At 45.2% G+C, this 72,089-nt stretch overlaps 1 protein-coding gene across 1 annotated transcript; it reads right to left on the reverse strand.

The window, feature by feature from the left end:
• Positions 1 to 9,797: 9,797 nt before the first annotated feature.
• UCHL1 (ubiquitin C-terminal hydrolase L1) lies at positions 9,798 to 27,468 on the reverse strand. Its single transcript, XM_069744288.1, has 9 exons — positions 27,433 to 27,468; positions 27,330 to 27,341; positions 22,431 to 22,559; positions 20,030 to 20,180; positions 18,861 to 18,946; positions 15,689 to 15,736; positions 13,429 to 13,498; positions 12,663 to 12,721; positions 9,798 to 10,136 (listed from the first exon to the last, which is right to left on the reverse strand). Exons 1-9 carry the CDS (start codon positions 27,466 to 27,468, stop codon positions 10,050 to 10,052), a joined length of 678 nt encoding a protein of 225 aa, XP_069600389.1. The 3' UTR covers positions 9,798 to 10,049.
• Positions 27,469 to 72,089: the final 44,621 nt, after the last annotated feature.

Below are 72,089 nucleotides of genomic sequence, written 5' to 3' on the forward strand. Positions count from 1 at the left end.
TTTGATCAAATAGTGTGAGCCCATCAACCATCGTCAATGTGGTCTCATGTAATTAAAAACCACATGATGTGCCAGCCGTTTGTCATTTCTATGTTAGCTTACTGACTGCGCACTCCTCCCATCACCATGTAGTTTTTAATTACATCTATTCACACTTGGTTCCGGCTAACCCATATGTAGGCCTTGCTGACAGAGGTGTCCACATTCACCCAGGCATACAGACATTGGCCTTCGGTAAGTGTTCACATTTGGACAGGGATGTCAGGGACCCATCAGTTTTAATGAGACCACCTTGACGATGGTTGATGGGCTCACACTATTTGATCAAATTCTGTGCAAAGCGTCTCTCAAATATTTCCTAATGTTCCAAAGCCATTTTGCTATTCATATTTCATGTATTCCATATTAGACATGCTTTGGCACGATAGAGTGCAACCTTTTTTTGTATATTATATATGGAGGTAGCTGCTCCTGGTATGCACCTATTCACACTAGTTTGGATGTGCCAGCCATTTTTATAATTATTGGGTAGCCAAGCTGGACACCCAACACCAACAAACAGGCTCTCCATGCATGTGTTGTGCTGTGGAGCCGAACAACTAATCAGTCAGAGCGCTCCATATATCCGGGCTCCCGCTGTAACTTATTCGGTAAGCACTATAGCTTGCCGAATAATCAGGGACCTGAACAAATTCACTCATCTCTACGTATGACAGCATCTGAGGGGACCGTCTTTCAGGACTGCGGCTTCAGAAGCCAGGCTGCCTAGCGTAATCTGTAGGGAGCCAGATGGTAAATGGGACCTTGATGTAGAAGGTCGTAGTCTAGCATCTGGGTAAGAGGTTCCTCTGAGTTCAAGAATTTCAGAGCCCCAAACCAGCTCCTCTTTGGCCAGAGAGGGGCTATCAGAATGGTTTTAACCCTCTCCGTTATGACCTTTTTGAAGTCCTTGGCAATAACAGAATTGGAGGGAACCCATAGGCCAACCTGAAATTCCAGAGGTGAGAGAAGGCATCCACCTTTGATTGGGTTTCGCTTGGACCTATGGAGAAACCATGCTCTTTCGCGTTCTGCCGATTCGCAAACAGGTCCACATCTGGGCGACCCCATTTCTTGGTTATTGACGTGTACACTCGCGTCCTGAGGCTCTATTCCCCCAGATCTAGATCCGACCTGCTCAGGATGCCTGCTTCGATATTGTCGGATCCCTTTAGATGAAGAGCCGACAAGGACAGAAGATGACGTGCTGTTAAAAAAAAAAAAAAAAAAAAAAAAAAAGATTCTTGCTGAGACCTGTTGCAGGCTCTCGAATCTTGTGCTGTCCTGATGATGTAGATGGGCCACAGTACTCATGTTGTCGGAGTAGATTCTGACATGAGTTCCCTGGAGTATCAATTTTGCTCTCAGGGCTTTATCTACCATTCATAATTCCCTGAAACTGGAAGATCGGTCATTAATCTTTTTGGGCCAGGTTTCCTGAAAGACTTCTTGTGATGTCACTGCTCCCCAACCTGGTCTGCTGTTACCGAAGAGACCGGGTGTTGGATCCAAGAAATTCCCTTTCCAGATTTTCTTGGCTGAGCCACCAGTTAAAGAATATTTTTACATGGTGAGGAAAGGAGAGTCTTGTGCCGGGTGCTTCTGGAGTTTTGTCTTGCACTCAAGTGGATCCTTAAGTTGAGAGGAGTTCTCGAAGGATAAGGTAGTTGTCTTGGCTACCCTAGCCACCCGGATATCCACTTTGGGAATTTCAGTCCAGCACTGTGAGATTTCTTCATCCAGGGAAAGAGGTCCTTCAGCTCACATGGGACGTTCAGCTTCCTTTCTGGGAACTCCCATTCATCCAGAATTAAATTCTGAACGTTGTCATGGATGGGAAACACCATCTTCCTTCTATATCTCAGGCCCCTGAACATCTCATCCTGCACTGTGCGGGACGGTTTCTCCTCTTCAACTCCCATCGCATTTCTGACCACAAGTAATAATTCCTCCATGTCCTCAGAGGAAAATAATTTTTTATTATCCCCTGTATATCTCAGAGTAACTTCTCCCTCTTCCAACCATTCTTCAGGACCTGATATTTCTGCTGAGTCAGAGATATCTTCAGGTGCATATTTCCTCTTTTTCTAGCACAGAGGGCCCCCCTGAAATGGACTGGGAGGAGGAGGTAGCTAGGGATGACTGGATTTCCTGTCTCAACATTCCTCTAACCTCATCCATCAGGGATGGCTGTTCCTCAGGGATGATTTTCTATGTACATAGCTGACAAAGCATTTTTTATGGCCAGATGGCAGTTTCTTACTGCAGATGGCACATTAGCAATTTGTAGATTTTTCCCTTGATTTTGGTGCAGGATCCTTATCTCTCTAGAAGAGAGGGGAAATACATAAGGATGTATCCTGTACCAAAAAGGAGCTACTCTTACCAGGTATACTCACTGGGCCAGGTCTAGCACTGGGATCTGCAGACGCAGATATAAGCGAAGACACATCTATCATTAGAACCTCAGTCCTACCTTATGGAATCTTCAGTCTGGGTCCTTTAATGCAGGAAAAGAGACCTAGCGCTTCCTCTCATCCAATAGGATGAGATCTCCCCTCTGCGTCAGGTCCTGCTTCTGGGCGTCTTTCCCGATTTGAAATGTAAAATTTCCCGTGGGACGCATGCCGGAAGTGACGTCGCGCCTTACTTGGCGGTGCATGTCACTTTCTATGCGTGCCCAGGTCTGCCAGAGAAGCACCGGAAGAAACTGCCAGCTTCAAAGTAGCGAGGGAAAAGATCCTAGTTGGCTGGGGGCTATGGGAGGCATTGCCCGACGGGCACAGGAGGATGGTGCAGTTCCACCCAGGGCAGGAGCAGCTCAGGGAGGAAGGTGTAGTACAATCGACCCAGGCTGCCCAGCTAAAACTTACAATATAAGGCTGCCGTCACACTAGCAGTATTTGGTCAGTATTTTACATCAGTATTTGGAAGCCAAAACCAGAAGTGGAACAAATAGAGGAAAAGTATAATAGAAACATATGCACCACTTCTGTATTTATCACCCACTCCTGGTTTTGACTTACAAATACTGATGTAAAATACTGACCAAATACTGCTAGTGTGACGGCAGCCTAAGAGTCTGTTCACCGCCCAAGCTCTCAGGAGAAAAAAAAAAAAAAACTCTTCAGCCCTAAGGGACAGGAAAAAACACTAAGGATAGAGTTAAGGGGAGGGCTATTTAAACCTTTTGCGTTTCCTGTCCTTAATTAGGATGAGGAGGCAACCTCCTGTGTCCTGTCAGGGAGGGGATTAGAGATAATTAGGGTTAAAAGTGTCAAAAATGATACCCATATGTGGGGGTAAACCACTGTTTGGGCGCATGACAGAGCTCGGAAGCAAAGGAGGGCAATTTGACTTTTCAATGCAAAATTGACTGGAATTAAGATTGGACGCCATGTTGCGTTTGGAGAGCCACTGATGTGCCTAAACATTGAAACCCCCCACAAGTGACACCATTTTGGAAAGTAGACCCCCTAAGGAACTTATCTGGATGTGTGGTGAGCACTTTGACCCACCAAGTGTTTCACAGAAGTTTATAATGCAGAATCGTAAAAATAAAAAAATCATTTTTTCACAAAAATCATCTTTTTGCCCCCAATTTTTTATTTTCCCAAGTGTAAGAGAAGAAATTGGACTCCAAAAATTGTCCAATTTGTCCTGAGTACGCTGATACCCCATATGTGGGGGGGAACCACCGTTTGGGCGCATGGGAGGGCTCGGAAGGGAAGGAGCGCCATTTGGAATGCAGACTTAGATGGAATGGTCTGCAGGCGTCACATTGCGTTTGCAGAGCCCCTAATGTACCTAAACAATAGAAACCCCCACAAGTGACACCATTTTGGAAAGTAGACGCCCTAAAGAACTCATCTAGATGTGTTGTGAGAGCTTTGAACTGTTTCACTACAGTTTATAACGCAGAGCCGTGCAAATAAAAAATTTTTTATTCCACAAAAATAATTTTTAGCCCCCCGTTTTTTATTTTCCCATGGGCAACAGGAGAAATTGGACCCCAAAAGTTGTCCAATTTGTCCTGAGTACGCCGATACCCCATATGTTGGGGTAAACCCATTTGGGCACACGGGAGAGCTCGGAAAGGAAGAAGCACCGTTTTACTTTTTCAACGCAGAATTGGCTGGAATTGAGATGGGACGCCATGTTGCCTTTGGAGAGCCCCTGATGTGCCTAAACAGTGGAAACCCCCCCAATTATAACAAACCCTAATGCAAACACATCCCTAACCCTAATCCCAATGGTAACCTAGCCACACCTCTAACCCTGACACACCCCTAACCCTAATCCCAACCGTAAATTTAATCCAAACCCTAACTTTGGCCCCAACCCTAACTGTAGCCTTAACCCTAGCCCCAATCCTAACCCTAGCCCTAATGGGAAAATGGAAATAAATACATTTTTAATTTTTTTTACTTTTCCCTAACTAAGGGGGTGATGAAGGGGGTTATTTAGCAGATTTTTATGATTGGCAGCCGTCACACACTGAAAGATGCTTTTTATTGCAATAAATATTTTTTGCGTTCCCACATTTTGAGAGCTATAATATTTCCATATTTGAGTCCAGAGTCATGTGAGGTCTTGTTTTTTTGCGGGACGAGTTAACGTTTTTATTGGTAACATTTTCGAGCACGTGACATTTTTTGATCGCTTTTTATTCCGATTTTTGTGAGGCAGAATGACCAAAAACCAGCTATTCATGAACTTCTTTTGGGGGAGGTGTTTATACCGTTCCGCGCTTGGTAAAATTGATAAAGCAGTTTTATTCTTCGGGTCAGTACGATTATAGCGATACCTCATTTTTTTATGTTTGGGCGCTTTAATACGATAAAAACTATTTTATAGAAAACAATTTTTGCATCGCTTTATTGACTAACTTTTTTATTTTTTCGCTGATGATGCTGTATGGTGGCTCGTTTTTTGCGGGACTAGATGACGTTTTCAGCGGTACCATGGTTATTTATATCCATCTTTTTGATCGTGTGTTATTCCACTTTTTGTTTGGCGGTATGAGAATAAAGCGTTTTTTGCCTTTCTTTTTTTACGGTGTTCGTTGCGGACGCAGCGATACTAAATATGTGTGCGCTTTGTTTTGTATTTTTTATATTTATAGGAACAATATTTTTTTTTGTAATTTTTTTTACACATTGGAATATATATATATATATATTTTTTACCCTATAACATTGCCCCGGGGCATTATGTTATAGTGTAAGATCGCTGATCTGACACTTTGCTGTGCAGTGTGTCAGATCAGCGATCTGACATGCACAGCTCCAGGCTTCACAGTGCCTGCTCTGATCAGGCGCTGTGAAGCCACCTCCCTCCCTGCAGGACCCGGATGCCGCAGCCATCTTGGATCCGGGCCTGCGAGGAGGAAGAAGCAAGAGACCCTCGTAGCAACACGATTGCTGCGGGGGTCTCAGGAAAGCCCACAGGGAGCCCCCTCCCTGCGCGATGCTTCCCTGTACCGCCGGCACACCGCGATCATGTTTGATTGCGGTGTGCCGGGGGTGGTCCATGACCGCTCCTGGCACATAGCGCCGGAAGTCAGCTGCGATAGGCCGTGAGTGCGGCCGATCGCTATGACGTACTATCCTGTCGAGGGTCAGATAGGCCCAGGTCACCTCGACGGGATAGTACGTCCAAGGTCAGAGGGGGGTTAAATTTTTTTTTAATTCTAGCGTTTTAAATTTTTCTTCCTCATTACGCCATTTAGCGATCAGGTTAATTTTTTCTTTTAAACAGGGTCTCCAATGGTCACACCAGCACCCTCAGAAATGCCCCCTGGGGCTGGGTCCATTTGTCACCCATGCCTCACCATCCTGCGAGTGGGTCTCACTTTTCTCTTCATGTCAGTCTCCTGGCACGTTACCATGCTGACCCAGATCTCCCCACACTGGGTATAAAAAGGAATGTGAGCTGGGAATGCAGAGCCCTCCAACAAACATCTGTGGTGCCAGCATAACACATCATTACACCAAATAAAATCTAAAACCCTACGAACAGCCACCCAGGGTGAACCCTTTGTTTACCCAAAAGGAGGCAACAAGTTATAAGGAGTCGTCCATTGTGGAAGGGGGGGGGGGGTGCAGCATAAAATTACTGTGCTAATAACTGGTGAAATGTGTGTATATATCTATGTGTGTGTAGGGACATTTGTCTAGGGTTGTTATATGTGACTGGTGAAAATGTAACGTCTGTCCTGAAGGCAAGTCGCACCTAGGTGTTAATAGGTACTTCCTTGGGAATAGTAGATATTCTGTCTCCAGATCTCACCAGGAGGTCTAGCTAGGGCCGAAAAGCAACCTTTGGCACCTTCTAGGTCTTGGGAGGGGAGATGCTAAATTGCGGCCTGAGGGAAGCTATCCCTGGGAACCATATCACACGTGCCTCCAGAGGAAAAAAAATATATGTTTATTAGTAGAGCGGCTGTGCCCAATCAAACAGACTACAATTATATTAACCTGGGAGGCCGGTCTAGAAACCTGACCTCAGACCAAAGTTATAAATTTATGCTGCACAGAATTGTGTTCACATGATGGGGCAGCCTGAGAAGCTGATGTGATCTAATCTACCTTCTTCCTTCCCTCAAGGAGCAGAAAGCAACTCCCACTTACAGAAAATGATAATTACTTACGGGTAATTTGATTTTCCAGAACCATGACAGCGCCGCACGTGAGAGATGGCATCCGCCCCCAGGAACAGGAAACCTGTAGCAGAGATATAAGAATGGGGCGGCCCCTCTCTCCTCAGTTTGTTTCCAGAGTATGGAAGATGACCGCTTTGTTAGTACACAGTTATGTATCATATTTACATCTGTATAATCTTTCGTTAGCTTCTGTCTACACACGTTTTGCATATATACATTTACTTATATACAATAAGTTTTTTTTTTTTTTTGTGAATCACACAACCATCACCAAGATAGGGCGGGAATTAATGCGGCGCTGTCATGGTTCTGGAAAATCAAATTACCCATAAGTAATTATCATTTTTCCCTTCACCATGACAGCACCGCACGTGAGAGGAAGAAATAGAAGATTCCTAGGGTGGGACGACAGCAGACAACACCTTTCTCCCAAAAGACAAGTCTGATAGACCTAAGTCTAACCTATAATGTCAGAAGAAGGTAGAGGGTGAGGACCATACTGCCGCTTTACAAATCTGTATCGTTTGTCCTTTCCGCCCAGGAAGTGGCAATAGCACGCGTGGAGTGAGCCGTAACACCCTGTGGGGGAACTTGACCAGAAAAAGAATATGAAAGTGAAATAGCCGTACGCAACCACCGTGCAATAGTTGCCTTTGAGGCCTTTTTTCCCGTTTGTCCCCTGAAAGGTGACAAAAAGGGCCGATGACTGACGCCAAGATTTTGTGGCCTCTAAGTATTGAATGAGGCAGCGTCTGACATCGAGACAATGGAAGGTTTGCTCCCCCTGGGATTTTGGTTGGGAACAGAAAGAGGGCAGAATAATTTCCTGGTCTATGAAATTTTGAGTTGACCTTCGGAAGAAAGGCAGGGTCGGTTTTAATAACCACTTTGTCATCATGGAAAGTAGTGTAAGGAGGGTTCACAGACATAGCTTGCAGCTCACAAGTACGGCGGGCTGACGTTAAGGCAACTAGGAGAACCGTTTTTAGAGTCAAGGATTTTATTGATATAGAATCAAGAGGTTCAAAGGGGGAAACGGTTAGAGCCTTCAAAACTAAATTCAAATCCCAGGGAGCTACCTTAGGTAATAATTTTGAGGGTCTGGAAGTAAAGGAGGCTCGAAAGAACCTATAGACCCAAGGGTGGTCAGCAAGTTTATGATCAAACAGTGCACCCAGGGCAGAGACTTGCACCTTTAAAGGTGCTAGTAGATAGACCTTTTTCCAACCTTTTTTGGAGAAATTAAAGAATTTCTTTTACCGGGACTTGTTGACTCGAGTTAGACAATTGTCGCCCCGAGAAATCTAGGAATTTTTGCCAGATTTTTTGGTATTTGTCGGAGGTGACCTTTTTCCTGCTAGCGAGCAATGTGGTCACCAAAGGGTTTGAGAATCCTTTTGCTAACAGAAGTCCACTTTCAAGTTCCAGGCGGTGAGATGCAACCTGTGAACTTGGGGATGTTGAACTGGCCCCTGGTGTAGGAGATCCGGGGCATCCGGAAAGATCCACGGGTCCGAGAGACATGCGCCTGAGCCACGTGAACCATGCTCTTTTCGGCCAAACAGGAGCAATGAGGATCACTCGTGCTTTGTCTTCCCGAATTTTTCTGAGGACTGTCGGGATTAATGGTATTGGGGGGGAATGCGTATGCTAGATGGAAGTTCCACCGATATAGGAACGCGTCTACCCCCTCCGGGTGTTCTCTCGGGTTCAGAGAATAGAACCTCTTCACCTTCCGATTTTCTTTTGTGGCGAACAAGTCTATGTCTGGAACGCCCCAGCTGGCACATATTTTCCCAAATACTCGCTGGTTCAGGGACCACTCCCCCCGATGTAACGTGTGACGGCTACTTGATTCTCTGACCCTTTTAAGTATGTTCTGGTTAGTGAAAGGTTGTTTTCGGCCCATATAAAAAGTTCTTTGGCCTCTGCCATAAGGGATGTTGATCTTGTGCCCCCTTGGCGGTTTATATAAGCTATCGTTGTGTTGTTGTCGGACAACACCACCACATGTCTTCCTAGAATCCTTTCTCCTATATGAAGTGCTAGCCTTACCGCAGATAATTCCTTCAGATTGGAGGACGCTGTTGTCATTGGGCTCCCCCATTGACCCTGTAGGACCTGATCTAAGTGTGCCCCCCAACCCCACGGACTCGCATCGGTAGTAATGACTACTGGATCCCGTACTGACCATGGCACTGCGTTGGTTAGATTTTCTGTTTTCAGCCACCACTCTAGTGAGTTTTGAACCTTTGGTGATAGAAGAATTTTCCGATTCAGATTGTATGGATTTCTTTGTTCGGCTAGTATCTGCCATTGTAACTCTCGTGTGTGGCTTTGTGCCCATCGCGTTGCTGGAATTGTTGCCGTTAGGACTCCTAAGAGCGACATTGCATTCCTCAGAGAGATAGTCTGTTGTAGTTGGAATGACTGTACTCTGTTGAATAGATTGAACTTTCCTCTGTGGGAGGACACTCCTGCTTGACTGAATCTAACACGATTCCGAGGAATTCTTGAGTTTGAGTTGGGACAAGTCTTGATTTTTTCAGGTTTATCATCCATCCTAAACTGGTCAGCACCTCTAGTACTCTTGCGGCCGCTTTTTCGCAACTCTTTGTTTTTTGCCATTATCAAAAAATCGTCCAAATAGGGTACCAACATTAGGTCTTCTTTTCTGACGAAAGATGCTACTTCGGAAATAATTTTTGTGAATATACGGGGCGCTATGGCTACCCCAAAAGGAAGACATTGATATTGTACATGGACAGGGGTTTTTGCCAGATTTACCACTAATCTTAGATATTGTTGGTGTTGGACAGCGATTGGCACATGGTAGTAAGCATCTGTAAGATCGACCACCATGTAACAGTTTGGGTCGAGTACTTTCACTGCAGTCTTTAAAGTTTCCATCTTGAATTTGTCTATTTGAATGTAATCGTTTAGGGCCTTTAGGTTGAATATTACTCTGGTGGCCGTCTGGTTTTGGCGTTAGAAATAAAGTGCTGTAGAACCCTTTTACTAACACCTCTTTTTGCATGAGATGAATTTCACTGCATTACTGCATTTGCTCAATAAAGACTAGGAGTAGACCTGCTTGTTCTCCAAAAAAACATTTTAATTTAGCTCAAGAGCTGCACCTAGTGCTTTATGTTTGCAGAGAGGTGAAAGACTTTGTAGAGCACAAAATCACAGCAAGACATATCTACCAAGCCAGGAGCATGTGGTGAAAAGCACTTCCATACCGAATCCTGCTGGAGCAGCAAGTTGGTGAAACACTTAATGGTATAACAAGGCATTAACCGTCAATAACCAAACTACAAGGAACTTTGTCTGGAATATAAACAAGTTATGCAGCCTTGACCAGAGCCACTGAAGAAAAACGAACATCGCCCTTCTCCCGCTCAGTAAACTGCTTGCAGATCTTGCCAGCATCCTGCAAAAGAAAGATCATGAAACATTAGTCTAGCTTAAAGCGTTAGTTTATTTTCAGACATGCCATAATTCCATGTTACAAAACAGACAAATATCACAACTTCCAATAACTAGCCTCCCTTAACCCAAAAACCAACATTACAAAAATTTTCACAGCAGTTCTAAAATAAATACAATCTGCCAGGAGGGAATGGAGAACCTAGCCAATAAATACCTACAGATTACAAGCTGTGAGTAGCCCTGAAGAATTAACTAGTCAAATTTGAAGAGATGGGATCCTTGGTTGTGTTTCACATAAGCTCCTTGGAAAGAAAGTATATTTATCTTTGCCTTTCCAATAGTTGGAGGTTGTGTGTAACCAGTGACATGCAGGAATGTGTCCTTTAAATAGGATACAATAGATACCCATGAATAGGGTCAAGGCAGGATCCACTAGATTCTTCAAATAATCCCAATTTCACTCATAGTAACATAGTAAGGCCGAAAAAAGACATTTGTCCATCCAGTTCAGCCTATATTCCATCATAATAAATCCCCAGATCTATGTCCTTCTACAGAACCTAATAATTGTATGATAAAATATTGTTCTGCTCCAGGAAGACATCCAGGCCTCTCTTGAACCCCTCGACTGAGTTCGCCATCACCACCTCCTCAGGCAAGCAATTCCAGATTCTCACTGCCCTAACAGTAAACACTCCATACACTTTTTATCAAGGATATTACCTTGTTATAAAATAAAAAAAGCCTGTTTTTAAATTCCCACACCTAGGGTATTTCCCCCATCTTGTATACACTGAATTCAATATAATTGAAAGTCTTAGGACCTCACAGGCCAATAGTTGGGAACAGTTTATAAAATCTCCATTGCTCCATAAGGCCAACAGCCACCTCACATTTAGCTTGACCTGTTGGTGGTGGTGGGGGGGGGGGGGGGGGGGAGATTATCCAGTTTGGACAATATTAAACCATTTGTATAGCCAGTAATAGTATTAGGGATGATGTATGCTAAGGTTTCAGACCTGAAAGCATGTTGAATTTGTAGATCTTGGTAGAACGTGTTAGGGGTATGTTGTTCATCTTGGTGCTTTTGAAATAAATGAACTAGTCAGCAGAATTGTGCCAAGTAGCTTAGTGTAAGGTCAGCACTGTTAGATTTCACCAACCAAGGTATCATTTTAATCAATATGTCTTGTGGTTGTTTAAACTTGAGTTATTGACTTGCTTGTGCTGCAGGGCGGTGGGGGAGGGTGGACTTCATATGGTGCTCCGATTAGCTATTCATAATGCAGACAGCTGACAGGTCACTAATCTGCAGAGACCTGCCCCCTAGTTTAAATAATGAACTCTATTTCATATTATAAGATGCACCTTTCCCCCCAAATTTGAGGGGAAAATGGGGGTGCATCTTATAATTTGAGTGTACCTTATTAGCTGTAGTGGAGCAGGGTCCCAGGTGTGCTGCTGGAGGCTGCAAGAGTGGCACATTGCAGCAGGCTGGGATGGGGGAGAAGGGTGTTTGAAGGTGTGACATTGTGGGTGTTTGGTGGTGCCAGGGCTCTGCTGACATTGTGAAAGCCTGGACCTCCTGCACTTCCACGTTTTCCATTGCGGTGGACGACTCAGTGTCAAGATCTCCATCTGCACCACCCATTTTCCTACAGGCCATTTTTTTTTTTTTTTTTTTTACAAGTAGAATATGGCAATGAACACTTGTGGAATCAGTGTGTACAAAAGCTGGTAGAGCTGTAAACTGAGCAGGGATCTGCTGCATTCAGAGTGCTGCCAGTATGTCATGTGGAAACCTAGCCTAACAAGTGTCCACCAACCCAGGCAGGGGACTCAGGAAGTAGAGTGTCAGGAAAGGGGGGGGGGGGGGGGGGAGGTCCCCGAGATGCCAAGCAACTAAGTGATTTCACAAAGCGATGCCAAGCCCTTGAACAGGTACTATAGCAAAGTACTTATAAAAACTGTATGAGAACAGTGCCAAGTCAAGTATGACCATGCTTACACTCTACAGAACCTGCAAGTGCTGTTAAACAGATTTCAGGACCTGTTTTCAGTGCCCATGCACCCAAGCACAGCAGCCTCTGCTCGCTGCTTAAAAAGTTACAAATTGGGACAGCTGCAACCAGTGGCAAGGTTAAGTCATAGGCCTCAATCACGCACCACCCTGGCAAGAATGGGGGTGGTAGTCTTTGGAGCGCTGTGTTCCTGAAACCAAAGCGCAGAGTGGGGGTGGTAGTCTTTGGAGCGCTGTGTTCCTGAAACCAAGCGCAGAGGGGACCCTTTAACAATTGTAGCCACGGTAATATTTACAGCTATGACTAGACCAAATAAAATTTGAGTGCAAATTTCTGTTTACAGAGTTTCAAGACCAACTACTACATTTAGCATATTTGACATTACCAAGTTGCATCAAGCCTTGATGAGTTCTTTCTATGCCAATGACTGGTTGAGTTACCACAATGTGGTCCACAACTTCAGTTCCTTCATATCAATGTGCCATAGTAAAATGTTTAACTCTTACCTCCAGTATTTTTCCTTTAGAAGTTGCACCATGGTCAATGGGCTTTGAAGTCAACCCATCTATAAAAAAAAAAAAAAAAAAAAAAAAAGTTTAGAATTTATGGCCAAGGTGGTATTAGGGTAACAGTCAGATTAGCTAGGAATTCTGCCTAGATGAACTTACAGTAGCTGCAGATATAAAGTAGCAGGGAACATTGCTGGCAAGTTGAGCACATGGGATGAAATAAGGGATGCACGTTATAGAATGTGGTGGGAGCACAAGTCTTGTCTAATGGATCCCACTTCTTGCATTTGGATACAAGAGAACCCAATCTCTAGATCGATCACTTGGACCTGGATTCCACATTGTATAAAGAAAGGGTGGGAAAGTAGCAAGTGTTGTACACTCTTCATGCTGAGAATGAACACTAAAGCTGGAGTGGGGGAAATTATATTGTCATATGCCACATGAAGGCGAGTGACTGCAAATCGAACATGCACAAAAAAAAAAATTAAGTAGAGCACCAATTCCTCAAACACCTACCCCCCCCCCCCCCCCCACAAACTAACAGCCCCAAGAGGGAGGTTGGAGTGTGGCCTGTAACTGGCTGCCATAGGCAGGACTTTGAGCCAGCATGATTTATATGGGTCCAGAATCAGTTTCAAAGGGAGCATTTGTATACTACAATATTGATTTGAAAGTTGGTGCCTTGCTCCTTTAAACTGAAAGACCATTTTCATTGTGCCAAGGCATATTGCCCAAAGTTATTTAGATTATTCATCCTTACCAAGTTCATAGAGATGTCCATTCACAGCCGTAAACACCACCAAATGGAAGTGAACACCATCTTCATTAGGCTGCAATATGATGTGCACTGTCAGTAAAACCCTGTACTTAAGACTTAACGGATCTCAGTCTGACTACATTTTATACATAGGATAGGTGAACGCAGTCTTAATCATGAGTAAATGGTGCTTACTATTGGCCATTTATTCCTCTGGCCTAACTGGTAACAGCAACTCTTAATCTGGGCCTCCTTTATGTGAAAATGGTTCTAGCAATGAATGTCGAATACAAAGTTTCATCTTAGCTGGTGTAGACCTCTGCTACAAGTGTACTGCAGTAGGGGGACTGGTGAAGTTTACACTTTAAATGGCATCAACACGAATTTAATGGGTATGCTTAGCCAATGGGCAAGCCTAGCCAGAAGTCTCAATATTGGAAGATTGTGACAATTGAACCCGTTTCCCCACCAGAAAACAGTAGTACATGTCTTCATGAATCAGGGTCAATATGGCTGCCAGTCTTTAACTACTACAAGAGTAACTAACATAAGACCAATGAGCAGATACAGCGATCGTTAACAGCCAAACCAGAACACCCAGACATTTGCATTGTATTAAACTACAGACTCTTCAGAAGTACAGTATATACTTGAGTATAAGCCAACCTGAGTATAAGCCAAGACCTAATTTTGCCACAACAAAACTGGGAGACTTAATGACTCGAGTATAAGCCTAGGGTTGAAAATGCAGCAGCTACCGGTAAATGTCAAAAATAAAAATAGGTACTAATAAAAGTAAAATTAATTGAGACAGGTAGGTTAAGTGTTTTTGAATATCCATATTGAATCAGGAGCCCCATACAGTTAATGATGGACCCCATATAATGCTCCATACAGTTTATGGTGTGCCCCATATAATGCTGCACAAACGCCGATTATGGCCCCATAAGATGCTCCATACAGATATTTGCCCCATATGCTATTGCTACCATAAAACAAAAAAAAGAAACCCATTCGCCTCAGGCCCTTGCTATATTCACCTGTCCGTCGGCGCAGCTGCGTCTTCCGCACTGACTGTTCAGGCAGAGGGCAGCGCACACACTAATAGTGTCATCACGCCCTCTGACCTGAGCATCACTGCAGAGGATGCGGAAGATGGAGTGACGCCGACAGTGAACAGGTGAATATGCCCTGTTATACTCACCTGTTCCTGCCACGGTCCCAGATTCTCCAGGTGCTGGCAGCTTCTCCTGTATTGAGCGGTCACATGGTACTGCTCATTACAGTAATGAATATGTGGCTCCACCCCAATGGGAGTGGAGTCAGGTCCATATTCATTACAGTAATGAGCGGTACCATTGACCGCCCAATACAGGAAGAAGCGGTCAGCACCTGGAGAACTAGGGATGTGCAGGGACTGTGCCGGGAGCAGGCGAGTATGATTAGACAGCTGTTGCTCCCCTTCCCGACCCCTGGAAATGACTCGAGTATAAGCCGAGGGGGGCAATTTCAGCCTTAAAATAAAAAAATATGGGCTGAAATTCTTGGCTTATACTCAAGTATATACAGTAGTTTGATATTAAATGTTCTCACATCAGATGCCTTGTTGTGGATAAATCACCTATCACTTTTATATATGTGAGCTCTTCCAGGCTCTGGGAAGAAGGATACTGCCTGGAAGAGAACTGCCTTTAGAGATTTTACATGAAGGAAGTTACCAGATAAACAGGAGAAATAAAATGTGTCTTCTTGCAAACACTCGCTTTTCAGCTCTGCTGTATGATATTATAGCCCTGTGCCTGTGAACTGGAAGCTGAGAGGAACCTGCAGATGTGTCAGGTATAGTCACAGCTCTGCAGTGAGATCAGACATCACACTGGCAACTCCCTTTCAAATAAAATCTTAGTAGGGCTGTGGAGTTAGTAAGCCAAGTCTCCAACTCCACAGCACTGGTATCTACTGAGCATGTACATAAGACGCAGCACATCTTGTATTGTACCCATTTTATGAGTCCGAATCATACCATTTTATACAGACTCCATAGCCCTGCTCTGGAGACAAGTTACCTTCCGGACAGCGTCCTCCCCATAACCTGGAGGTCAAAGCGATAAATTATGATCTCAACAAGGCATCCGATATGACAGATCACGCTCGCCTCAGTAGTCTAGCTTCTATGCCCATATTAATAGTTTTCGATCTGTCCAATATGGTGACAGATTCCCTTCAAGCCCATTATAACCATTCGAGGTCTCCGAACACTTACCCGGCAGTGTCCTTCAGCCGCAATGGCATTATGTGCAGAGCACAGGGCCTGCAAAACATTGAGTGAATTTGTCAGAATAAATATGTACAATATTAGGAGGGAGAATAAAAACTGCATTTAGTAATAGGATAGGCGGCAACTCTGAAGGGGGTGGTCTGAAGGCAAAAGTATTTTATTTAAGTCCATATCTATTTGATGTCATACTCCAGAGTCCTTTAATATTCTTGCTTTAAAAATTCCCAATTACATTATTCTACTTCCTGTCTGGTTTTAGAGCCCCAGTGCATCTTGGGATACTCAAAAGCTGCATCATAGCAGGGGCTGCCGTCACTTTTAGCCTCTGCCCCCTCCCTGTAAAAAAAAAAAAAAAAAAAAAAAAGAGTCTGACTTGTTTCAGGAGTGGGATTGGTCACTGCTCTTTCTACACAAAAAAAAAAAATTATTTATATATTAGTTAGGGATTTTTTTTTTATATATATATATATATATATATCGGCTTTATTGGAAAATAGCTTAGATTATGGCATCAAGTGGAAAGATTTAGGTAAGATTAAAGACATGTGTTCACACAAAACAGCATTGGTCTGAGGAAATGCAGATTCTCATGATATCTGCATGTAGTTTTCCCCCATAAAATTCACTTTTGAAGGGAACCTGTCAGTTTTGTGAAGTAGCTAAAAATATCACCTTATTCAGCATCTAAACTGCATTCCCCAAATCCTTATATAACCCTCCGATTCCACTTGTATACTCCTGAAAAACCTTTAAGTTCTCCCGCAGTATATGGCAATATGGACAAGGTTTCAAGCCTCCCTCACACTACATGGACGATGCCTTGTGTCATCCACACTGACATCTTGCGCCTGCTCAGAAATATTGCATTTTGCACCTGCGCAGTATGCTTTGCCCAGCTGTGGGCAAAGCCGAAAAACAGAAGTGTCATGCGTTGGCATATGTACTTCTGGCTCATGTACCAGAACTATGTTTGCCAGCTAATGCACACTTGTTTTTTGGCTTTGCTGCAGTTGGGCAATGCCTACTGTGCAGGTGCAAAATGCATTATGTTGCATGGCGATGTGGATAGTTTTCCATGTCAGGAAGATGGCGAGAAGCCAGAAGCAGTGGCGTATCCAGGGGGGGCAGCCAGGGCATGTGCCCTGGGTGCAGCCGACAGGGGGCATCAGCGGGCCGCCTGATGCAGCGGTCCAAGGAGGCTCAGGTGGGACTGCACTTGTCCTGCAGCAGAGCCCCTCCACAGCAGAGAGCCGCACACCACAGCTATTGCTGCCGCAGCTCTGCACACAGGGCCTGTGATGAGGTCCCAGGAGGAGAGGAGTCATGAGTCACATGATCAAGGGCCTCTGTGTAGTGCAGGACTCTGCTGGTTGTCATGGTGCTGGACAAGGGTAAGCTTGTGTGTAGAGAGCCGAGTGTGAGGTGTACAGAGCCGAGCTGCGTGTGTGCGAGGTGTACAGAGCTGAGCGTGTAGGAGTAACTAGGTGTGGCCATTATACTGTACGCAATATGTGTTTGTGCATGCATAGCGCTGCGGGTGAGTATGCAGAGACAAATTGTGTGTACAGGGAGGAGAGGGCAATAATTGGGATGGAGGTGGAGGAAATGGATGTGGTGGAATGGGCAATGATTGTGGGGAGGAGGAAATCATGGAGGTGGTAGAATGGACAAGGATGGTGGTGGAAAGCACACTGATTATATTGGAGGGGGAGAAAAAAAAATGAATTCTTGCCCCGGGAGCCAGAAACTCTAGATACACCTCTGGCCAGAAGGGATGCAGAGGCTCGAAACCACACCCAGCAGACTGGACCGAGATGATTGCCATAGAGCGCAGGAGAAATTAAAAAAGTTTTGGGAGCAGACAAGGGTAGTTGGTGTTGTATGAGGATTTAGGGAATGCATAGGAGATGCTGAATAAGGAGATTTTTAGCTGCCATTTCACAAAACTGGCGACAGGTTCCCTTTAAGACCTCAAGTTATGCAGCTTTTGTATCTTCTACTGCTTTAGCCTCAAGTGTCATGAGATTTAGAGGGGTATACTGCTATGACAGCCAAGCAAAAGGAAGGATCGTTAATGAGATTGTGTTGATCCCACAACCACAGACCATTAGCGGCTGGGTGTAAAGTGTACAGAGTAGACCACCAATACTCTGTACACCATTTGGTGGCTGCTGTAGATCAGCTCCTATTTAGGTGATGCAGTAGGTTCAGCCTCAACTCCCGATGCATGGAAATTTGAAAGAAATTAATCTTTGAGGTTTTGAAGGTCAGATTCCATTTCTATAGGAATCTAAACTTCGGTGGCATTCAGCAGATGAAAGTTGTGAACAGTATGAATGCTGTACCAAAAACCACTTTTCCTGCCCTTAGCTACAGGCTACTATATAATTGTCTAAGGGTCACTTCTGTCTGTCTGGTCACGGTTATTCATTCGCCGATTGGTCTTGGCAGCTGCCTGTCATGGCTGCGGCAACCAATCAGCGACGGCCACAGTCCGATTAGTCCCTCCCCTACACTTACTGCCTGGCACCTGCTCTGTAATCCCCTCCACTCACAGGGTTAATGGCAGTGGTAACGGCCCGTGGTGTAACGCACTCCGTTACTGCTGATATTAACCCTGTGTGTCCCCAACTATTTACTATTGATGCTGCCTATGCAGCATCAATAGTAAAAATATGTTGTGTTAAAAAGTAATAAAAAAAACCAAAACCTGCTATACTTTCCATCCGCCACCTTTCACGCTCCCGGGACCGCTCCATTGCAAGCGGCAGCTTCCGGTGCCAGGGCTGGTGTGCGACAAGGACCTGCTGTGACGTCACAGTCATGTGACCGTGACATCATAGGTCCTGCTCACACCAGCCCTGGGACTGGAAGCTGCCGCTTGCAATGGAGCGTGGTGAGGAGTGGGAAAGGTGGCGGATGGTGAGTATAGCAGGACTTCAATGGGCCTTTGGAAGGTGAGTATATATTTTTTTTATTTATTTATTTTTTAAGTCTCTGTACTATGTGGCTACGTTGCTGGGCAATACTCTAAGTCGCCATGCATATTCTAGAATACCTGATGCGTTAGAATCGGGCCACCATCTAGCGTAATAATAATGTATCAAGATCCTCATCTTCTGATCAAATGCCAAAACTGACTCAGGCCCACTCATACCTCAGTTTTCTCAAGTAGTTTGGCCCGGTCATCAGGAGAAGCATCAGCAGTTTTGTCTAGAAAGCTCTTCAAAGCAGAGTCTGGATCTACAGTAAACAAAGACCAGTTCTGGTTATAGGCCATATGAATGCAAGTCACTCCTGTATTCTCAAAAAACAAAAACCACGAGTACTGCATCAAGGTGCCCATAACATTTACACAAAATTTAATACAAACTCAAATTCACCACCACACTACAACCAAAATCTGCATGATCCAGTTACCAGCAGATGTACGTGGCACTAGGATGCAGGTTGGGCAACCATTAATTCCTTACAGAAAAATACATGTACGGTACATCATGACTGGGGTCATTGTGTGGAGGGTATATAAAGTATTCTTCAAAATGTCTTGCTGTCACTTCCAAACTTCTGGTAGGACATTCAACTGCATAAAAGAGGCAACTTTGATAGTCTTCCAGCATCAAACAGGTAGCCAAGCTCCCCTCATCACTTTGAGGGGGACAGCAAGCTCTGCTTTCTATTAAAGGGAACCAGTCACCCTGAAAATTACAAGTAAGGTAAGCCCACTGGCATCAGGGGCTTATCTACAGCATTCTGTAATGCTGTAGATAAGCCCCTGATGTTACCTGAAAGGAGAAAAAGACGTTATATTATACTCACCCAGGCCTCTGACCTTTCTGGCGCCTGCGCACTGCAGTACTTTGTTCTGCCCTCAACAGGGTAGACAAAGTATGCCTGCGCCGGAGCCGAAGATCAGAAGAGGACGTCTTGGAATGAAGATGGGAGGCGCCGCAGCGGACCAGAGACGCCCATCCGACCGGACCAGCAGCGGGACTGCCCCTGGGTGAGTATAATATAACGTCTTTTTCTCCTCTTTCAGGTAACATCGGGGGCTTACCTCACCCGCAATTTTCGGGGTGACAGGTTCCCTTTAAGGTGCTTGCCTTCAGTCCTTTGATGTTCATTATGTGGCTCACCTGCCCACATTCTCATGTGCCTGCACTAATTTTTTTTTTTAAATGGGAGAAAAAGGCATCATTGGCACTAGGGCAGTGAGTAAACACTGGAATCAAGGAGTCATTGGTTTATAAACACAGGACAGCGATTATGTGGTGGTTTGTAGTTCCGCTTTTGTTTAAACTAAAGCTTTTAATCATAGCCACTCACCAAAACTCAGTTTGTCTTTATTACTTGCTGCAGCATGAATGAGACCAACGATTCCACAGGAGTTTTCAATAGTCTGCTTCATGAAATATATGCTGCCATCAGGTTCCTTGCCCTTATGTTCATCATGTTGGTTCTTCCTGAATTCATCATGCTTTATAACAAAGATAATGGACAAGTTTATGTATCTTCCAATAGACAGGGTACTTACTATATTTATATCTGGCTCTTGCTGGATAAAGTTGATGCACTCTTAGAAAACTCAGGTTTATATTTACACTACTGCAAGCTAGCGCTGTGGGTTTGACGCTGTGCACTTGTGCAGCGTTTAACCGTTACAGCATAGTGGATGGGATTTCAATAAATCCCATGCCCACTATGCGTCCACAGAAGCATGCAGAGAAAGGCCATGCGACATGTCTTTAGACTGCAGCATCTCAATTTCTTTTGCAGAAGCCCTAGTTTCCACAAGAGAAATTTCACCCATACAATGTATTGGCATAATGAATCTGCACAGTTCAGTGAGCACATGCAGATTCACCTGTAATCAATACAGTGCTCTTGACGCAAACATATGCCGAGTCCAGAGCACTGCCAGTTCTGTATAGTCTGCACATACCCCAACACATCCTTTTCTCAAAGGTGGTGCAGAAGTTTGAAACCGTTAGGCTATGTGCACACGTCTGTAGTTGCTGTGGAAATTTGTGGCAATTCTGCAACTGTGCTGTGGGTAAAATGCATGTGGAATTGGCATGCGTTTTCCCGCTAAACACTAGCGTTTTGCAAGCAATCTGTATCATCGCTTGGAAAACTGACTGAGGTTGGTCACACTTGTCCAACAAGTGTGACCAACTTTTTACTATTCATGCTGCCTATGCAGCATCAATATTAAAAAGATCTGTTAGAAATAATTAAGTCAAAAATCGTGAAATTCTCACCTTCTGGTGTCCCTCACAGCAATCCCGCTCCTCGCGATGCTCCCAATGCCTCGTGGCAATGACCCCAGATGACGTAGCAGTCTCACGAGACAGCTACGTCATAACTGCAAAGCATCACTGGGAACGCGAGCATTGCGAGGAGCGGGAAGGCTGCGAGGGACGCCGAAGGCGAGAATGTCACGATTTTTTATTTTAATTATATGGTTCCCAGGGCCTGGAGGAGAGTCTCCTCCTCCACCCGGGTACCAACCGCACATGATCCGCTTACTTCCCACATGGTGAGCATAGCCCCATGCAGGAAGTAAGCAGATCAATGCATTCCTATGTGTGCAGAATCCTGCAATTCTGCACAAAGAATGAACATGCTGCTTTTTTTCTGGGAATGCGATTCTGCCATGGAAAAAAAATGCAACATGTGCACAAAAATTGCAGATTGCACTCTAATAGGATGCTTAATGTATGCATTTTTGCAGTTTCATAGTGAAAAATCCTGAATGTGTGCACATAGCCTCAAGGGGCTTGTCCTGTCAAAATAAAAACCCATAACCCCCTTTAATAAGTGTGCTGCTTGGCAAGTGCACTACAGCATTTTTATTAACCCTGCTTCTCCCTCTGAAGGTTTGAGAACATGGTATATGGTTGTAACCATGCCACCTTATGCAAATGAGCATATTTTAGCTTTATTTGCAAAACTAATAGCACAAAAAGCAGTACAATTGTATGGAGATCAGAAAAGCATTTTAAGCAGAACTAGTTAGTAAAACTCGTGTTGGAAAACCTCACTTCCACCACCTTTCATTAAGTTAATCTATCCCATGAACGAAGGATAGAGGTTACTGCAGCACTTCATCTGAATGGAGATGTGGACCATGCCTACTGCTGCACTATGGGACTGCTCTGCTTTCTGGTCAGTTGCATGCTTAACTTGTGCTCAATCAGATGAGTTCTGAAGTACCAGGACCTCCATGGGATTGCAGTAATCATCTTTCTTGGGAAGCCCCCTTTACAAGGCCATCTTATAGCTCTGTGCTTCTGCTGGTCCCATCACATGAACTTCAATCTCCCATCTAGTCCAGAGACATGCAGTGTTACAAGACCCATCCCAAGTCAACTTCAAAGTACCACAGGTTCAGGGGTTCAGCAAGCATGCAATGGTCTGTTATACTGATCCAATAGCCATACTGGAACACAATTGCATCTTAATAAAATTCTCTTTTGAAGGAGGAGTACTCTCACCTTAGTTTGACACCTGTACATATACACGATAAAAAAAAATTATGACTTTAAAAGATGAACATTTCTACCTCTTGAACATAGTGGCAAGCCTTGGTTGTTCCAGTAATGTTTTCTAAAAGAAGCAAAGCCAGCCAATAAAAAAACAAAACACTATCTTGTGCAGTACAAAAAAAACCCTCTACACCTACTTACTGAAGATGAAAGGCATGCCATAAGGTTATAAGTGCTACCTGTTGGGTGTGTGGGAAGAGCAGCAGCAGCGCATAGACTTCATTGGAAAAAGACTTCAGATAATCCTTCTCAAACCCCAAAACATCCATAAACTTGCAGGTTGGAGCGACCCCCACTTTCATCATTAGCTGGAAATAAAGACATTAGCAGACCCCGAATACAGAAATCAATGGCACTTAATGAACTTTGAAAGCTTATAGTTTGACAGTCAGATAAAACGATGAAACTGGGCATGTGAACATCAAAGGGTTAGTTTTCTCTTATTGATCAGTGAACTTAAGGACACAATTATGATCTGCAAACTCATCAGTATCAGGAAGACATTACAGGCATGATGGGAAGGGTGGCTGCAGTGTAACCCCAGCAGCATCCATCCATTAGGGTGGAGCGCAGATCAATTGCATTTCTACAATAGATGTTTTTTCCATCATAATTTCGTATCTAGAACAGAAGTTTATATACCCTGGAGGAGCAAGGTTAGTCTAGTCATAGTAAAAGCTTAAGGGAACCTGTCAGCAGGATTGTGCTGAGTAACCTACAGACATGTCAGGTTGACACTGTTTACGTAATTAAAATGACACCTTTGTTGATAAAGATTAACATGACTGACTATTTTCAGTTTATAATATGCTCATGCTTTGGGGCATGTCTTCGTGTGGTGCACTGCTTAGCCCTCAGTCACCAGCCCTCCCCCCCCCCCCCCCACCATTTTGCATACTGAATATAATCTGTATGTATTGAAATAAAAATCATTTTCAGTAGGTGGTGGCGCCTGTGCTGCAGCATTGGTGCAATTAATTATTTTAGTAGCTGGTATAAATACATTCAGAGTCTCAATGGCACTGGCCACGCCTGAGCAGTAGCATCCATTGGCAGTCTAATAGATGCTACTACACAGGTCTGACAACATTGACAGAATTGTTTCTGAATACATTTATACCAGCAACTGAAATTAAATGCATCATTATTGCATGTATGTGCAGCACAGGCACCACCTGCTGAAAATAATTTTTTATTTGATACATCTAAGGCTACTTTCACACTAGTGTCTGTACGGGGCCATCGCAATGATGCAGGAAAAAGAAAAAAAGGCAGCAGATGCAGTTTTTCAATGCATCCGCTGCCCCATTATAATGTCCGGGGGAGGGGGCAGAGTTCCGGCCACACGCGCAGTTGGAAATGGCAGACTATGCACAAAAAGTTACATATAACTGTGCCGAGGGTTTGCCAAAACATGACGCATCCGTCGCATGACGGATGTGACCATACGTCACAATGCATCGGCTAATGCAGGTCTATTGAGAAAAACACTAGAAAGGTGAACGTGTGCACAGCCTGATATTGGAATCTACCCAGGCACCTCACTATCAAATTGTAGTACAAAAACCCAGCACTCTAACTTAGCTTTTGGTCAGTGGTTTGTTTCCACGTTAAGCAAAACGTGTCGGTCCTAATATTTGGACCTTCCTCAGTCACAGTAATAACATATGGTCGACACCAGGCAGACCCCAGGGTTGTGAGATCTTAGTAGATTCATGGGGGATGGTGGACACAGACAGTGTCTCAGGGCTTGTATAAATATCTGGAGGGTGCCCTTAAGGAGAATCTGGAGCCTGTGTGTGGTCTGAAGGAACGCGGCATCCACCGCAAGTCCAAAATGACGCATTGCAACTTACATCACACAACGCAAGTGTGAAAGTAGCTTAGAATACCTTCACATTTGCGCCGCTCTCGGCTGCGTCGGGCGCAGCCGCCCCTATATTTAACATGGGGGCGCATGGACATGCGTTGCATTTGCGTTGCATGCGTCAGGGCGCAGGGAACGCTGCATGATGCAGTTTTTCCTGCGCCCAAAACCATGCAAAAAGCGACGCAAAACGCAGTGTTTGTGCATGCGTTCATATTTGCGTTGCTGACGCAGCGCCGCACAACGCAAATGTGAATGTAGCCTTAACATGGAGTATGAAAAATAGGGGCAGGTGACTGAGGGATCAGTGACCCGTCATAAGCCATCAGCATGAATAGCTAAGCAGTGCACCACATGAAGACCCCCACATGCATGAGCATATTATAAATTGAAAATAAAGATTAAACCACAAAACATTTCACCCAAGGTATCAATGTAGTCAGCCAGCCTGACATTAGGTTACTCAGCACAATCCTGCAGACAGGTTCCCTTTAATATGAAGCTAACAATAAGGCTATGTGCCCACGTTCAGGAAAGTGTGCAGAATTTTCCTGAGCAAATCTGGACTACTTTCCGCATGCGTATTTTTTGCGTTTTTTTCCTGGAGCTTCCCAATGCAATAATACAGCAGGAAATTGGCAAAATTAACGAACATGTTGCTTTTTTTCTGTGATAAAAAACGCAGCATGTGAACAAAAGTTGCAGACTGCATTTAAAATGGGATGCTTAAGTGTTTTTGCAACGGAAAACCACTGAAAAACGCATGAAAAATCCAGAATGTGTGCACATAGCCTTAAGGCAATAAAAAAAGTTGACATATAACTAGATGCTGGCAGTGCTCACCATAATGGTACTATAAAGTCATTTTCTTTAAAAGATGCAAAATGATGATTACCCACCAACCACGCAGCATAGCCCATCATTTCCACTTGTTACCCTCTGCTCCTTAGGAACCCATTTTGTGTTTGCAATTTCTTGACCAGCCAAGTAAAGTCTCCACGGGCTATGTGCCCATGATCAGGAATAGCAGCAGTTTTTCTGACTCTAATACTGTGTTCTAATCGGTTAAATCCACAAGTTTAGTGAACTATGCGGATTTACTGCATCTAATGAATGGCTATGGGGAACCTACACTGGGGAGATCGGCATCTCAGCTGAACATCAACATGCTGAGGTTCTTTAACAATGAGGGTGAGATTATGCAGTGGTAAATAGAAACATGGTTGTCATGGGTTTCCCATAAATCCCATCCACTGTTTCTAATGTAGAACGCAGCATTTTGAACACAGTGGAAGTATGCCGTGTCCAAAATGCTGCTATTCGTGATCATGGGCACGCAACTTAATGAGCAGTCATGACAATGCCTGCAAGTGACCCACTACCAAGTTATAGCTTGCAATAATTGGCACCTGTATTTCAGCAGAGCCCAAGCAGTAGAACTACCAGGGCAATTAAATGTTAAACCATTGAGACAATCTCCCATACATTAAGATCTCTGCTCATTCCCAGTGAATGGGATATTTTACTTTCAGGTCTTAAATGGATTGATTAGTAGTATTTGAGCCACAAAAAAACAACCTCTGAATCGACCAAAAATGTTGGGGGTTGTTCACCTCTATATTGCCGTTTTAGAGCATCAGTGCAAATTAAACAGCTTACATAAATTTATGTAGCCATCATGACTTCACAAGAGGCAAGCCCTGCTGTATTACTAGGTTTGCCTTAACTGTTGCATATACACTGAACCAGCACTGCATGCAGACTAGGAAACACCTGTGCTTACTCTGGACCCAGCGAGTGCAGTGTAAGGAGCTGCTGGGTGCTAGGGTCTTCAGAGACCCAATCAGCGCAAATAATTAGCCCTGTAAACTACTGGCAGTGAAAACAATATATCTTAAAAAAGGAAAAAAAAAGACTGGTATTCTCAGGACAAAAAAAAGCCTGCGTTAGGCTACTTTCACACTAGTCCGTCGGTACAGGCCTTCGCAAACCGTCAGCCCGACGGACAGTGATTGATTAGCACAACGTGGACAACGCATCCGCTGCCCATTGTGAGTTTTGGGGAGGAGGGGTGGAGTTTTGGCCGTGCATGCACGGTCGAAAATAGCAGCCCAGACGCACAAATGAACACGTTACATGGAAAGTTTTTTGTGCGTCACAGCCACCAAAAACACGACATCCTTCGCACGACGGATGCGACGTGTGGCAATACAGCGCTAATGCAAGTCTATGGAGAAAAAAAAAAAAAGGCATCCTGCGGGCAACTTTGCAGGATGCGTTTTTTTCTCCAAAACGACGCATTGTGATGTCCGTCACACGACGCTAGTGTGAAAGTAGCCTTAGCCCTACCCATAAATATCCAATATACAAGAAATACTCTCATGTAAAGGACAGCAAAATGTTTAGTTACTAGACCTTGGCTATAAGAACAGCCCATGTATTAGAAAAAAAATATACATATATTTTTTTTAAAGTGAATGCATTTTCACACTGGACAGTCTGCTGTGAAGTGAAGGGGGGACCCTCTAACTAGGTCTAGTCACAACCAACTAATGAGATCACATGACCAGATTAATCTACAAGGGTCTAATTAATGAAACCACACCTCAAGTGATCACTGGATGCTGTAAATGCCAGATCAGCAGTGCTGGAAGGAGGACAGCCCCAATAACAAGGGATAAGAGTATATGTATGTGCCACTATTACATTGAGCTTTTAATGAAATATAATAAAAACAACAAGCCAACACTAGTGCATGTGGCTGCTTCTGACCCTGCCCAAGACCCAGGGGGTTTGAATAGGTTAAACACCAGACGTTTATACAAAGCATGTGAAGAAAAGCCTGCGGAGAACAGGTCTGATGCGAGCATGGCAGCCATGATCCCACACCCAGCCAATGAGAGCTTATGGCACTACTTATAGTGAGGGGCAATCTCACCCCAGGTCACTGTGACCCTCCTGCAGTTTTAGGCTTACACACAATAGGTGCCCCTATAAATATAGGCTGACGACATGTTACGTTCATCTACCACCAAACTTTACACATGGGACCAGAGCCAGTGCCGCAGCTCCCCCAGTGATGGCAGAGGCGAGGAGCAGCACAAGTAACGCAGGAGTGAGGAGGCACATGGACCGCGCCCTAACCCGGGTCATCCATTATTAATGGGCGCCGGCCAGAAAGGAGGACCACAGCCCCGCCATCACCACTCACTTTATTCAGCATCTGTGAAGACACAAAACAAACGAACGGGGTCAGAGATAACCCGCCATAACGAAAAACAGACGTGGCCATAAGAAAAGAGCAGGAGCTGTACCTCGGGGTTAATCTCCATCGGTGCCAATGTTGCCATGACGAAGCCTTCAATCTCTACCGTTCTATACACGATGCTTCTGAGGCGCTCACTGAGAGGAGGGACACGCCCCGGCTGCTTTTATGTGGGAGGATAGGTACCAACTGAACCGCGAGAAGAGGGGGAGAATGAGTCAGCTGGTACCCAGGATTCCTATTGGATCGCTAGACCCTCCCCCCTCTTAGGAACAGAACCGAGTCGTCTGTTCCTGGCGCGCGATAGCAGGTGTGAGCTCAGGGCGGGAAAATGTGCTGATGATTAGCAAGTGCGCAACACGTCACGTAGTGATATGTCGTCGTGTGTGAGGGAAATAACCGCACCTGTCACCTGAGAGAAATAACCGCACCAGTGCAGGCGGCAGTGCACACAGAAGGGAGAGGCACTGAGAGACTACAGGCACTGAGAGACTACAGGCAATGGCCACAGTCCTGCCTCTCTGCTGTCGTTTGCTCTGTATTTTCTATAAAATTTGCGCCATTTTTACATTTTTTTAATTATAAAGGGATTGGTGGATTTGTATTATTTTGACGCAGTTGGAGTTAAACATGAGACATTTTAAAGCATTTCTCTTTTTTCCTAATGAAACGGTGTCCGATTCGTTAAGAGATTTGCTCCTTTTTTCCCCCAGATTTTGGTATTTTCCACCTGTTTTTAATTTGTGTCTTTTTATGTTTGCCTTTCTCAGTGAGGCCGGCTTCACACTTGCGAGTTTTACGGACGTAAGAGCGCAGAAACTACGTCCGTAAAACTCGCAAAAAATACGGCACAATTATTCTCTATGCCCTTGCTCCTATCTGCCGTATTTTACTGATCAGTATTATACGGCTTTCTACGGCCGTACAAAATCGCAGCATGCTGCGTTTATCACCGTACTGCGCAAGAAATACGCCAATGAAAGTCTATGGAAGCGTGAAAAATACGGATTACATACGGACAAGCAGTGTGACTTGCGAGAAATACGCAGCGCTGTTAGAGAGAAAAGCCGGCAATTCAGTGCGGTGTACAGTAAAATCACACTGACAGCTTACAGAAGAATAGGTAGAATAAATGTCTACACATAGAATAGGTATATATATATATATATGTCAGTAGACACATATATGTATATATATATTAATATTTATTCCAGCGCTATACAGCTTGAAAGCCGGTAATTCAATTACCGGCTTTTTCTTTCTCCTTCCTAAAACCCGACATGATTTGAGACATGGTTTACATACAGTAAACCATGTCTTCTCTCCATTTTTTTGCATATTCCACACTACTAATGTCAGTAGTGTGTATCTGCAAAATTTGGCCGTTCTAGCTCTTAAAATAAAGGGTTAAATGGCGGAAAAAATTGGCGTGGGCTCCTGCGCAATTTTCTCCGCCAGAGTAGTAAAGCCAGTGACTGAGGGCAGATATTAATAGCCTGGAGAGGGTCCATGGTTATTGGCCCCCCCCTGGCTAAAAACACCTGCCCCCAGCCACCCCAGAAAAGGCACATCTGTAAGATGCGCCTATTCTGGCACTTGGCCACTCTCTTCCCATTCCCGTGTAGCGGTGGGATATGGGGTAATGAAGGGTTAATGTCACCTTGCTATTGTAAGGTGACATTAAGCCTAATTAATAATGGAGAGGCGTCAATTATGACACCTATCCATTATTAATCCAATACTAGTAAAGGGTTAAATAAAACACAAACACATTATTTACAATTATTTTAATGAAATAAAAACAATGGTTGTTGGAGTATTTTATTCTACGCCCAATCCAGTCACTGAAGACCCTCGTTCTGTGAAAGAAAAAACATAATAAACCAACAATATACTTACCCTCCGCAGATCTGTAACGTCCAACGCTGTAAATCCTTCTGAAGGGGTTAAAACATTTTGCAGCAAGGAGCTTTGCTAATGCAATGCTACTCCTCGCTGCAAAACCCCGGGGAATGAGTCTAAATATAGATCAATGAGCTATATTTAGCTTCATTTGCGGTGAGGCGCCCTCTGCTGGATGTTCATAGATCGTGGGAACTTACCTAGAAAGCTCCCAGGCCAGTATATTGTTGGTTTATTATGTTTTTTCTTTCACAGAACGAGGGTCTTCAGTGACTGGATTGGGCGTAGAATAAAATACTCCAACAACCATTGTTTTTATTTCATTAAAATAATTTTAAATAATGTGTTTGTGTTTTATTTAACCCTTTACTACAATTGGATTAATAATGGATAGGTGTCATAATTGACGCCTCTCCATTATTAATTAGGCTTAATGTCACCTTACAATAGCAAGGTGGCATTAACCCTTCATTACCCCATATCCCACCGCTACACGGGAATGGGAAGAGAGTGGCCAAGTGCCAGAATAGGCGCATCTTCCAGATGTGCCTTTTCTGGGGTGGCTGGGGGCAGATATTTGTAGCCAGGGGGGGGGGGGGGGGGCAATAACCATGGACCCTCTCCAGGCTATTAATATCTGCCCTCAGTCACTGGCTTTACTACTCTGGCGGAGAAAATTGCGCGGGAGCCCAAGCCAATTTTTTCCGCCATTTAACCCTTTATTTTAAGAGCTAGAACGGCCAAATTTAGCAGATACACACTACTGACATTAGTAGTGTGGAATCTGCAAAAAAAAAGGAGAGAAGACATGGTTTACTGTATGTAAACCATGTCTCAAATCATGTCGGGTTTTAGGAAGGAGAAAGAAAAAGCCGGTAATTGAATTACCGGCTTTCAAGCTGTATAGCGCTGGAATAAATATTAATATATATACATATATGTGTCTAATGACATATATATATATATATATATATATATATATATATATATAGACAGTATATATATATATTTTTTTCTTTTTGGGACACATGGATCATTTCTATAGCGGTATGTTGGTTTTGCAAGCCTGCGAGAAAACCACGCAGTACGGATGCCATACGGATTACATACGGAGGATGCCATGCGCAAAAAACGCTGACACACCCTGCCTACGGAGGAGCTACGGACCACTATTTTCGGGACATTTCAGCGTATTACGGCCGTAATAGACGGACCGTATTTTCATACGCTGAGTGTGAAGCCGGCCTGAGATTTGCGGGTATCCAGATACTTTCAGGACATTTATCAATTGCGACAAAAAAATAAAATGGCAAACATTGGTCAAAAATGTACTCCAGTCATCCCCCCAGATGGGGGGATTTTATGTACACCATTTTGCCACACATTTTGGAAAAACTTTGACTTTCTGCACCCAACAGTAACCAAACAGTTTAAAAAAGGCAAAATACAGATTATTTTGCACAAAATTCATGAACCGTGTGCTCCGTTTGAAGAATTTTGAACAACAAAACAGCAATAAATAAGCACAAGACAAAAAAGAAAAGTGACTTAAAAAAAAAGGCAAATGATGAATTGGAGTCAAAGCCATTTTTAATAATCCACCATATTAAAGGGACACTGTCACCTGAATTTGGAGGGAACAATCTTCAGCCATGGAGGCGGGGTTTTTGGGTGTTTGATTCACCCTTTCCTTACCCGCTGGCTGCATGCTGGCTGCAATATTGGATTGAAGTTCATTCTCTGTCCTCCATAGTACACACCTGCGCAAGGCAAGATTGCCATGTCCAGGCATGTACTGCGGAGGACCGAGAATGAACTTCAATCCAATATTGCAGCCAGCATGCAGCCAGCGGGTAAGGAAAGGGTGAATCAAACACCCAAAAACCCCGCCTCCATGGCTGAAGATTGTTCCCTCCAAATTCAGGTGACAGTGTCCCTTTAATGACAGGCCAATTTTTACAATTCTGTCCACTGTCCCTTTATGAGGTTATAACTCTGGAACGCTTCAATGGATCCTGATGATTCTGACATTGCTGCCTCATGATATATTGTACTTCATGATAGTGGTAAAATTTCTTTGATATTACTTCCGTTTATGTGTGGAAAAAAACAGAAATTTGGCGAAAATTTCACAATTTTCCAACTTTGAATTTTTATGCCCTTAAATCACAGAGATGTGTCACACAAAATACTTAATAAGTAACATTTCCCACATGTCTACTTTACATCAGCACAATTTTGGAACTAACATTTTTTTTTTGTTAGGGAGTTATAAGGGATAAAAGTTGACCAGCAATTTCTCATTTTTACAACACCATTTTTTTATGGACCACATCACATTTGAAGTCACTTTCAGGGGTCTATATGATAGAAAATACCCAAGTGTGACACCATTCTAAAAACTGCTCATCTTTTTCACGTTTTTTCGCGCTAAAACGCTATAAAAACTCACTAAAAACACATACATTATGCATTCTATCATTTAGAATGCATTCTGCATGTTTTGTGCACATGGATGCGTTTTTTTCCGTGAAAAAAACGCATCGCGGTAAAAAAATGAGCATGTTCATTATTTTTGCGGATTTTCTGCGTTTTCCCTCAATTCTATGCATTTGGGAAAAAACGCACCAAAAACGCGTCAAAATCACGGTAAAATCACGGTAAAAACGCATGCGAATTTCTGGCAGAAATGTCCGGTTTTTGTCAGGAAAATTTCTGCAAGAAACCATTGTTTGGGCACATGGCAGAGTTCGGAAGGGAAGGAGCGCCATTTGACTTTTCAATGCAAAATTGACTGGAATTGAGATGGGACGCCATGTCGCGTTTGGAGAGCCCCTGATGTGTCTAAACAGTGAAACCCCCCACAAGTGACACCATTTTGGAAAGTAGACCCCCTAAGGAACTTATCTAGATGTGGGGTGAGCACTTTGACCCACCAAGTGCTTCACAGAAGTTTATAATGTAGAGCCATAAAAATAAAAAATCATATTTTTTCACAAAAATGATCTTTTTGCCCCCAATCTTTTATTTTCCCAAGGGTAACAGAAGAAATTGGACCCCAAAAGTTGTTGTGCAATTTGTCCTGAGTACGCTGATACCCCATATGTGGGGGGGAACCACCATTTGGACGCATGGGAGGGCTCGGAAGGGAAGGAGCGCCGTTTGGAATGCAGACTTAGATGGATTGGTCTGCAGGTGTCACGTTGCATTTGCAGAGCCCCTGATGTAACTAAACAGTAGAAACCACTCACAAGTGACCCCATATTGGAAACTAGACCTCCCAAGGAACTTATCTAGATGTGTTGTGAGAACTTTGAACCCCCAAGTGTTTCACTACAAAAAATCTTTTTTTTCCACAAAAATGGCAGAATGACCAAAAACCAGCTATTCATGAATTTCTTTTTTTTTTTTTTTTTGGGGGTGGGGGGGTGGCGCTTATACCGTTCCACGTTTGGTAAGATTGATAAAGCAGTTTTATTTTTCAGGTCAGTACGATTACAGCGGTACCTCATTTAAATCATTTTTTTATGTTTTACCCTATAATACGATAAAAACTATTTTATATAAAAAATAATTATTTTTGCATCGCTTTAGTCTGAGGACTATAACTTTTTTATTTTTTTCACTGATGCTGTATGGCGGCTCAATTTTTTGTGGGACAAGATGACGTTTTCAGCGGTACCATGTTTATTTATATCCATCTTTTTGATCGGGTCTTATTCGACTTTTTGTTTGGTGGTATGATAATAAAACGTAGTTTTTTGCCTCTTTTTTTACGGTGTTCACTGAAGGGGTTAACTAGTGGGACAGTTTTATAGGTCAGGTCGTTATGGATGCGGCGATACTAAATATGTGTACTTTTATTGTTTTTTTATTTAGATAAAGAAATGTATTTATTGGAACAATATATATATATTTTTTCTTTATTTAGGATTTTTTTTTTTTTACATATGCAAATATTATTTTTTTTACTTTTTTACATTGCCCCAGGGGGGGACATCACAATATAGTGACAGATCGCTGATCTGACACTTTGCAATGCACTGTCAGATCAGCGATCTGACAGGCACTGCAGGAAGGCTTCCCGGCGCCTGCTCTGAGCAGGCGCTTGAAAGCCACCTCCCTGCAGGACCCGGAAGGAGCCCCGCGACCATTTTGGATCCGGGCCTGCAGGGAGGAGGAGGTAGGAGACCCTCGGAGCAACGCGTTCACATCGTGTTGCTCCAAGGGTTTTAGAGAAGCACGCAGGGAGCCACCTCCCTGCGCGACGCTTCCCTATACCGCTGGAACACTGCGATCAGGTTTGATCCCAGTGTTCCGGGGGTTAATGTGCCAGGAACGGTCCGTGACAGCTCCTGGCACATAGTGCCAGATGTCAGCTGCGATAGTCAGCTGACTTTCAGCCGCGCTCCTCCGTGAGCGCCGCTGATCGCGTTAGATGTACTATCCCGTTGGTGGTCATACGGGCCCATACCACCTCGACAGGATAGTACATCTAATGTTAGAAAGGGGTTAATGAACCACGTGCACCATTGTGTTGAATACAGCACAAAAAAAGTCTGCAAATACAAAACAGAAAAGTCACTTTAAAAAAATTGCAATCGGGCTTTATATTTCATCCATCAATCTCTCTAGTCTTCACTGATCAGCACAATAGCGAATTTATTTTTTCCCAGATGTGAAGTTTTACCTCCATTACAAAATGGAATTGTTGGACGCCCGACTGCCGCAGCCCGTTGGGCTGCCCGAAAAATCTGCAGCGCTCCACAGCCAAAGAATGGAGCAGGGGTCAAGCATGCACACTACAGCTCCATTCTAAATATGCCCTGTTCTACTGATCAGTGTGACAGTAATACAGGCTGGTGTAGCCCGTAATACAGCCTGCTGCAGAGCGTCCGTAATAGAGCCTGGTGTATGGTGACCATAATACAGTCTGGTGTAGCGTTCCCTTAATACAGCTTGGTGCAGTCTGACTGTCATACAAGCTGGTGTAGTGTGTCCATAATACAGCCTGGTGCAGTCTGACCATAATACAGGCTGGTGTAGTGTGTCCATACTACAGCCTGGTGCAGTCTGATCATAATACAGGCTGGTGTAGTGTGTCCATACTACAGCCTGGTGCAGTCTGACCGTAATACAGCCTAGTGTATGGTGACCATAGTACAGTCTGATGTAGGGTGCCCTTAAAACATCCTTGTGCAGTCTGACTGTCATACAAGCTGGTGTAGCTGCCCTTAATATAGTCTGGTGCTGTGTGACAGTACTACAGGCTGGTGTAGCATGTCCATAATACAGCCTGGTGCAGTCTGACTGTCATACAAGCTGGTGTAGCGTGCCCGTAATATAGTCTGGTGCAGTGTGACAGTACTACAGGCTGGTGTAGCGTGTCCATTATACAGCCTGGTGCAGTCTGACTGTAAAACTGGCTGGTGTAGCGTGCTCGTAATACAGCCTGGTGCAGTCTGAATATAATATTGGCTGGTGTAGCATGCCCATAATAAAGTCTGGTGTATCGTGCCCATAAGGGTACATTCGGACGGTCAGTAAATGCTGCGGGTTGGATGCTGCGTACATCTGCAGCATCCAAATCATAGCGGCCAGATGTTACAGCGTAGTGGATAGGATTTTAAGAAATCCCATCTCCACTATGCATGCACAGACGCCTCCGGCTTCCCTGCGGAGACGGACATGTGGTGTGTCTTTCCAGACCGCAGCATGTCTATTTATCTTGCGGAGACGCTCAGTCACCACAAGATAAAAATCATCAGTCTAATGTATTGGGCGCGGTGATTCCACATGGTTCAATGAACACATGCAGAATCACCTGCGTTCAAAAGCCGGCAGCACTTGGAGCGGACCTGTGCTGCGTCCAAAGTGCTGCCTAATACTGACCGTGGGGACGTAGCCTAAAGGTGCCATTACACTAAACGACTTACCAACGATCACGACCAGCGATACGACCTGGCCGTGATCGTTGGTAAGTCATTGTGTGGTCGCTGGGGAGCTGTCACACATACAGCTCTCTCCAGCGACCAACGATCAGGGGAACGACTTCGGCATCGTTGAAACTGTCTTCAACGATGCCGAAGTCCCCGGGTAACCAGGGTAAACATCGGGTTACTAAGTGCAGGGCCGCGCTTAGTAACCCGATATTTACCCTGGTTACCATTGTAAAAGTAAAAAAAAAAAAAAACAGTACATACTCACATTCCGATGTCTGTCACGTCCCCCGCCGTCAGCTTCCCGCACTGACTGTGTCAGCGCCGGCCGTAAATCAGAGCACAGCGGTGACGTCACCGCTGTGCTCTGCTTTACGGCCGGCGCTGACAGTCAGTGCAGGGAAGCTGACGGCGGGGGACGTGACAGACATCGGAATGTGAGTATGTACTGTTTTTTTTTTAACTTTTACAATGGTAACCAGGGTAAATATCGGGTTACTAAGCACGGCTCTGCGCTTAGTAACCCGATATTTACCCTGGTTACAAGTGAACACATCGCTGGATCGGCGTCACACACGCCGATCCAGCGATGACAGTGGGTGATCAGCGACCAAAAAAAGGTCCTGATCATTCTCCAGCGACCAACGATCTCCCAGCAGGGGCCTGATCGTTGGTCGCTGTCACACATAACGAGATCGTTAGCGGGATCGTTGCTACGTCACAAAAAGCGTGACGTTGCAACGATATCGTTAGCGAAATCGTTATGTGTGAAGGTACCTTAATACTTCCTGGTGCAGAGTGTCCGTAGTTCATTTAATTATTTTACTCATTAATTTAATACAGCCTGATGCAGCATATCCATAATCCAGCCTAGTGTAGCGTGACAGTAATACATGCTGGTGTACCATGACTGTAATACAGGCTGATGTAGCGTGTCCGTAATATAGTCTGGTGCAGTGTGACAGTACTACAGGCTGGTGTAGTGTGTCCATAATACAGCCTTGTGCAGTCTGACCGTAAAACTGGCTGGTGTACCATGCCCGTAATACAGCCTGGTGTAGCGTGCCCATAATACTTCATGGTGCAGAGTGTCCATAGTTCATTTAAGGCTGGGGTCACACTTGCGAGTTCAATGCGAGAAACTCGCATCAAGTCAAGGCACTGCCACCGGGACTTGGGGCGGAGTGTGCGGCTTCATGTATTTCTGAGCAGCTGAACGCTCCACTGCCAGCGGCAGTGCCAGGACTTGATGCGAGAGACTCGCGTTAGTTTCTCGCATTGAACTCGCAAGTGTGACCCCAGTCTAATTATTTTACTCTCTTATATAGCACCATTAATTCCTCAACGCTTCAAAGAAATTACTGGCATTGCCCCATTGGGGCTCACAATCTAGATTCCCTATCAGTATGTCTTTAGACTGTGGGAGGAAACCCACGCAAACATGGGGAGTACATACAAACTCCTTGCAGATGTTGTCCTTGGGATTTAATGCAGCCTGATGCAGCATGTCCGTAATCCAGCCTAGTGTAGCGTGACAGTAATACAGGCTGGTGTAGTGTGTCCATAATACAGCCTGCCGCAGAGTGTCCATAATGCAGGATGGTGCAGCGTGCCCGTAAAACAGGCTAATGTAGCATGTCCATAATACAGTCTGGTGTAGTGTGTCCATAATACAGCCTGGTGTAGTGTGTCCATTATACAACCTGGTGTAGTGTGTCCATAATACAGCCTGGTGTAGTGTGTCCATAATACAGCCTGGTGTAGTGTGTCCATAATACAGCCTGGTGTAGTGTGTCCATAATACAGCCTGGTGTAGTGTGTCCATAATACAGCCTGGTGTAGTGTGTCCATAATACAGGCTGGAGCAGGGTGTCCATAATACAGTCTGGTGTAGTGTGTCCATAATACAGCCTGGTGTAGTGTGTCCATAATACAGCCTGGTGTAGTGTGTCCATAATACAGGCTGGAGTAGGGTGTCCATAATACAGCCTGGTGTAATGTGTCCATAATACAGCCTGGTGTAGTGTGTCGGCTATACTTCTTTTCCACATTCCACAATATGAGAGCTTCTTTCCATGCATTCATTGACAGATTTGGGCTGTTTGTGGTGATCTGTAGACAGAAATTCACAAAAGAATGTAAAATTAACTAATGACCATTCGCAGATTCACTGTACCATCTGTGTGTGCGCAGTAGTCGTGGGACAGGACCTAATTTTCCCAACTTTTTCAAATCCTATCCACTTCACAATCTGTTTAAATTATTTCCAAAATTGTTTTATCGCCACATGTTTTATATCCACATATCTCCACATTAATGACACACTGAGATTTGGATGAAATGGCCACAGCACCTTTATTAAATAACATTAACATTTCAATAACATATTAATAAACATAGTAATTAACCTGAATTTGAGGAAAGCTACTCCTTTGTTTCCGCAAATCACAATGCGCTGATTTCGTGGCCCTCCTGCTGAATGGTGCCCCATTCACTTCACTCTAAGGCCTCTTTCACACTTCCGTCATTTAGCTCCCGTCGAAATCTGTCGATTTTTGAGAAAACAGGATCCTGCAAATTTTTCTGCAGGATCCTGTTTTTTCCCATAGACTTGATTAGCGACTGGATCCGTCGAAAAATTGCTGTCCGTCGGGCGGAGAAAACGTTCAGAGGAACATTTTTCTGCACGTCGGGAAATCGGCCAGCGACGGGTCCTGTGCTGTCCGTCGTTGGCTATAATGGAAGCCTATGGACACAGGATCCGTCGCTGACCGTCAAAAATTGGAATTCAGCGACGTATCCCGTTTTTCTATTCTGAGCATGCCTGGAGGGATTTTCTAGTCTCTCTCATTGAAATTCAGGCAGCGCCTAGTTAGACGCATCCGTCAGGACACAGGATGCGTTACATCCGTTTTTCACTATTTTTCAGACATCCGTCGATGTTGTGAATTCTACTTTTGGGCTCCCTCCGGTGGTTGTAGAGGGTAATGCAGTTGTGCCTGGACTGTAGGAGTGGACAGGTGTATCTACTAATTGCAAAACTGACTGGGGTATGTAGCTTTGCAGGATCCTTTAGTCAGTGCCAGTTGTCCATTGTTTTTGAAGGATTCACTTCCCTGCTGGTCTCTCCAGTTTGCTGTGCTTTTCTACAAAGATAAGTCCTGGCTTTGTTTTTGCTGTCCACCTGCTGTGGACCTTATAGGTTTGTGCATTTTCATGTTTTTGTCTTGTCCAGCTTAGTCTGTGAAGGATTTTTTGCAGCCTAGCTATTTCTCTGGAGATGCAGATATACCCCCCATGTCTTTAGTCAGATGTGGTGATTCGTATGTTCTGTGTTGGCTGGCCATCCTGGGATTTTTGGTACCAGAGATTTGGTTAGTAGGTCCTTTTGGTGGCCTTCTTTGTCGCGGGATGTGCGTTCTTTTGTGCAGTCCTGTGGGATTTGTGCGCGGGCTAAGCCTTGCTGTTCCCGCGCTAGTGGGTTGCTTCAGCCTTTGCCGGTCCCTGAGAGACCTTGGACGCATATTTCTATGGATTTTATTTCCGATCTTCCTGTTTCCCAAAGAATGTCGGTTATCTGGGTTGTCTGTGACCGATTTTCTAAGATGGTTCATTTGGTGCCTTTGCCTAAATTGCCTTCTTCTTCTGATTTGGTTCCGTTGTTTTTTCAGCATGTGGTACGTTTGCATGGTATTCCGGAGAATATTGTGTCCGACAGAGGTTCCCAGTTTGTTTCAAGGTTTTGGCGGGCCTTTTGTGCCAAACTGGGCATTGATTTGTCTTTTTCTTCTGCATTTCTTCCTCAGACAAATGGCCAGACTGAGCAAGCTAATCAGACCTTGGAGACCTATTTGAGATGCTTTGTGTCTGCTGATCAGGATGATTGGGTGGCTTTTTTGCCATTGGCCGAGTTTGCCCTTAATAATCGGGCTAGTTCGGCTACTTTGGTTTCGCCTTTTTTTTGTAATTTTGGTTTTCATCCTCGTTTTTCTTCTGGGCAGGTTGAGCCTTCTGACCTTCCTGGTGTGGATTCTATGGTCGACAGGTTGCAGCAGATTTGGGCTTATGTGGTGGACAATTTGGTGCTGTCTCAGGAGGAGGCTCAGCGTTTTGCTAATCGTCGTCGGCGTGTTGGTTCCCGGCTTCGGGTAGGTGATCTGGTTTGGTTATCTTCCCGTCATGTTCCTATGAAGGTTTCTTCCCCTAAGTTTAAGTTTCGATTTATTGGTCCTTATAGGATTTCTGAGATTATTAATCCGGTGTCCTTTCGCCTGGCGCTTCCAGCCTCTTTTGCTATTCATAATGTCTTCCATAGATCTTTGTTGCGGAAATATGTGGAGCTCGTTGTTCCCTCTGTTGATCCTCCGGCCCCTGTATTGGTCGATGGGGAGTTGGAATCTGTTGTTGAGAAGATTTTGGATTCTCGTTTTTCGAGGCGGAAGCTTTAGTACCTTGTCAAGTGGAAGGGTTATGGCCAGGAGGATAATTCTTGGGTTTCTGCCTCTGATGTCCATGCCGTTGATTTGGTTTGTGCCTTTCATCGGGCTCATCCTGATCGGCCTGGGGGCTCTGGTGAGGGTTCGGTGACCCCTCCTCAAGGGGGGGGTACTGTTGTGAATTCTGCTTTTGGGCTCCCTCCGGTGGTTGTAGAGGGTAATGCAGTTGTGCCTGGACTGCAGGAGTGGACAGGTGTCATGATCCCAATGGCAGGGGATCACAAAAATGACAAGCACAGATACAAACAAGCTCTAGGGCGATGGAACCTGAGCTGACCGCGACCCTAAACCTAACACACAAATAAAAGTAGCCGGGGAACGTGCCTACGATGATCCTAGACGTCTCGCTCCAGCCGAAGATCTAACTTCCCCTATCAGAAGAAACACAGACCTCTCTTGCCTCCAGAGAAATACCCCACAGCAAATAGCAGCCCCCCACATATAATGACGGTGAAATGAGAGGAAAGCACATACGTAGTATGAAAACAGTTTCAGCAAAATGAGGCCCGCTAAAGCTAGATAGCAGAGGATACAAAAGTGAACTGCGCGGTCAGCGAAAAACCCTTCAAAAAAACATCCTGAAATTACTTGAACTCATGTGCCAACTCATGGTACATGAAAAGCAATTTCAGCCCACTAGAGCAACCAGCAGCAGAGAATCACATATCTGCAGGCTGGACTAAAAACCAAATTAAGCAAAACACAAAACAGGAAAATCCAAACTTAGCTTGTCCAGAAGGTTCTAGGAGCAGGGAGCAGAGGTAACAAGACACACTGGATACATTGATAACCGGCGAGGAAATGCCAGCAAAGCCAGGTTAAATAGGAAACTCCCATATGCTGATGGAACAGGTGGAACCCAGAAACCCAGGAAAGACAAGTCACCCAGTACCATCAGTAACCACCAGAGGGAGCCCAAAAACAGAACTCACAACAGTACCCCCCCCTTGAGGAGGGGTCACCGAACCCTCACGAGAACCACCAGGGCGACCAGGATGAGCCCTATGAAAAGCGCGAACCAAATCATCAGCATGAACATCCGAGGCAACCACCCAAGAATTATCCTCCTGACCATAACCCTTCCACTTGACCAAATACTGGAGTTTCCGTCTGGAAACACGAGAATCCAAGATCTTCTCCACAACATACTCCAATTCTCCCTCCACCAGCACTGGAGCAGGAGGCTCAAGCGAAGGAACAACAGGTACCTCATACTTCCGCAACAACGACCGATGGAACACATTATGAATAGCAAACGATGCCGGGAGATCCAAACGAAACGACACAGGGTTAAGAATTTCCAAGATCCTATAGGGACCGATGAACCGAGGCTTGAACTTAGGAGAAGAGACCTTCATAGGAACAAAACGAGAAGACAACCACACCAAGTCACCAACAAGAAGTCGAGGACCCACGCGGCGACGGCGATTAGCAAACTGCTGAGCCTTCTCCTGGGACAACTTCAAATTGTCCACCACATGACTCCAAATCCGATGCAACCTATCCACCACCATGTCCACTCCAGGACAATCAGAAGGTTCCACCTGACCAGAGGAAAAACGAGGATGAAACCCCGAATTACAAAAGAAAGGAGAAACCAAGGTAGCAGAACTAGCCCGATTATTAAGGGCAAACTCGGCCAGCGGCAAAAAGGTAACCCAGTCATCCTGATCAGCAGAAACAAAACACCTTAAATAAGTTTCCAAGGTCTGATTAGTTCGTTCAGTCTGGCCATTCGTCTGAGGATGGAATGCAGACGAAAAGGACAAATCAATGCCCATCTTAGCACAGAACGTCCGCCAAAATCTAGACACAAACTGGGATCCCCTGTCAGAAACGATGTTCTCAGGAATCCCATGCAAACGAACCACATTCTGAAAAAACAGAGGGACCAACTCAGAGGAGGAAGGCAACTTAGGCAAGGGTACCAGATGAACCATTTTAGAAAAGCGATCACACACAACCCAGATGACGGACATTTTTTGAGAGACAGGGAGATCCGAAATAAAGTCCATGGAAATGTGCGTCCAAGGCCTCTTCGGGATAGGCAAAGGTGACAACAATCCACTGGCCCGAGAACAGCAAGGCTTAGCCCGAGCGCAAACCTCACAAGACTGCACAAAAGAACGCACATCCCTCGACAAGGAAGGCCACCAAAAAGACCTGGCCACCAAGTCTCTAGTACCAAATATTCCAGGATGACCTGCCAACGCAGAAGAATGGACCTCGGAGATGACTCTACTGGTCCAATTATCCGGAACAAACAGTCTCTCAGGCGGACAACGATCAAGTTTACCCGCCTGAAACTCCTGCAAAGCACGTCGCAAGTCTGGGGAGACAGCAGACAAAATCACCCCATCCCTAAGGATACCAGAGGGCTCAGAATTTCCAAGGGAGTCAGGCACAAAACTCCTAGAAAGAGCATCCGCCTTCACATTCTTTGAACCTGGCAGGTATGAAACCACAAAATTAAAACGAGAGAAAAACAGTGACCAACGAGCCTGTCTAGGATTCAGACGCCTGGCAGACTCAAGGTAAATCAAATTTTTGTGATCAGTCAAGACCACCACACGATGTCTAGCACCCTCTAGCCAATGACGCCACTCCTCAAATGCCCACTTCATGGCCAAAAGTTCCCGATTACCAACATCATAATTCCGCTCAGCCGGCGAAAACTTTCTAGAAAAAAACGCGCATGGCTTCATCACTGAGCCATCGGAGCTTCTCTGTGACAAAACCGCCCCCGCTCCAATCTCGGAAGCATCAACCTCAACCTGAAAAGGGAGCGAAACATCTGGCTGACGCAACACAGGAGCAGAAGAAAACCGGCGCTTAAGTTCCTGAAAGGCCTCCACAGCCGCAGGAGACCAATTAGCAACATCAGCACCCTTCTTAGTCAAATCCGTCAAAGGCTTAACAACACTAGAAAAATTAGTTATAAAACGACGATAGAAATTAGCAAAGCCCAAGAACTTCTGTAGACTCTTAAGAGATGTAGGCTGCGTCCAGTCACAAATAGCCTGAACCTTGACGGGATCCATCTCAATAGTAGAAGGGGAAAAAATATACCCCAAGAAAGAAATCTTCTGGACTCCAAAGAGACACTTTGAGCCTTTTACAAACAAGGAATTGGCCCGCAGGACCTGAAACACCTTCCTGACCTGCTGAACATGAGACTCCCAGTCATCAGAAAAAACCAAAATATCATCCAAATACACAATCATAAATTTATCCAGATATTCACGGAAAATATCGTGCATAAAGGACTGGAAGACTGAAGGAGCATTAGAAAGTCCAAAAGGCATTACCAAATACTCAAAATGGCCCTCAGGCGTATTAAATGCGGTTTTCCACTCATCACCTTGCTTTATTCGTATAAGATTATACGCACCCCGAAGATCAATCTTAGTGAACCATTTAGCCCCCTTAATGCGAGCAAACAAATCAGTCAACAATGGCAAAGGATACTGATATTTTACGGTAATCTTATTCAAAAGACGATAATCTATACAAGGCCTCAAGGAACCATCTTTTTTGGCCACGAAAAAAAAACCTGCTCCCAAAGGGGACAAAGATGGACGGATATGTCCCTTTTCCAAGGACTCCTTAACATAATCCCGCATAGCAGTATGCTCTGGCACTGACAGATTGAACAAACGACCTTTAGGAAATTTACTGCCTGGAATTAAATTTATAGCACAATCGCAATCCCTGTGAGGAGGAAGCGAACTGAGCTTAGGCTCCTCAAAAACATCCCGATAGTCAGACAAAAACACAGGAATCTCAGAAGGAGTAGATGAAGCGATAGAAATCGGAGGTGCATCATCATGAACCCCCTGACAACCCCAGCTTAACACAGACATTGATTTCCAGTCAAGGACTGGATTATGAGTTTGTAACCATGGCAGACCAAGTACTAGAACATCATGCAAATTATACAGTACCAGGAAGCGAATCACCTCCTGATGAACGGGAGTCATACGCATGGTCACTTGTGTCCAGTACTGAGGTTTATTCATAGCCAAAGGTGTAGAGTCAATTCCCTTCAAAGGAATAGGGACTTCCAGAGGCTCCAGACTAAACCCACAGCGATTGGCAAATGACCAATCCATAAGACTCAGGGCAGCGCCTGAATCCACATAGGCATCGACGGAAATGGATGATAATGAACAAATCAGAGTCACAGACAGAATGAACTTAGACTGTAAAGTACTAATGGCAACAGACTTATCAACCTTTTTTGTGCGTTTAGAGCATGCTGATATAACATGAGCTGAATCACCACAATAAAAGCACAACCCTTTTTTCCGCCTATACTTTTGCCGTTCACTTCTGGACTGAATTCTATCACATTGCATTATCTCAGGTGACGGTTCAGACGACACCGCCAAATGATGCACAGGTTTGCGCTGCCGTAAACGCCGATCAATCTGAACAGCCATAGTCATAGACTCATTCAGACCAGCAGGCGCAGGGAACCCCACCATAACATCTTTAATGGCCTCAGAAAGGCCATCTCTAAACTTTGCAGCCAGAGCGCACTCATTCCACTGAGTAAGTACCGACCACTTCCGAAATTTTTGACAATAAATTTCTGCTTCATCTTGCCCCTGAGAGAGGGCCAACAAAGCTTTTTCAGCCTGAATCTCTTGGTTAGGTTCCTCATAGAGCAAACCTAATGCCAGAAAAAACGCATCCGCATTAAGCAACACAGGGTCCCCTGGTGCCAATGCAAATGCCCAATCCTGAGGGTCACCCCGCAGGAAAGATATAATTATCTTGACTTGCTGAGCAGGGTCTCCAGAGGAGCGAGATTTCAAAGAAAGAAACAACTTGCAATTGTTCCTAAAATTCAGAAAACGAGATCTATCTCCAGACAGAGGTTCCCAGTTTGTTTCAAGGTTTTGGCGGGCCTTTTGTGCCAAACTGGGCATTGATTTGTCTTTTTCTTCTGCATTTCTTCCTCAGACAAATGGCCAGACTGAGCAAGCTAATCAGACCTTGGAGACCTATTTGAGATGCTTTGTGTCTGCTGATCAGGATGATTGGGTGGCTTTTTTGCCATTGGCCGAGTTTGCCCTTAATAATCGGGCTAGTTCGGCTACTTTGGTTTCGCCTTTTTTTTGTAATTTTGGTTTTCATCCTCGTTTTTCTTCTGGGCAGGTTGAGCCTTCTGACCTTCCTGGTGTGGATTCTATGGTCGACAGGTTGCAGCAGATTTGGGCTTATGTGGTGGACAATTTGGTGCTGTCTCAGGAGGAGGCTCAGCGTTTTGCTAATCGTCGTCGGCGTGTTGGTTCCCGGCTTCGGGTAGGTGATCTGGTTTGGTTATCTTCCCGTCATGTTCCTATGAAGGTTTCTTCCCCTAAGTTTAAGTTTCGATTTATTGGTCCTTATAGGATTTCTGAGATTATTAATCCGGTGTCCTTTCGCCTGGCGCTTCCAGCCTCTTTTGCTATTCATAATGTCTTCCATAGATCTTTGTTGCGGAAATATGTGGAGCTCGTTGTTCCCTCTGTTGATCCTCCGGCCCCTGTATTGGTCGATGGGGAGTTGGAATCTGTTGTTGAGAAGATTTTGGATTCTCGTTTTTCGAGGCGGAAGCTTTAGTACCTTGTCAAGTGGAAGGGTTATGGCCAGGAGGATAATTCTTGGGTTTCTGCCTCTGATGTCCATGCCGTTGATTTGGTTTGTGCCTTTCATCGGGCTCATCCTGATCGGCCTGGGGGCTCTGGTGAGGGTTCGGTGACCCCTCCTCAAGGGGGGGGTACTGTTGTGAATTCTGCTTTTGGGCTCCCTCCGGTGGTTGTAGAGGGTAATGCAGTTGTGCCTGGACTGCAGGAGTGGACAGGTGTCATGATCCCAATGGCAGGGGATCACAAAAATGACAAGCACAGATACAAACAAGCTCTAGGGCGATGGAACCTGAGCTGACCGCGACCCTAAACCTAACACACAAATAAAAGTAGCCGGGGAACGTGCCTACGATGATCCTAGACGTCTCGCTCCAGCCGAAGATCTAACTTCCCCTATCAGAAGAAACACAGACCTCTCTTGCCTCCAGAGAAATACCCCACAGCAAATAGCAGCCCCCCACATATAATGACGGTGAAATGAGAGGAAAGCACATACGTAGTATGAAAACAGTTTCAGCAAAATGAGGCCCGCTAAAGCTAGATAGCAGAGGATACAAAAGTGAACTGCGCGGTCAGCGAAAAACCCTTCAAAAAAACATCCTGAAATTACTTGAACTCATGTGCCAACTCATGGTACATGAAAAGCAATTTCAGCCCACTAGAGCAACCAGCAGCAGAGAATCACATATCTGCAGGCTGGACTAAAAACCAAATTAAGCAAAACACAAAACAGGAAAATCCAAACTTAGCTTGTCCAGAAGGTTCTAGGAGCAGGGAGCAGAGGTAACAAGACACACTGGATACATTGATAACCGGCGAGGAAATGCCAGCAAAGCCAGGTTAAATAGGAAACTCCCATATGCTGATGGAACAGGTGGAACCCAGAAACCCAGGAAAGACAAGTCACCCAGTACCATCAGTAACCACCAGAGGGAGCCCAAAAACAGAACTCACAACAGTACCCCCCCCTTGAGGAGGGGTCACCGAACCCTCACGAGAACCACCAGGGCGACCAGGATGAGCCCTATGAAAAGCGCGAACCAAATCATCAGCATGAACATCCGAGGCAACCACCCAAGAATTATCCTCCTGACCATAACCCTTCCACTTGACCAAATACTGGAGTTTCCGTCTGGAAACACGAGAATCCAAGATCTTCTCCACAACATACTCCAATTCTCCCTCCACCAGCACTGGAGCAGGAGGCTCAAGCGAAGGAACAACAGGTACCTCATACTTCCGCAACAACGACCGATGGAACACATTATGAATAGCAAACGATGCCGGGAGATCCAAACGAAACGACACAGGGTTAAGAATTTCCAAGATCCTATAGGGACCGATGAACCGAGGCTTGAACTTAGGAGAAGAGACCTTCATAGGAACAAAACGAGAAGACAACCACACCAAGTCACCAACAAGAAGTCGAGGACCCACGCGGCGACGGCGATTAGCAAACTGCTGAGCCTTCTCCTGGGACAACTTCAAATTGTCCACCACATGACTCCAAATCCGATGCAACCTATCCACCACCATGTCCACTCCAGGACAATCAGAAGGTTCCACCTGACCAGAGGAAAAACGAGGATGAAACCCCGAATTACAAAAGAAAGGAGAAACCAAGGTAGCAGAACTAGCCCGATTATTAAGGGCAAACTCGGCCAGCGGCAAAAAGGTAACCCAGTCATCCTGATCAGCAGAAACAAAACACCTTAAATAAGTTTCCAAGGTCTGATTAGTTCGTTCAGTCTGGCCATTCGTCTGAGGATGGAATGCAGACGAAAAGGACAAATCAATGCCCATCTTAGCACAGAACGTCCGCCAAAATCTAGACACAAACTGGGATCCCCTGTCAGAAACGATGTTCTCAGGAATCCCATGCAAACGAACCACATTCTGAAAAAACAGAGGGACCAACTCAGAGGAGGAAGGCAACTTAGGCAAGGGTACCAGATGAACCATTTTAGAAAAGCGATCACACACAACCCAGATGACGGACATTTTTTGAGAGACAGGGAGATCCGAAATAAAGTCCATGGAAATGTGCGTCCAAGGCCTCTTCGGGATAGGCAAAGGTGACAACAATCCACTGGCCCGAGAACAGCAAGGCTTAGCCCGAGCGCAAACCTCACAAGACTGCACAAAAGAACGCACATCCCTCGACAAGGAAGGCCACCAAAAAGACCTGGCCACCAAGTCTCTAGTACCAAATATTCCAGGATGACCTGCCAACGCAGAAGAATGGACCTCGGAGATGACTCTACTGGTCCAATTATCCGGAACAAACAGTCTCTCAGGCGGACAACGATCAAGTTTACCCGCCTGAAACTCCTGCAAAGCACGTCGCAAGTCTGGGGAGACAGCAGACAAAATCACCCCATCCCTAAGGATACCAGAGGGCTCAGAATTTCCAAGGGAGTCAGGCACAAAACTCCTAGAAAGAGCATCCGCCTTCACATTCTTTGAACCTGGCAGGTATGAAACCACAAAATTAAAACGAGAGAAAAACAGTGACCAACGAGCCTGTCTAGGATTCAGACGCCTGGCAGACTCAAGGTAAATCAAATTTTTGTGATCAGTCAAGACCACCACACGATGTCTAGCACCCTCTAGCCAATGACGCCACTCCTCAAATGCCCACTTCATGGCCAAAAGTTCCCGATTACCAACATCATAATTCCGCTCAGCCGGCGAAAACTTTCTAGAAAAAAACGCGCATGGCTTCATCACTGAGCCATCGGAGCTTCTCTGTGACAAAACCGCCCCCGCTCCAATCTCGGAAGCATCAACCTCAACCTGAAAAGGGAGCGAAACATCTGGCTGACGCAACACAGGAGCAGAAGAAAACCGGCGCTTAAGTTCCTGAAAGGCCTCCACAGCCGCAGGAGACCAATTAGCAACATCAGCACCCTTCTTAGTCAAATCCGTCAAAGGCTTAACAACACTAGAAAAATTAGTTATAAAACGACGATAGAAATTAGCAAAGCCCAAGAACTTCTGTAGACTCTTAAGAGATGTAGGCTGCGTCCAGTCACAAATAGCCTGAACCTTGACGGGATCCATCTCAATAGTAGAAGGGGAAAAAATATACCCCAAGAAAGAAATCTTCTGGACTCCAAAGAGACACTTTGAGCCTTTTACAAACAAGGAATTGGCCCGCAGGACCTGAAACACCTTCCTGACCTGCTGAACATGAGACTCCCAGTCATCAGAAAAAACCAAAATATCATCCAAATACACAATCATAAATTTATCCAGATATTCACGGAAAATATCGTGCATAAAGGACTGGAAGACTGAAGGAGCATTAGAAAGTCCAAAAGGCATTACCAAATACTCAAAATGGCCCTCAGGCGTATTAAATGCGGTTTTCCACTCATCACCTTGCTTTATTCGTATAAGATTATACGCACCCCGAAGATCAATCTTAGTGAACCATTTAGCCCCCTTAATGCGAGCAAACAAATCAGTCAACAATGGCAAAGGATACTGATATTTTACGGTAATCTTATTCAAAAGACGATAATCTATACAAGGCCTCAAGGAACCATCTTTTTTGGCCACGAAAAAAAAACCTGCTCCCAAAGGGGACAAAGATGGACGGATATGTCCCTTTTCCAAGGACTCCTTAACATAATCCCGCATAGCAGTATGCTCTGGCACTGACAGATTGAACAAACGACCTTTAGGAAATTTACTGCCTGGAATTAAATTTATAGCACAATCGCAATCCCTGTGAGGAGGAAGCGAACTGAGCTTAGGCTCCTCAAAAACATCCCGATAGTCAGACAAAAACACAGGAATCTCAGAAGGAGTAGATGAAGCGATAGAAATCGGAGGTGCATCATCATGAACCCCCTGACAACCCCAGCTTAACACAGACATTGATTTCCAGTCAAGGACTGGATTATGAGTTTGTAACCATGGCAGACCAAGTACTAGAACATCATGCAAATTATACAGTACCAGGAAGCGAATCACCTCCTGATGAACGGGAGTCATACGCATGGTCACTTGTGTCCAGTACTGAGGTTTATTCATAGCCAAAGGTGTAGAGTCAATTCCCTTCAAAGGAATAGGGACTTCCAGAGGCTCCAGACTAAACCCACAGCGATTGGCAAATGACCAATCCATAAGACTCAGGGCAGCGCCTGAATCCACATAGGCATCGACGGAAATGGATGATAATGAACAAATCAGAGTCACAGACAGAATGAACTTAGACTGTAAAGTACTAATGGCAACAGACTTATCAACCTTTTTTGTGCGTTTAGAGCATGCTGATATAACATGAGCTGAATCACCACAATAAAAGCACAACCCTTTTTTCCGCCTATACTTTTGCCGTTCACTTCTGGACTGAATTCTATCACATTGCATTATCTCAGGTGACGGTTCAGACGACACCGCCAAATGATGCACAGGTTTGCGCTGCCGTAAACGCCGATCAATCTGAACAGCCATAGTCATAGACTCATTCAGACCAGCAGGCGCAGGGAACCCCACCATAACATCTTTAATGGCCTCAGAAAGGCCATCTCTAAACTTTGCAGCCAGAGCGCACTCATTCCACTGAGTAAGTACCGACCACTTCCGAAATTTTTGACAATAAATTTCTGCTTCATCTTGCCCCTGAGAGAGGGCCAACAAAGCTTTTTCAGCCTGAATCTCTTGGTTAGGTTCCTCATAGAGCAAACCTAATGCCAGAAAAAACGCATCCGCATTAAGCAACACAGGGTCCCCTGGTGCCAATGCAAATGCCCAATCCTGAGGGTCACCCCGCAGGAAAGATATAATTATCTTGACTTGCTGAGCAGGGTCTCCAGAGGAGCGAGATTTCAAAGAAAGAAACAACTTGCAATTGTTCCTAAAATTCAGAAAACGAGATCTATCTCCAGACAGAGGTTCCCAGTTTGTTTCAAGGTTTTGGCGGGCCTTTTGTGCCAAACTGGGCATTGATTTGTCTTTTTCTTCTGCATTTCTTCCTCAGACAAATGGCCAGACTGAGCAAGCTAATCAGACCTTGGAGACCTATTTGAGATGCTTTGTGTCTGCTGATCAGGATGATTGGGTGGCTTTTTTGCCATTGGCCGAGTTTGCCCTTAATAATCGGGCTAGTTCGGCTACTTTGGTTTCGCCTTTTTTTTGTAATTTTGGTTTTCATCCTCGTTTTTCTTCTGGGCAGGTTGAGCCTTCTGACCTTCCTGGTGTGGATTCTATGGTCGACAGGTTGCAGCAGATTTGGGCTTATGTGGTGGACAATTTGGTGCTGTCTCAGGAGGAGGCTCAGCGTTTTGCTAATCGTCGTCGGCGTGTTGGTTCCCGGCTTCGGGTAGGTGATCTGGTTTGGTTATCTTCCCGTCATGTTCCTATGAAGGTTTCTTCCCCTAAGTTTAAGTTTCGATTTATTGGTCCTTATAGGATTTCTGAGATTATTAATCCGGTGTCCTTTCGCCTGGCGCTTCCAGCCTCTTTTGCTATTCATAATGTCTTCCATAGATCTTTGTTGCGGAAATATGTGGAGCTCGTTGTTCCCTCTGTTGATCCTCCGGCCCCTGTATTGGTCGATGGGGAGTTGGAATCTGTTGTTGAGAAGATTTTGGATTCTCGTTTTTCGAGGCGGAAGCTTTAGTACCTTGTCAAGTGGAAGGGTTATGGCCAGGAGGATAATTCTTGGGTTTCTGCCTCTGATGTCCATGCCGTTGATTTGGTTTGTGCCTTTCATCGGGCTCATCCTGATCGGCCTGGGGGCTCTGGTGAGGGTTCGGTGACCCCTCCTCAAGGGGGGGGTACTGTTGTGAATTCTGCTTTTGGGCTCCCTCCGGTGGTTGTAGAGGGTAATGCAGTTGTGCCTGGACTGCAGGAGTGGACAGGTGTCATGATCCCAATGGCAGGGGATCACAAAAATGACAAGCACAGATACAAACAAGCTCTAGGGCGATGGAACCTGAGCTGACCGCGACCCTAAACCTAACACACAAATAAAAGTAGCCGGGGAACGTGCCTACGATGATCCTAGACGTCTCGCTCCAGCCGAAGATCTAACTTCCCCTATCAGAAGAAACACAGACCTCTCTTGCCTCCAGAGAAATACCCCACAGCAAATAGCAGCCCCCCACATATAATGACGGTGAAATGAGAGGAAAGCACATACGTAGTATGAAAACAGTTTCAGCAAAATGAGGCCCGCTAAAGCTAGATAGCAGAGGATACAAAAGTGAACTGCGCGGTCAGCGAAAAACCCTTCAAAAAAACATCCTGAAATTACTTGAACTCATGTGCCAACTCATGGTACATGAAAAGCAATTTCAGCCCACTAGAGCAACCAGCAGCAGAGAATCACATATCTGCAGGCTGGACTAAAAACCAAATTAAGCAAAACACAAAACAGGAAAATCCAAACTTAGCTTGTCCAGAAGGTTCTAGGAGCAGGGAGCAGAGGTAACAAGACACACTGGATACATTGATAACCGGCGAGGAAATGCCAGCAAAGCCAGGTTAAATAGGAAACTCCCATATGCTGATGGAACAGGTGGAACCCAGAAACCCAGGAAAGACAAGTCACCCAGTACCATCAGTAACCACCAGAGGGAGCCCAAAAACAGAACTCACAACAGACAGGTGTATCTACTAATTGCAAAACTGACTGGGGTATATAGCTTTGCAGGATCCTTTAGTCAGTGCCAGTTGTCCATTGTTTTTGAAGGATTCACTTCCCTGCTGGTCTCTCCAGTTTGCTGTGCTTTTCTACAAAGATAAGTCCTGGCTTTGTTTTTGCTGTCCACCTGCTGTGGACCTTATAGTTTTGTGCATTTTCATGTTTTTGTCTTGTCCAGCTTAGTCTGTGAAGGATTTTTGCAGCCTAGCTATTTCTCTGGAGATGCAGATATACCCCCCATGTCTTTAGTCAGATGTGGTGAATCGTATGTTCTGTGGTGGATATTTTCTAGTGTTTTTATACTGACCGCATAGTACTCTGTTCTATTCTTTCTTTTTAGCTAGTATGGCCTCCTATGCTAAAATCTGATTTCATTTCTGCGTATGTTATTTCCCTCTCCTCTCACAGTCAATATTTGTGGGGGGCTATCTATCCTTTGGGGATTTTCTCTGAGACAAGATAGGTTTCCTGTTTCTGTCTTTAGGGGTAGTTAGATCTTAGGCTGTGCCGAGGGGTCTAGGGAGTGTTAGGTACCCCCCACGGCTACTTCTAGTTGCGCTACTAGGTTCAGGGTTTGCGGTCAGTACAGGCACCACCTTCTCCAGAGTCCGTCTCATGCTGCTCCTAGGCCACCAGATCATAACACGTCGATACGTCACAGTGACACATTCTTACGGGAGCCTAACGACGGAAGTGTGAAAGAAGCCTAAGGCTAGTTTCACATTTGCGTTCAGGAGGGCTGCAGATGGCTGCGTACTTCCTCCCTTCTTCCTCCCTGAAGCTCCGCCTACTTCTGTATGCATCCTGCGTTTCCCTGCGTACCTATCTTTAACATTACAGGGACATGCGTTGTATGCAAATGCGGCCGATTTAATGTGTGCGGCGACCGCACAGAAACGTAACATGCCGTCTGCAGCCCTCCTGAACGCAAATGTGAACCTAGCCTAAGACCTTAGCCCGGTAGGGACCCTGAAAATTCCTTACCATCTGCCAAAAGGAATGAGATGCTGGCCCTTCTTACACTGAATCTTGCTTAATTACGCACCTTACCTTAACAACGATTGAAGCACATATAACTAAGGGAGGGAGGGATGTTGATCTACAACTGACTGACACAGGACCACCCCTGGGACACTATATACTAGTAATACAATGCCCAATCAGGTGTGATCCCGTCCCCCAAACTACACCACCTAATGGGTGACCCTTCCTCTAATTTAAACTAGTCCCTGCCCTTGAACCACTGAGAAAACACCATCTTATTTTTCCCCCTCTAACATAAAACTGACCACTATCTAAGTGTCCTGACATGCATCCCAGTAATGGGTCCCTCCCTTGTACACCCTTTGGGTCGCAGTCCAGGCCTTACTTTCTACCTGTTTGCAAGTAGAAAAACATGTAAATCACAAGTAAACCCAGTAGAACATGGTTTCTTTCACTATAAGAACACTGAATAAGGCATAATTGGACATATGACTATCATAGTGGGGAAAGTCTTCTGCTCAAAGCTACCTTTTATTAATCGGAGCAGAAAGCAACTACCAAGACTGTCGGCATGCAATACTACATCTCTCCTACAGTGTGGGCAGCACTAAAATTGCATGACTGCCACAATTTGGGGCTGTTATCACATTTTCTAAAGCCAAAAGCATAATAACCGTTAACCATGGGGCGATGGATGCTGCATTTGATATTATGTTATTTATGTCCTATGTTTGATGGTGTGCAAATATATCAGCCTGGAGCTCCTAGATAGTCCCCGTAATCTACTCACATTTCTGAGATGTTTGTGCTAGATGCTGGGTTACATTCTGGAGGGGACTTGGAATCCTCATTGTTCATCATCCTGGTAGCGGTGGTACGAAGCTAAATGTGGACCTGGTTAAGATATTAATTACTTTTTTTTACTTTTAGAGGTCTTTTTTTTACATATTTTGGATTTAATTGATCACATACTTACCTTAGATAGCCACTCAGAAGATTATGTAAAATTTAGGAAGTTAAGGCTCTCATTGTCTTCACTTATGCCCTCCTCTTCCATGGAGACCAGATAGTTGTTTATATCAGAACCAGATGGTGGCCTGATTCTAACGCATCAGGTATTCTAGAATATGTATGTAGCTTATTTATGAAGATTTTAGAATAATACAATGAATACACAGAATTCAGCTGACCGGGCGCGACCAATTAGCAAAGCGTGGTTCAAATCCCGCGCCAATTCGCGGCTGGAGTGCGCCTATCACTGATTTTCACGGCCGGCCACGTAGTATATAGCACAGCCAAGTAGTATATAACAGCTCACATAGCATATAACACAGCTCATGTAGTATATAACAGAGCTCACGTAGTATATAACAGCCCACGCAGTGTATAACACAGCCCACGTAGTATATAACACAGCCCAAGTAGTATGTAGCACAGCCCACGTAGTATATTGCACAGCCCATTGTAACGCTAGCGCCGAGAGGTTGGCGCGGGCGTCTGGGGGTGTGGCCCCACTGGACCACAGACCAAACTTCCCTGGAAGGGGCATAACTAAGTAGCTTCCTAGGTGTTCGCTGGAGCCTCTGATGGTGAGGTCAGACTTGTGCAAATTGAAGTTACCAGGTACCACTCCAGGGTGGAGTCTGACTGTGGATGCTGATCCCACCGGGGACAAGACACAGGCAGGCAGGCACGGCTGTGACACTAGCTGACGGACGGGTATGGCAGAGGCCCTGACGGGCAGACTGGCTTGACGGAGATACAGGCAGACAAATGGGCACGGCTGGCACTCTGGCAGACAGGCGGGCACGGCTGGCACTCAGGCAGACAGGGCTGATATTCTGGTAGGAACTGGTATACAGGCGGGTGTATGGAAACAGGTAAGAACCTGTTCAGACTGAAGAACATAAAGAAACAGGTAGAGACCTGTACGGCAAGTTGCTGAACAAAGGTAGAGCAAGAGCGGATGCAAAGCAGAATCACAGGAGGCGGAGTAAGAGCAGGAGGCGGAGCTAAGAGCAGAGAAGGAGAAAGCAGAGCTAAGAGCAGAGAAGGAGAAGGCAGAGCTAAGAGCAGGGAAGGAGAAGGCAGAGCTAAGGCTGGTTTCACATTTGCGCTTTTTGCCGCTGCGTTTGTAACGCTTATAAACGCATGCATCGTGTTTTCCTATATTTAACATGAAAAACGCATGCGTTTTTTTTGTACGCTTTTGGCCGCGTTTGACGACGCATGCGTCTTTTCGATGCTTGCGTCTTGGCGTGGAAATGCAACATGTAGTAATTTCTAGAGGCATTTTTTTGCGTAAAAAAACGCATGCGTTCGATTGCGTCAAAAAAACGTATTGCTGTCTATGTAAACGCATGCGTTTTTAAGCACATGCGTTTGGTTGCGTTTTTGAACGCATGCGTTTCAATAGAGAAAAACAAGTCTAGACACTGATAAGCCACCCCCCACCATCAAGGTGATAAAGGGATCCAAACCCTAACCCTAAGCCACCATCAAGGTGATAAAGGGATCCAAACCCTAACCCTAAGCCACCATCAAGGTGATAAAGGGATCCAAACCCTAACCCTAAGCCACCATCAAGGTGATAAAGGGATCCAAACCCTAACCCTAAGCCACCATCAAGGTGATAAAGGGATCCAAACCCTAACCCTAGCCCCAACCCTAACACTAGCCCTAACCCTAGCCCTAACCCTAACCCTAATGGGAAAATGGAAATAAATACATTTTTTTAATTTTTCCCTAACTAAGGAGTTGATGAAGGGGGTTTGATTTCTATTTATAAGGGGTTTTCTAGTGGATTTTTATGATTGGCAGCTGTCACACACTGAAAGACGCTTTTTATCCCAAAAAATATTTTTTTGCGTTACCACATTTTGAGAGCTACAATTTTTCCATATTTTGGTCCACAGAGTCATGTGAGGTCTTGTTTTTTTCGGGACGAGTTGACATTTTTATTGGTAACATTTTCGGGCACGTGACATTTTTGATTGCTTTTTATTCCGTACCAAAAGTGCAAACGCAGAAAAAACATATGTAAACGCGTAGAAATGCGGCGTTTTTTTAACCGCATGCGACAACGCATGCGTCTAAAAAACGCAGCGTTTGTTCACATTTACATGCGTTTTTTTCACCACTTGCAGATGCGTTTTAAACGCTGCGGATTTAAACGCAAATGTGAAACCAGCCTAAGAGCAGGGAAGGAGAAGGCAGAGCTAAGAGCAGAGAAGGAGAAGGCAGAGCTAAGAGCAGAGAAAGAGAAGGCAGAAGAGGAGGCAGAGCTAAGGACGGAGCCGCTGGGGGCGAAGCCAAGAGCGGAGATGCTGGAGGCGGAGCCAAGAGCGGAGACGCCGGAGGCGGAGCCAAGAGCGAACCGCTTGAGACAACGCCAACAGCCAGAACCGCAGAAGGCAACGCCAAGAGCCAGAGGGTGCAGAGCCACAGGTTGTGGCGAGTAAAGCTGAGAGGCACAGAACCACAGGTTGTGGCAGAACTGAGCAGAGAAGCATAGAACCACGGTTAGTGGCGAACAGAGCAGAGAGCTGCAGAACCACTGATAGTGGCAAGCAGAGCAGAGAGGAAACGTGGAGATAAACACAGCAGAGCGAGAATGGTAAACAAACAAAGAAGGAACAGGAACGGACATAGACCAGAGTTCAGACACCGAAATAACAGAACACAGTTAAAGGCCTGCGTTTTGCAGCCCTCAGAGACAGGAAACAGACACGACCTGGCAGCTCAGTAGCAAATGCTAACTGAGGGAAATAGTTTGCTCAGGCATCCTCAATGGGTGAGGATGCCTTAAAGGGATGCAAACTCGGCTTTGGGAAAATGGCCGCCGCGATCTCTAATGCACACGCGCGGCATCCCGCGGCCATTTTCCTGAAGCCCCGTGCAGCAGAGCACTCGATCTGCGCACGCGCGGCCCCAGGAAGATGGCCGCCCCCACCGACGAAAGGGATGACAGCGCAGATCGCGCGCTGCTTGTTCACGTGCCCACAGTGGATTAGTCACTTCAACAGGCGCACACCACTACGCCACCAACGTAAAGCTGAGGAAGAACCAGCGCTGTGAACACGCCCACCCGACCTGACCAGCCTGATTGACAGGCAAAAACGGCGACTTTGGTAAGTTATTTCTCAGCATAGGTGGGGAATCGGGGTACACTACATACACTATAGTAACACACAGCGCAGGCCCTATTTAACAGTATTTATATCTCAATCTCAAAAAACGGGGTGACAGGTTCCCTTTAAGTATCAGAGGCCACTAGGCTATTGGCCAGGGACACCTTAGGGAGGTGCACACAGTCTCAATAAGAATCCGGAGTTGCTGGCGCCGCCCCCTTATGCACACAGCCAGGAAGTGTACACAGAGCAAGCGGCCATGGAGCACATGGCATGGAGCTGGCAGCAGACAGATCTCACAGCATGGCACTGGGTGAGTGAGTTGATGTAACAGGCAGGTGGGGAATGGAAGGCCATGCAGTGATGCTGACAGGGTTGTTACACCCACGTAGTATATTGCACAGCCCACGTAGTATATTGCACAGCCATGTAGTATATTGCACAGCCACGTAGTATATAGCACCACCACGTAGCATATTGCACAGCCCACGCAGCATTATTCCACAGCCACGTAGTATATTACACAGCCCACGTAGTATATAGCACAGCAACGTAGTATATAACACAACCCAGGCAGTATATAATACAGCCCACGTAGTCCCACATAGTATATAGCTGTCACGCCAATTATGGCGATAAGGGCAGGATGACGTACTGGGACCCGCACCTGTCACTGCCACTATAAGGGGCCCTGGCTTTCCCTTATCTCAGGGGTACCTATGATGGTTAGGAGGCCTGAGCCGCCAGCATATCCCTGTCTCCTGTGCAGGCCCTATCAGTGGCCCCCTCTCCCCCCCAGGCAGGAGGACTGCACCAGTGTATAAATACAACAATAAACAGGGTATGCAGACAAGATAACAAAAAGTCTCAAACTCACCAAATGCTCACACAGCCACAGAGGAAACACAGAGAAGGGAAGAGAAGGAAAAAACTAGGAAGGAAAACAGGTTTAACATGCAACCAAAACAGCAGACACCAATCTCTGTAAATAAACTTCCAAGCTCCTAAAATCCTTCAACCTCCAAGCCAGGCAGCAGAACTGATCACTGACAATAGCTGTAGTAAAGGCTGGGTCTATATAGAGGAGGAGATTACAAAATCCACTTCAGCTGAGAGACCCAGCTCACAGCAACTCAGCAACAAAGTTAACTCCTGCACTGCTGGCACAAAGCAGCCAGGTCAGAATACAGGAGAAGAGCTTCTGTTCACTGTGTGTGAACGAGGCCCAGAGCGCTGCAGTTCTCTGGAACCTCTCTGTCGCGGTAGCCCCGTGACAATGGCACAGCCAAGTAGTATATTGCACAGCCACGTAGTATATTACACAGCCACGTAGTATATTGCACAGTCCACGTAGTATATTGCACAGTCCACGTAGTATATTGCACAGTCCACATAGTATATTGCACAGTCCACGTAGTATATAGCACAGACCACGTAGTATATAACACAGCCACGTAGTGTATTACACAGCCCACATAGTATATAGCATAGCCACGTAGTATATTGCACAGCCGACGCAGTATATAACACAGCCCATGCAGTATATTACAGCCACGTAATATATTGCACAGCCAACGTAGTATATAACACAGCCCATGCAGTATGTAACACAGCCCACATAGTCCCACGTAGTATATAGCACAGCCAAGTAGTATATTGCACAGCCACATAGTATATTGCACAGCCACGTAGTATATTGCACAGCCACGTAGTATATTGCACAGCCACGTAGTATATTGCACAACCATGTAGTATATTGCACAACCATGTAGTATATTGCACAGTCCACGTGGTATATTGCACAGCCGACGCAGTATATTGCAGAGCCGATGCAGTATATAACACAGCCCACGCAGTATGTAGCACAGCCCACGTAGTATATTACACAGCCCACGTAGTATATAGCACAGCCACGTATTATATTGCACAGCCGATGTAGTATATAATACAGCCCACGCAATATATAACACAGCCCACGCAGTATATAGCAATGTGGGCACCATATCCCTGTTACAAATAAGAAATAAAGTAAAAAATAGTTATATACTTACCCTCCGATGGCCCCCGGATCCAGACCAGGCCTTTCCTGCTCCTCACGCGCCGCTCCAGTCCCAAGCGGCAATAACACGTGATGATGTAGCGGTCTCACGAGACCGCTACGTCATCTCTGGTCATTGCCGCAATGCATTCTCGGGACCGGAGCGGCGCATGAGGAGCGGGAAAGGCCTGGGCTGGATCCGGGGGCCGTCGGAGGGTGAGTATATAATGATTTTTTTTATTATTTTTAACATATGTTTTTACTATTGATGCTGCATAGGCAGCATCAATAGTAAAAAGTTGGTCACACAGAGGGTTAATGGCAGCGTTAACGGATTGCCTTACATCGCGTTATGCCGTGGTGTAAGGCAGTCCTTTTAACGCTATGTGGGCGCTGATAGGGGGGGAGTATGGAGGGGGCACTGACTGCAGGGGAGTAGGGATGGGCCAATTCACGGCCGGATTGTGCCCGTCGCTGATTGGTCGCCAGGATTTCCGTGACAGACAGACAGACAGACGGAAGTGGACCTTAGACGATTATATAGATGATCTTCAAGACATAAGTAGTGAAGTATTATGTATATAATACAGCCCACGCAATATATAACACAGCCCACGCAGTATATAGCAATGTGGGCACCATATCCCTGTTACAAAAAAGAAATAAAGTAAAAAATAGTTATATACTTACCCTCCGATGGCCCCCGGATCCAGACCAGGCCTTTCCCGCTCCTCACACGCCGCTCCAGTCCCAAGCGGCAATAACACGTGATGATGTAGCGGTCTCACGAGACCGCTACGTCATCTCTGGTCATTGCCGCAATGCATTCTCGGGACCGGAGCGGCGCGTGAGGAGCGGGAAAGGCCTGGGCTGGATCCGGGGGCCGTCGGAGGGTGAGTATATAATGATTTTTTTTATTATTTTTAACATATGTTTTTACTATTGATGCTGCATAGGCAGCATCAATAGTAAAAAGTTGGTCACACAGACGGTTAATGGCAGCATTAACGGATTGCCTTACACCGCGTTATGCCGTGGTGTAAGGCAGTCCTTTTAACGCTATGTGGGTGCTGATAGGGGGGGAGTATGGAGGGGGCACTGACTGCAGGGGAGTAGGGATGGGCCAATTCACGGCCGGATTGTGCCCGTCGCTGATTGGTCGCCAGGATTTCCGTGACAGACAGACAGACGGAAGTGGACCTTAGACGATTATATAGATGATCTTCAAGACATAAGTAGTGAAGTATTATTAGAGGTTGTCAGTATAACACAGTCACCATTATCAGTAATATTAATTGGAATCAATCGTCATATATTAGGGAACACGACAATCAGTTTCTTAGTCTAGATGACGTCTCATTCTACTTACTGAAAGCTGGTGTCCACATCTGATACAAGCTAAGGAACGTTCTCCAGCTTCTGACTTAGAATGTTGTCAAAGTCTAAGTCACTCAGTTCAATGTAATACCTTGCATTGATGGTGGAACCCTTTTGAAGGTAGTCCACTAGCAGCACGCCCTCCTTATCCCAGAACACAGACGCCATCACCTTAGTGGCTGATTTTTGCACCCTGAACTTCTTTGGATGAGGAGAACCACTGTGCCTCCACTCTTGACTGCTCCTTGGTTTTAGGGTCATACAAATAAATCCAAGTCTCGTCCATAGTGACAAGTCGATCCAGGAAGTTCTCATCAGTCTGGAAATGCTGACAAATGGACCAGGAAGTTTTCACTTGCATGCTTTTCTGATCTGTTGTCAAACATTTGGGGACCCACTTTGCAGATAGATTCTTCATGTCCAAATGTTCATGGATAATTACACAAACACGTTCCCCATGATGTCTGCTATTGCTTTAGCTGAAATTCGCCGATTTTCCAGTATGAGGTTGTGCACAGCATCGACTTTCTCTGAAACAACCACTCTCGGTTGTCCAGGACATTACTCATCATTGGTGCTGAAGTGGCCTGTTTTAAATTTGTAGAATATGAAGGGTATTGATCCCCCAATGTCTGCAACCAGGGCCGGACTGGGACTAAAATTCAGCCCTGGCATTTGAAGTTACACAGGCCCACTTGTCGCATGGTGACTGTATAATATCTTTGTACACTTATAGGTTACAAGAAGTGAGGGGAGTGTAACACGACTATATAACATAATTACAGCTGTATCCAGCATTACAGCTCAGTCCCCATAGAATGTAATACAGCCAGCCTCCATAGAATGTAATGCAGCACAGGCCCCATAGAATGTAATGCAGCCAGCTCCCATAGAATGTAATGCAGCACAGCCCCATAGAATGTAATGCAGCACAGCCCCATAGAATGTAATGCAGCCAGGCCCCATAGAATGTAATACAGCCAGCCCCCATAGAATTTAATGCAGCACAGACCCCATAGAATGTAATGCAGCCAGCCCCCATAGAATGTAATACAGCACAGCCCCATAGAATGTAATGCAGCCAGCCCCCATAGAATGTAATGCAGCACAGCCCCATAGAATGTAATGCATCACAGCCCCATAGAATGTAATGCAGCACAGCTCCATAGAATGTAATGCAGCACAGTCCCATCGAATGTAATGCAGCCAGCCCCCATAGAATGTAATGCAGCCAGCCCCCATAGAATGTAATGCAGCACAGCCCCATAGAATGTAATGCAGCACAGCCCCATAGAATGTAATTCAGCCAGCCCCCATAGAATGTAATACAGCACAGCCCCCATAGAATGTAATACAGCACAGCCCCCATAGAATGTATTGCAGCCAGCCCCCATAGAAAGTAATGCAGCACAACCCCAATAGAATGTAATGCAGCCCCCCCCATAGACCCACAATCCAGTTATCACTCATTGATGTATATATAAGAAAAAAAAACACTCTACTCACCTTTCCTCTTGCCCCGCGCTGCTCCAGGCTCCGGTCTCAGCAGCTGCAGTCTGCCCGCCCGACACACAGCAGGTGCGCGATGATATGACGTCATCGCGCACCCGCAGTGTCAAAGGCAGAGCAGGGAATGATGGGAGAGGGAGCGACAGCAGACGCTCTCTCCTCCATCATTGCATTCAACTGTACCGGCGTCATAGACGCCGGTATAGTTGAATGCGGGGCGCCGGGGAGTGTGCCAAGAGCGGGGGTAGTGTGCCGAGTGCGGGGGTAGTGTGCTGAGAGCGGGGGGAGTGTGCCGAGAGCGGGGGGGAGTGTGCCGACAGCGGCCCACTACTGCCACTGGCCCTTCTGGCATTTGCCAGAACTGCCCGATGGCCAGTCCGGCCCTGAGGTCTAGTATATGTCCGTCTGTGTGGGTGAATGCAGAGGACCACTGAGTAAGACCAAAGTATTACAAAAAGGGATAGGAGCTTGGAGGATGCAGGCTGCTTGATGTTAGTGTGGATGCTGAAGTCGCCCATAATGATGGTGGGAATGTCAGAAGAGAGAAAGTGTAGAAGCCAGGTGGAGAAGTGTTCAATAAAGGCAGTTGCTGTGCCTGGTGTTCGGTATATGAGGGAGAGTAGATACGGACAGAATGCACTTCAAAAGAAGTGAGGATGAGGGAGGGTAGAGGTGGTATTATGTTGAAGATACAGTTTTTAGAAAGAAGACCCAATCCTCCACCATGTCTATTGCAAGAGTGAGGAGTGTGGGTGAAGTGAAAGTCACCATAGCACAGCAAGTGAGGCTGTGTCGAAGGGTATTAACGATGATAGCATCAGAGACAGTTTTGGTCAACAACGCCCAGAGCCCTTCCTCCCGACTTCCCAGCCCTCCACCTTCAAAACCAACTTCTCCACGATTACAGAAGATCAACTCTCCACTCTACTCTCAAGATCACATCTCACCACCTGTGCACTTGACCCGCTCCCATCCCACCTCATCCCAAACCTCACCACTGTCTTCATCCCAACACTAACCCATCTCTTCAACCTATCACTAACAACTGGTGTTTTCCCCTCAAGCTTTAAACATGCCTCCATCACACCTATCCTCAAAAAGCCCTCTCTTGACCCATCCTCTGTGTCTAGCTATCACCCTATATCACTTCTCCCTTATGCCTCCAAACTACTGGGGAACAACACGTTTACTTTGAACTGTCCTCCCATCTCTCTTCTTGCTCCCTCTTTACAATCTGGCTGCCGGTCACACCATTCCACTGAAACTGCCCTAACTAAGGTCACCAATGACCTCTTAACTGCCAAGAGCAAGCGACACTACTCTGTCCTCCTCCTCCTTGACCTGTCGGCTGCCTTTGACACAGTTGACCATTCCCTATTATTACAGACCCTCTCATCCCTTGGCATCACAGACTTGGCCCTATCCTGGATCTCATCCTACCTAACAGATCGGAGATTCAGCGTCTCCCACTCACACACCACCTCCTCACCTCGCCCCCTATCTGTCGGAGTCCCACAAGGTTCAGTCCTTGGGCCCCTGCTCTTCTCCATTTACACCTTTGGCCTGGGACAGCTCATAGAATCTCATGGCTTTCAGTATCACCTCTATGCTGATGACACACAGATCTACATCTCTTGACCAGATATCACCTCCCTACTAACCAGAATCCCTCAATGTCTGTCCACTGTTTCATCCTTCTTCTCCGCTAAATTTCTGAAACTTAACATGGACAAAACAGAATTCATCATCTTTCCCCCATCTCACGCGACCCCCCCAACGAACCTATCCATTACGGTAAATGGCTGCCCACTCTCCCCAGTCCTACAAGCTCGCTGCCTCGGGGTAATCCTTGACGCTGATCTCTCCTTCAAACCACATATCCAAGCCCTTTTTACTTCCTGCCGACTTCAACTCAAAAATACTTCACGAATCCGTTCATTCCTCAACCAAGAATCTGCAAAAACCCTAGTCCATGCCCTCATCATCTCTCGCCTTGACTACTGCAACCTCCTGCTCTGTGGCCTCCCCTCTAACACTCTCGCACCCCTCCAATCTATTCTAAACTCTGCTGCCCGACTAATCCACTTGTCCCTCCGCTATTCCCCGGCCTCTCCCCTCTGTCAATCCCGTCACTGGCTCCCCATTGCCCAGAGACTCCAGTACAAAACCCTAACCATGACGTACAAAGCCATCCACAACCCAGTCTCCATACATCTGTGACCTCGTCTCCCGGTATTTACCTACACGCAACCTCCGATCCTCACAAGATCTCCTTCTCTACTCCCCTCTTATCTCCTCTTCCCACAATCGTATAAAACATTTCTCTCGCGTATCACCCCTACTCTGGAACCCTCTATCACAACACGTCAGACTCTCGCCTACCATCGAAACCTTCAAAAAGAACCTGAAGACCCACCTCTTCAGACAAGCCTACAACCTGCAGTAACCACCGATCGACCAAACCGCTGCATGACCAGCTCTATCCTCACCTACTGTATTCTCACCTGTTATGACCTGGTGGTCAGGACAATAATGGACCTGGTGGTTAAGAGCACACGGAATGACCTGATAGTTACTGATAATAAAGGACGAGCTCTGGGACGTGGGAACTCTGCTGACCGCAATCCCTAATCCTATCAAACACACTAGAAATAGCCGTGGATTGCGCCTAACGCTCCCTATGCAACTCGGCACAGCCTAAGGAACTAGCTAGCCCTGAAGATAGAAAAATAAAGCCTACCTTGCCTCAGAGAAATTCCCCAAAGGAAAACGCAGCCCCCCACATATAATGACTGTGAGTAAAGATGAAAATACAAACACAGAGATGAAATAGATTTAGCAAAGTGAGGCCTGACTTACTGAACAGACCGAGGATAGGAAAGGTTACTTTGCGGTCAGCACAAAAACCTACAAAAAGACCACGCAGAGGGCGCAAAAAAGACCCTCCGCACCGACTCACGGTGCGGAGGCGCTCCCTCTGCGTCCCAGAGCTTCCAGCAAGCAAGACAACAATAAAAATAGCAAGCTGGACAGAAAAATAGCAAACCAAAGAAATACAAGCTGGAACTTAGCTTCTGCTGGGAAGACAGGTCACAAGAACGATCCAGGAGTGAACTAGACCAATACTGGAACATTGACAGGTGGCATGGAGCAAAGATCTAAGTGGAGTTAAATAGAGCAGCCAGCTAACGGATTACATAGTAACATAGTAACATAGTTAGTAAGGCCGAAAAAAGACATTTGTCCATCCAGTTCAGCCTATATTCCATCATAATAAATCCCCAGATCTACGTCCTTCTACAGAACCTAATAATTGTATGATACAATATTGTTCTGCTCCAGGAAGACATCCAGGCCTCTCTTGAACCCCTCGACTGAGTTCGCCATCACCACCTCCTCAGGCAAGCAATTCCAGATTCTCACTGTCCTAACAGTAAAGAATCCTCTTCTATGTTGGTGGAAAAACCTTCTCTCCTCCAGACGCAAAGAATGCCCCCTTGTGCCCGTCACCTTCCTTGGTATAAACAGATCCTCAGCGAGATATTTGTATTGTCCCCTTATATACTTATACATGGTTATTAGATCGCCCCTCAGTCGTCTTTTTTCTAGACTAAATAATCCTAATTTCGCTAATCTATCTGGGTATTGTAGTTCTCCCATCCCCTTTATTAATTTTGTTGCCCTCCTTTGTACTCTCTCTAGTTCCATTATATCCTTCCTGAGCACCGGTGCCCAAAACTGGACACAGTACTCCATGTGCGGTCTAACTAGGGATTTGTACAGAGGCAATATAATGCTCTCATCATGTGTATCCAGACCTCTTTTAATGCACCCCATGATCCTGTTTGCCTTGGCAGCTGCTGCCAGGCACTGGCTGCTCCAGGTAAGTTTATCATTAACTAGGATCCCCAAGTCCTTCTCCCTGTCAGATTTACCCAGTGGTTTCCCGTTCAGTGTGTAATGGTGATATTGATTCCTTTTTCCCATGTGTATAACCTTACATTTATCATTGTTAAACCTCATCTGCCACCTTTCAGCCCAAGTTTCCAACTTATCCAGATCCATCTGTAGCAGAATACTATCTTCTCTTGTATTAACTGCTTTACATAGTTTTGTATCATCTGCAAATATCGATATTTTACTGTGTAAACCTTCTACCAGATCATTAATGAATATGTTGAAGAGAACAGGTCCCAATACTGACCCCTGCGGTACCCCACTGGTCACAGCGACCCAGTTAGAGACTATACCATTTATAACCACCCTCTGCTTTCTATCACTAAGCCAGTTACTAACCCATTTACACACATTTTCCCCCAGACCAAGCATTCTCATTTTGTGTACCAACCTCTTGTGCGGCACGGTATCAAACGCTTTGGAAAAATCGAGATATACCACGTCCAATGACTCACCGTGGTCCAGCCTATAGCTTACCTCTTCATAAAAACTGATTAGATTGGTTTGACAGGAGCGATTTTTCATAAACCCATGCTGATATGGAGTTAAACAGTTATTCTCATTGAGATAATCCAGAATAACATCCCTCAGAAACCCTTCAAATATTTTACCAACAATAGAGGTTAGACTTACTGGCCTATAATTTCCAGGTTCACTTTTAGAGCCCTTTTTGAATATTGGCACCACATTTGCTATGCGCCAGTCCTGCGGAACAGACCCTGTCGCTATAGAGTCCCTAAAAATAAGAAATAATGGTTTATCTATTACATTACTTAGTTCTCTTAGTACTCGTGGGTGTATGCCATCCGGACCCGGAGATTTATCTATTTTAATCTTATTTAGCCGGTTTCGCACCTCTTCTTGGGTTAGATTGGTGACTCTTAATATAGGGTTTTCATTGTTTCTTGGGATTTCACCTAGCATTTCATTTTCCACCGTGAATACCGTGGAGAAGAAGGTGTTTAATATGTTAGCTTTTTCCTCGTCATCTACAACCATTCTTTCCTCACTATTTTTTAAGGGGCCTACATTTTCAGTTTTTATTCTTTTACTATTGATATAGTTGAAGAACAGTTTGGGATTAGTTTTACTCTCCTTAGCAATGTGCTTCTCTGTTTCCTTTTTGGCAGCTTTAATTAGGTTTTTAGATAAAGTATTTTTCTCCCTATAGTTTTTTAGAGCTTCAATGGTGCCATCCTGCTTTAGTAGTGCAAATGCTTTCTTTTTACTGTTAATTGCCTGTCTTACTTCTTTGTTTAGCCACATTGGGTTTTTCCTATTTCTAGTCCTTTTATTCCCACAAGGTATAAACCGCTTACAGTGCCTATTTAGGATGTTCTTAAACATTTCCCATTTATTATCTGTATTCTTATTTCTGAGGATATTGTCCCAGTCTACCAGATTAAGGGCATCTCTAAGCTGGTCAAACTTTGCCTTCCTAAAGTTCAGTGTTTTTGTGACTCCCTGACAAGTCCCCCTAGTGAAAGACAGGTGAAACTGTACAATATTGTGGTCGCTATTTCCTAGATGCCCGACCACCTGCAGATTTGTTATTCTGTCAAGTCTATTAGATAGTATTAGGTCTAAAAGTGCTGCTCCTCTGGTTGGATTCTGCACCAATTGTGAAAGATAATTTTTCTTGGTTATTAGCAGAAACCTGTTGCCTTTATGGGATTAACCTCGTCACCTGTGGACGGAAACTCAGAAACACCCACCAGAGGAAGTCCATGGACAGAACCAGCCGAAGTACCATTCATGACCACAGGAGGGAGCCCGACAACAGAATTCACAACACTCACCCATCTCTTGTAGATTGTGAGCCTTTGCGGGCAGGGTTCTCACTCCTCCTGTACCAGTTATAACTTGTATTGTTTAAGATTATTGTACTTTTTTTACTATGTATACCCCTCCTCACATGTAAAGCGCCATGGAATAAATGGTGCTATAACAATAAATAATAATAATAATAATATTTCAGTGAAACCCAGGAACGATACGTAACAAGAGGTAAAGAGGTTTGTGAATGACATGGATCTTTTTGCAAACAGAACGGGCGTTCCAGAGCGCTCCAGAGAAAAGGTGTGCAGCAGAGTGGGGGTCAAAGGAATAGCTTTCATGTTGCAGAGATTGCTGTGGTTTCTAGTAGTTGGGGAGTGATACTAGGGAGAATTTATGGGGGTATCAGCTATGGAGGTCCAGGATTGGGGGATATATCACCAGCAGTGAGGCGAAGTAGAGAGAGGGAGAGGAAGTGAGAAAATGAGAGTGACTGGATTGTTTTGTGTTTTAGTTGAAGCGATCTGAGGTCAAGGAGAAAGTGTCACGGGATTACCGCAACAGAGAGGAGCCAGAAGACAGCAGTATCTGATTGCTCCTTCTCCTGCCTGAAAAGCCTTCATCTTTTTAAATGGTGTTAATTTCTTTTGACAGTACAGGGGTTAATCGGCCATGTTAGGAGCTCTAGGAGTCTGAGCTCTCAGCTGAGTACAGTTAGCCACTCATATCCCCTATATAATCTGGGTCCTGACTGAAACACATCGTCAGAGCTAGCTTATGGTTCTTCTCCTTCCTCCACTCCCCAGTGCATTCCCCTGTTATATGTGAGTGAATATTTGTATGCCTGGTATTTTCAGTTGCCTTTGTTTGTGTTGCCTTGTTTATCTGGTTAGTGTACTGCGGCGCACGGTTGCTCCCCTCTTCCCTGGGTGAGGGAAGGGAACAGATGGTGGGCGGATACAGGAGATAAGGCAAGGTTGGTGGTGTTATGAAACTGCAGCACAGAACTAGGAGAGATGGGGGAAAGCTGACCCTGCACTAAGACTAGGCTGAAACCCTACGATGGAGTGGGAGACCCATTCCTTGCAAATAGACCCACTGACGATCCTAGTCTAAACTCAGTGAAGACCTATAGATAAGGGGAAGGAGGTCCCTAAAAGATATAAGGACTGGATACAAAAACAGGTCACCTAATAGGAAACACAGAGATGGCTGCAGAAACAAAGTGAAAACAGAAACAAAAGATAGCAGAACCAGAGATCCCAGAACTGCAAAATATCAAACACAAAAAGCTGTCAAAGCACCAAGCCAGAGCTCTAGCAGATTAACACTGTTGTCCAGCAAGGAATGGGAGGCAGGTGCTGGGTAATAAAGGGTGATACAATCACCTGACCAAGACAACCCAGCACCAGGGGAAAAAGACCAGCAGCCAGAAAATCACAACAAGATGGCGGATGGTCAAAACAAGCAGATTCTAACAGGTGGCCCCGACATCTTCACCTTAGGGCGAGCTAGGGTTCCCTCTAGTGTTAGAAACAGCGTAGGAGCCCCTGGTCCCGGGTCACCTGACTACCGAGTCATGACAGCAAGTCTGCAGTTGAGGTTAAGTGAGGAGGTAGAAGGGAGGTTGTCACGTGTGTCAGAGGCTGCTGACAGTCGCACAGCATATGGCTGCAGAAGGTCTCTGCGGTTGGCTTTGCATATGCCTTCCTAGTCCTTCTGAATCTTGGACCCAGTGACAACCTCTCTCCTGGCTCTATTTGACGCACCTGGACTGGGTGTTTATAGACTTCCTGTCTGCTTCCAGGAATCGCAGGTGATATTTCCATTTTCCCCTATTAAGGCTTGGAGCTATAGCAGTTGGCTTTTGTGCTGCTGGAGGTCGTCTGTGTTACCTCTCTAAGTCTACTCAAGATAACTGTTCCTCTTGTTTGTCTATCCCAGCTGTCTTTAGTTGTAGTGGGGATTGACTAGTGGCAACCCTTTCCTTCCCTAAGCAGCTCTTATTGCCAGGGTCAGGCAGGGATTAGATTACTGATTGGCGATAGGTGTAGAACCTATATAGGGACGTTTAGGGTAGACGGGGTGATTTTAGATCTACTTAGGGGTCCCCATCCCTCATCCCTTTATGTTGCACCTAGTCTCTCCTACACTGTGCGTGAAAGAGGGTGATATAAAAATTTGTTTGGAGAGTGCTGCGGTTTGCACTTCAGATAGTGAAGTAGAGTAAGACTTAGGCCGGCGTCACACTAGCGAGTTTTACGGACGTATGAGCGCATAAAATACGTCCATAAAACACGCATTACACACGGCCCAATGATTCTCAATGTTTCAGGTCCTATCAGCCGTATATTCTGCATCCGTATTATACTGCTTTCTACGGCCGTAGAAAATCGCAGCATGCTGCGTTTGTCACCCTATTGCGCAAGAAATACGCCAATGAAAGTCTATGGGGGCGAGAAAAATACGGATTACACACGGGCCAGCAGTGTGACTTGCGAGAAATACGCAGCGGTGTTAGAGAGAAAAGCCGGCAATTCAGTGCAGTGTACAGTAAAATCACACTGACAGCTTACAATAGAATAGGTAGAATAAATGTGTACACATAGAATAGGTATATATACAGTTAGGTCCATATATATTTGGACAGACACAACATTTTTCTATTTTTGGTTATAGACATTACCACAATGAATTTTAAACAAAACAATTCAGATGCAGTTGAAGTTCAGACTTTCAGCTTTCATTTGAGGGTATCCACATTAACCCCTTTACCCCCAAGGGTGGTTTGCACGTTAATGACCAGGCCAATTTTTACAATTCTGACCACTGTCCCTTTATGAGGTTATAACTCCGAAACGCTTCAACGGATCCTGGTGATTCTGACATTGTTTTCTCGTGACATATTGTACTTCATGATAGTGGTAAAATTTCTTTGATAGTACCTGCGTTTATTTGTGAAAAAAACGGAAATTTGGCGAAAATTTTGAAAATTTCGCAATTTTCAAACTTTGAATTTTTATGCAATTAAATCACAGAGATATGTCACACAAAATACTTAATAAGTAACATTTCCCACATGTCTCCTTTACATCAGCATAATTTTGGAACCAATTTTTTTTTTTGTTAGGGAGTTATAAGGGTTAAAAGTTGACCAGCAATTTCTCATTTTTACAACACCATTTTTTTTTAGGGACCACGTCTCATTTGAAGTCATTTTGAGGGGTCTATATGATAGAAAATGCCCAAGTGTGACACCATTCTAAAAACTGCACCCCTCAAGGTGCTCAAAACCACATTCAAGAAGTTTATTAACCTTTCAGGTGTTTAATAGGAATTTTTGGAATGTTTAAATAAAAATGAACATTTAACTTTTTTACACAAAAAATTTACTTCAGCTCCAATTTGTTTTATTTTACCAAGGGTAACAGGAGAAATTGGACCCAAAAAGTTGTTGTCCAATTTGTCCTGAGTACGCTGATACCCCATATGTGGCAGTAAACCACTGTTTGGGCGCATGGAAGAGCTCGGAAGGGAAGGAGCGCTATTTGACTTTTCAATGCAAAATTGACAGGAATTGAGATGGGACGCCATGTTGCGTTTGGAGAGCCACTTATGTGCCTAAACATTGAAACCCCCCACAAGTGACACCATTTTGGAAAGTAGACCCCCTAAGGAACTTATCTGGATGTGTGGTGAGCACTTTGACCCACCAAGTGCTTCACAGAAGTTTATAATGCAGAACCGTAAAAATAAAAAATCATATTTTTTCACAAAAATTATATTTTTGCCCCCAATTTTTTATTTTTCCAAGGGTAAGAGAAGAAATTGGACCTCAAAAGTTGTTGTCCAATTTGTCCTGAGTACGCTGATACCCCATATGTGGCAGTAAACCACTGTTTGGGCGCATGGGAGAGCTCGGAAGGGAAGGAGCGCAGTTTGACTTTTCAATGCAAAATTGACAGAAATTGAGATGGGACGCCATGTTGCGTTTGGAGAGCCACTGATGTGCCTAAACATTGAAACCCCCCACAAGTGACACCATTTTGGAAAGTAGACCCCCTAAGGAACTTATCTAGAGGTGTGGTGAGCACTTTGACCCACCAAGTGCTTCACAGAAGTTTATAATGCAGAACCGTAAAAATAAAAAATCATATTTTTTCACAAAAATTATATTTTTGCCCCCAATTTTTTATTTTTCCAAGGGTAAGAGAAGAAATTGGACCTCAAAAGTTGTTGTCCAATTTGTCCTGAGTACGCTGATACCCCATATGTGGCAGTAAACCACTGTTTGGGCGCATGGG

This window comes from Ranitomeya imitator, chromosome 1, assembly GCF_032444005.1.
Source record: "Ranitomeya imitator isolate aRanImi1 chromosome 1, aRanImi1.pri, whole genome shotgun sequence".
Classification (NCBI taxonomy): domain Eukaryota; kingdom Metazoa; phylum Chordata; class Amphibia; order Anura; family Dendrobatidae; genus Ranitomeya; species Ranitomeya imitator.

Bases quoted from the DNA above. Each gene is read 5' to 3' on its own strand.
- UCHL1 (XM_069744288.1), bottom strand. From the start codon at position 27,468: ATGGCAACATTGGCACCGATGGAGATTAACCCCGAG. The intron at 18,947-20,029 runs GTGAGTGGCTAT...TGTTTACTGTAG, and splicing joins TAAAGACAAACTGAGTTTTG to ATCCAGACTCTGCTTTGAAG. The intron at 15,737-18,860 runs GTATGAGTGGGC...AATGTTTTGCAG, and splicing joins AACTACTTGAGAAAACTGAG to GCCCTGTGCTCTGCACATAA.